We start from the raw sequence: 72,089 nt of genomic DNA, 5'->3' as shown, positions 1-72,089 counted from the left end.
GACGTCCAACCCTTCAGGAGGTAAACATTTCACGCAGGGAAGCCACAGAACGCTTGACTTCTGATCTTTCTAAAATTTCTGATTGGAGCAGAGCAAACTCGGTATTGTTCAATGCCTCAAAAACTCAATTCTTCCATCTATCAACTCGACACAACCTTCCAGACAACTATCCCCTCTTCTTCATTGACACTCAACTTTCCCCCTCTTCTACACTGAACATCCTCGGTCTGTCCTTTACTTACAATCTGAACTGGAAACTTCACATCTCATCTCTAGCTAAAACAGCTAAAATATACTTCAATGTATGGAGTATGCTTCACATGTCTGAGGGTTTCCACTCATACTGCTGTTCTAGACAGGGTGGAATCAAAAGTTTTTTCGTCTCATCATCTGCTCTCCTCTAACTGACTGTCTTCAGCATCTCTCTCACCGCCTCAATGTTGCATCTCTAGCTGTCTTCTATCGCTATTTTCATGCTAACTGCTCTTCTGATCTTGCTAACTGCATGCCTCCCCTTCTCCCGCGGCCTTGCTGCACATGACATTCTTCTTTCTCTCACCCCTATTCTGTCCACCTCTCTAACGCAAGAGTTAACCGGTATTCTCAATCATTCATCCATTTCTTTGGTAAACTCTGGAACTCCCTGCCTGCTTCTGTATTTCTACCTTACTATGACTTGAATTCCTTCAAGAGGAAGGCTTCAAGACACTTATCCATCAATTTTTGACCACTGCTTTGACCCTTATATGGGACTGTTATTTCAGTGGTTATTTTTTTTTTTTGGATTTTTGTTGCCCTTGGCCAGTGTCGCTCCTACATAAATATATATATATATATATATATATATATATATATATATATATATATATATATATATATATATATATATATATATATATATATATATATATATATATATATATATATATATATATATATATATATATAAGAGGGCCACTGGCCAAAAGTGAAAAAAAGAGCAAAAAAAGCCTTACTTATTGCCAATTCCCATAAGATGTCAGAGAGAATCGCCAAAAAAACAGGATAATTGTCTTGAAAGACTCCAAGCTATAGGAAGAAGAAAATAGAGAATCAGGCTGGGAGTTCCAGAGTTTACCAGAGAAAGGCATGAATGATTGAGAATACTGTTTAACTCCTGCATTAGAGAGGTGGAGAGAGGAGGAGGAGGTACCTGCCGAAACGATAATTACTCCCAGTAAGGTCTAAAGCACTGGATCAGGAGGTGCTGTGAACTTATCATTAAACTCAGCTGTGACCTCACTGTTGCGCGTATGTGTACAACGACTTAACCTGCTCTCGTGCCCACGCTCTTGAATCTTACGAGTTTTCCACCATCTGACTACGACTACAGAGTCACTCTCAAACTAAATTTATCTGTGCTGCATATCTCTCACTAACTCCTCTGACTATAACACATTTTTTGACTACTTAACTTCCACAGTAGAGCACATTCTGACTCTCTTGCCTTTTGCAGAGATCCCCATTCTTGGAGACTTCATTGATCACCTCCAACTTTGGCTTTCCTCTCCCTTCACTGATCATCCTGGTGAACTAGCTTTCAACTTTGCTATCCTCCACGATCTAGAGCAATTGGTACAACACCCTACTCGTATTCCTGACCGTCGTGGAGATATGCCCAATATTCGTGACCATTTCATGACCTCTAATCCTTCTCCTTATGCTGTCACCCTCTCTTCTCCGCTGGGCTTCTCCGATCACTATCTCATATCTGTATCTTGTCCTATCGCTCTAATTCCTCCTCAGGATTCCCCTAAGCGAAGGTGCCTCTGGCGTTTTGCCTCTGCTAGTTGGGGGGACCTGAGGAGGTATTTTGCTGATTTTCCATGGAATGATTACTGCTTCCGTGTCAGAGACCTGTCTTTGTGTACCGAGCGCATAACAGAGGTGATAGTGTCTGGCATGGAGGCGTACATTCCTCACTCTTTTTCTCGACCTAAACCTTCCAAACCTTGATTTAATACAGCTTGTTCTCGTGTTGTACACTATAGGTACTTAAGCCTTCTATCAGAATCTCTTGCACTTTATATTTCTGCCCGGAACCATACCAAGTCTGTTCTCCAACTAGCCAAAAACTCCTTCATTAACAGAAAGTGTCAAAATCTTTCAAAATCTAACTCCCCTCGTGACTTCTGGCATCTAGCCAAAAATATCTCCAATAACTTTGCTTCTTCTTTTTTCCATCCTTTATTTCAACCAAATGGCACCACTGCTATCACATCTGTCTCTAAAGCTGAACTCTTCGCTCAAACCTTTGCTAAAAACTCTACCTTGGACGATTCAAGGCACGTTCCTCCCTCTCCTTTACCCTCTGACTACTTCATATTACCTATTAAAATTCTTCGTAATGTTGTTTTCCATGCCCTTGCTGGCCTAAACGCTCAGAAGGATTATGGACCTGATGGGGTCCAACCTATTGTTCTCCGAAACTGTGCCTCCATTCTTGAACCTTGCCTAGTCAAAGGTAGATGTCTGTCAACATCTACCTTTCCTTCCTGGTGGAAGTTTGCCTACATTCAGCCTGTTCCTAAAAAGGGTGACCGTTCTAATCCTTCAAACTACTGTCCTATTGCTCTAATTTCCTGCCTATCTAAAGTTTTTGAATCTATCCTCAACAGAAAGATTTTTAAACATCTATCACTTCACAACCGTCAAGGCTGCTCTACTAGTGATCTTCTGGCTTTCCTTACTGAGTCTTGGTCATCCTCTTTTAAGGATTTTGGAGAAAATTTTATTGTTACATTGGATATATCAAAAGCTTCTGATAGAGTCTGGCACAAAGCTTTGATTTCTAAACTACCCTCCTACGGCTTCTATCCTTCTCTCTGTAACTTCATCTCAAGTTTCTTTTCTGACCATTCTATTGCTGCTGTGGCAGAAGGTCACTATTCTTCTCCTAAATCTGTTAACAGTGGTGTTCTTCAGAGTTCTTTCTTCAGTGTTCTTATAATTCACCAATGACCTTCTAAACCAAACTGTACTTTTCCACATCTTTTCATAGACGTCCATCTCTTCATGAAGTAAACATTTCACGATAGGAAACCACAGAATGCCAGACTTTTGATCTTTCTAGAATTTTTGATTGGGAAAGCAAACTTGGTATTGTTCAATGCCTCAGAAACTCAATTCCTCCATCTATCAACTCAACACAACCTTCAAGACAACTATCCCCTCTTTTTCAGTGACACTCAACTGTCCCCCTCTTCTACACTGAGCATCCTCGATCTGTCATTTACTTATAACCTGAACTGGAAACTTCACATCTCATCTCTATCTAAAACAGCTTCTATGAAGTTAGGTGTTCTGAGACGTCTCCGCCAGTTTTCTCACCCCTCCAGCTGTTAACTCTGCACCGTCTGTACTCTGTATTCGTCCATATATGGAGTATGCTTCACATATCTGGGAGGTTCCACTCATGCCACTCTTTTAGACAGGATGGAATCAAAAGCTTTTCGTATCATCAACTCCTCTCTTTTAAATGACTGTCATATGACTGGCATATTTTCTCTTAATCTAAAATGTTTTGTGACTGATTTTTCATGTGACTGGCCCAACAGAACCAGGAATATAGTTATTTTTCAGTTGCCTTGTAAACCAAGATTTTACTCCGCGCCATCTCCAAATATCAACAACTAATTTGACAATTTGTAGCTTACAATTTCATTTAACTTTCATGTTCTAAAGTTTGACTGATTCTAAAAGTATCTGCAAAATTTTGTTCACATAACCAAGAAGAAAGTAAATTTTTATATTCATGACCGTTCCTTTTGGCTATGAAAATTATTTCATTAGATTATTATAATACCAAATTATTTCCTCCCTGTAAGAATTTAAGAACTTTGCTTCTTTTTTTTCCCAGGAGTTCCTGGACCTTTGCTGAACCACAGCCATCCACCAGAGGTGGTGATGGAGTCATCAGATCCTCACCTGCTGGTGTTGCTGGGTCTGCAGGGATTTGATTTAAGGTAGTGTGAAATGAGCAGGCTTGAAAGAAAGTTTAAATCAAGCATATATATATATATATATATATATATATATATATATATATATATATATATATATATATATATATATATATATATATATATATATATATATATATATGATGTAGTGTTTCCGAATAAGTAGTCACTTTGGAAGAAGTTAAGGAGCACACTCTTGGTATAGAAAAGTGTCCTGACACTGTGGAAAAGTGACGATCCTTCGCACATTTCACAGAGACAGACAGACAGGAAAGAAATAATGTTGTCCCATGAAGCTCTTATGAAAGTAAGGTGTTGGAGCTAAATGGGAATAAGGGCACAAACTCCTCGAAGCGACCTTATGTATCAGTGATAGCTTGCACACGTCGGTTTCCGTTAATGGTATACAGACAAAAAGTGAAGCTGGACAAAGGTAAAGGCTTACTTGTTCTGTTTTGCAATCAAAAAGATCGTGAGGATCCACGACAGAGTATTGGAGACCGTCAGCGTCTTCAAGAATGAGTGAACGTGGTAGATTTAAAGTTAGGATGGTGGTATTTATCTTAAAAAGGAACGGTTCAATGTGATAGGTCCTATAGGATCGAAAAAGCCAATTCATTGAAGGCCCTGTGTGATCAAAAAGGAACATGGACCACAATTGCATCTGAAACAAGCATGAAACTAAGGAGTGGGTAGTAATGAAGGACATTTGCTCCAGTAAATATAGAAGGGAGGGTAGAAGGGAGAAATTACCCTGTGCCAAAGTTAGGACATGCAATAAACCCTTAACAGGCAAAAGACAAGAAGTGACTCTACCACGGGAAGCATCCATCATATTCCTGAGAATGAATTCATTAGTATGCATAATAGAGGTAACAGAGGTTTACAAAGCAGAAAATAATAAGGAAACTGTGTAAAGCATACTGTTCGTGTAACCTACCAAAAATGTCACTAATGGAAGTCCGAAGTAGGTTAGTGTAATTAAGCAAGGTATATACGTTATGATTCAAGCGTTCAATATTTTTGAAATTCAAATGAACCTTCTTATTTCTTAACATAGCTACTGCAACCAACTCGGTATAACGATATAAGTGAAGGTACAAAGATATAAGTGAAGCAAAGAAAAGGAGATATAGAGCTCCCATTCCCTGCCTATGTAACACCTTTGCCGACAGTCTACAGCGTGCTCCCCTTGTGTGAGGCTACGGCGTTAGATGCCTGTAGCTGCCATGACGTGACTGCGCCTCAGGGCGTGGTGTGAGGTTTGTGTGCCCAGGCAGACTAAGATTGTGAGTACTTGACACTGAGGTGTGTATGTGTTACACCTGCGTGGTCTGTTACGGCGTGGGCCACCGCAAGAGACAGCTGTACGAGCTGTGACTCTGTAATGTGCTGTGCAGTGCCGCTGTTCAGTTAGGTGGGACGCTCTACCCAGTGACATAGACGCTTTGGCGAGTGAGGCTGGTGGTGCGATCCTTACTTGTACTGTAGCGTGGCAGTGTGCCTCATGTCCTGTGGTACTGCTCTGTGTGGGCAATAAAGACAGGAGTGCCAATGAGACTGTGTTTTGTTGCCCTTCCCTTCTTTTAGTACTCTATTGAGTCCTGACAGGTGCCGTGTGTGCGTGCCTCTCCCCCACAAGCCAAACGAACCCAACCACAACAGTGGTTGATTCCTTTTCTGTGTGATGACCACCTTGGGCTGCTGCAGTGGTATATGTGTACCTGAAAGTGCCTGAAGGCAGAAAGGGGCGTGCGCAACAATTTGATGTCAGGAGATTGGGATCTGTAAACTGTGCAGCTCATATTTTGGCTGATGAGGTGCCGAGCACGCGAACTGCCGTGGGGGTGAAGGAGGATAGTGACCAGCAGTGGCGAGAGGAACTGAAAAACATGTTTGCTGTGATAGCTCGGAGTGTTAATCCACAGGAGCGGAAACTAGATACGGTGCAGGAAGGACTGCAAGATGTGATGCAGCAGGCGAGGCGGTTCACGACGGAACAATGTGAACGGCTCCGAGGTGACCTGGCGCAGGAACTGGCAGCAGTGAAGGTTGAGAGTGAGGAGCGTGCAGAAGCCGGTGAGGCGAGGTTGGAGGAGCTGAGGGAGGAAGTAACAGGACTGCAGAGCTCTCTTGAGAAGCAGTCGGGCCCCCAGCCGGTACCAGCGCAGTTTCCCGACATGTGGGGGCGGCCTGAGTGTCCTGGGTACGCAGTACAGGGCCACTACTATGCCTGGTCGACGCCTAGAGACACAGGACTGTGTGCAGATGACAGGGGACAGCCTGGTGAGCGGGTGTGGCCGTCGCCACCCGCTAAGGACCACGCATGCTAAGGACCCGTCACTGTTACCCAACCATGCTCCCCGCCTCCACTTCCCTTGGTCGCGGCTTCTCCTCGGGCTGCTGGTGGAGCTTCTGGCCGGCGCAAACCAGCAGAGTTTTACGGCCAAGTGGCTTGGGAAGCGTACCAGGCCCAGTTTGAGCTGCTCTCCCGAGGACAGGGCTGGATCGCTGAGGACAAAGCGTTGCAGTTGGCGGCCAATTTCCTTGGACAAGCGCAGGAGATCCTGACAAACCTGAAGGCGGAGCAGTAGTCATCCTACAGGAGGGTGGCGGAGGCGATAAGAGGCGCTTTGGCAATGTCTTCCAGTCAGAGATGTACCGGGAACGACTGAAGGGACGAGCGCGTCGGGGAGTCACTCCCGCAGCTGGCTTAGGCTGTGGAGTCGCCGTTGTAGCGAGCATACCCAACTGCCCCGGAGGACATAGTGGCGGTGTTGGCCCACGACTTCTTCATAGATGCCCTGGAAAACCAGCAGGTGCAGATCTATGTGAAACAGGTGCACCCAGGAGATGTGCAGGAGGCGTTGGCGAAAGCCATGGAGTTTGAGGCCTTCTTATACGCCACGAGGAGAGCGGCCGAGTCTAGCCCTGCCCTGGCCACACCCCGCCGCCACTGCCGTGCCCGACGCACGCAAGTGCAGCCACCGACGCCACGAAAGAAGAGGGTCGCCAGCCCTGGTGAGTTTAGTGTGTCTCAGTCAAGGAGCCCAGGTCTATAGCATTGCCCCTGACGACGCCAGCACCTACGCCATCCATAATGGCAGGACTCAAGTCAATGGCCTCACAAAACAGTGACCCACTATTAGCCTCAGGAATGTGCGAGCCAAAAGGACATAAAATAAAAAAATATATATATTGCTCGTGTGTAAGGGTGATTAACTACAGATTCCCACCGAGACATGTTTCTTACGAACTTATGTATTATTAAGTGAAGTATAAGCATCCTGGTGATCGTGCATATTGAAGGAAGAGATGAAGGAAGAGATGAGTGTACTAACTAGATAGATTTTAAACCTTAAAGGATAACTCCTTATGTAGCAGTAGGTAGCAATGTAAGTAGGTCGATGTTGTCATCAAACTGAATATAAGGCAAAGCAGCGAACGACTCTCACAGACCTTACCTAGACTCCTAGAGTGAAATGTTACAAGTTTTTGGAAGGTGCTCACATTCTGCAGCACCATGAAGATCCCAGTCGTTCTCTGTCTCGCTTTGGTCGTAAATAATACTTAGAGGATTTTTCCTAAGTGCCCTGTGTGTCTCGATTTAGTATGTTGTTTTCAGTATTCTGTCGTCTCCATATATTATATGTTATTTTCATGTGTAGATATAGTATTGAATCTTAATGAGTGGTTTAGTACCTTTTAAGGCACTTCGCATGTAGTGCTAATATTTTAATGTTGCATTTGATTATTCTTTTATGTGATTATATTGTTTACATGTTTGTGTTATGTGTTACTGAATGATCTGAGTTGGCTGATAAAGCCTTCTTAAAGTAAATTAAATAGTAACGTCAAGATTTATTGAAAAGTTACTCGAAGTTCAAAATGTAGTGGAGTTATTGTCTTTTGTTGCCTGCGTGTATTGTTAGAATGTTTATTTACTGGTTGATAAATAATGTTAGTTTTTCTGAACTGCGTTTGTGGCTTACCCCACTGTGAGAACCCCAGCCTTAGCTTCCGGTAACCTGGACTTAAACTTTGAAGTATTTGGTGTATAAATAATCGGTGCAGTTCCTGCGTAGACTTTATCTTACCTTAAAGGTAAGTTGGAGGATTACGATAAGTGGCGTCTGCTAGAAATGTGGTCAGCGCGGCCACCGGAGGATTGAGTGCCGGAGTGGACGGAAGACAAGCTCACTGGATGACTTGCGCACTCGCTTCCCTCCCAGGACCTGCTGTTGGAACTGCGGACAGCCGGACCACGATTCCTGCCAGCACCAGAAGGACGCTGTGTTGGTGGGGGGGGGAAACGCGGCCGGGCTGGGGACGGAGGCCGCTTCCCAGCCGAGTCTCCCCAGGCCTACCCTCTGTGTAAAGTGCCGCTGCGTCGTTGCACCGCAGGTCTGAGTGGTTGGTGCGGTGGATGGCCGTCCGTGTGGTCTCGTAGTTTGCACAAGCGCTAAGGGGACGTTCGCCAGGGAGGAGGAGGTTGTGGCGGCTCAAGACCTTCCTGTGTCGGGTCGGCAGTTGTGTGGTGTCACTGACCACTGTGTGACTCTCCGCTGGCGAGTGATATCCAAGATTGCGGTGGGTCGCGTCGAAGAGGAGCTGCCAGTCTACGTTGCTGACATAGAGAAACCCTGCTTGCTTGGGCTGGATTTCCTGGTTCAGAGTGCAGGCTGTATCGACTTCGGGAGGATAACGATGAAGGTACGTAGTGAAGAGGTGCCTTTTCTGGGGTTGGTGAACAGGTGGAAACCTTCTTCAGGGTGGTCCTTCTTCAGTTGTCGTCGCTGAAGAAGGACTGGGGCTGCGATGCCGAGCCCCGAATGAAGGAGGGAACGGAAACGTCACCACATCAGCCCGAGCACACGAGAAAGCGGTGAACAGCGGCTCGAATGGAGCGGGTAGTGGGGCAGATAAGGTGGAGTGCGCACTGCCCACGTACCTGGTTGATTTAGCGGTAAGAAGTCCCGCCAAGCTGACTCCTGGCCAGATGAGGAAGATGTTGTTGGTGGAGCGTGCAGTCGAGGTGACCATGACCTTGGTCTTACATCGCTGGCCCAGCACTCCGACATCCTGCCAATCAATCAGCCTCTCCGACGTGTTTTGCTGGCCAAGAGGGAAGAGATGCAACGCAGGGTGGACGAAATGGCAGCGGAGGGAGTAGTCTAGTAGTCGAACAGTCACTGGTCGTCGCCAGTGGTTCTGATGAGTAAGAAGGACGGCACCAGGCGCTTCTGCGTGGATTACAGGACTCTGAATGGCTCTGAATCGGCTTACCAGAAAGAACGCCCGCTTCGTCTGGGATGAAGCGTGTCAGAGCGCCTTTGATGGCGTGAAGGCGGCACTGACGAGTATTCCGATGCTGATGTTCCTTGACGTTACTCTCCCGTTCCTGCTAGTGCTAAGGGCATCGAGACGGTGCTGTCACAGGTGAAGGAAAGGAAGTAGTACATCCTGGCTCTCTACAGTGCCAAGTTCAGCAAGCCAGAATGAAACTGCTGGCTACTGCGTAACCAGGCAGGAGTTACTGGCAGTAATATGGCCCACTTCCACTCCTAACTCTATGAGGTTGAGTTTGTCATAACGCTGTTCTCCGGTGGCTGAAAACACCGAAGGACTCGGAAAGAGAACTATCGACATGGCAAGGCTACTTGGAACAGTACAACTACTGTGTGATGCATCGGCCGGGGCAGATTCACAGCAACGCGGAGAGCCTGAGCCGCCGACTTTGCGAGCCGGGGTGCTTGCACTGCTCCAGAAGTGAAGAAACTGTTACCTGCCACCGCCTGCAAGTGGGAGGTGGATCCAGCGAGACCAGCCAACGGTGGAGGGGCGCGCAGCAAGCAGACCCTGACCTTGCCCCAGTGATGAGGTTGCTGGAGGAGGGCGAGCTGCCGGGTAAGGAAGAATTGTTGCCACGAAGGCTCTGGTAGAGCAGTGGGTGACGCTGAGGCTGCAGGATGGCGTGCTGCAGCGATGCTGGGAGGATGCGGCCACGGAGGACAGGTATCATTAAGTTATGATTTAACAGATCCTTCAGTCGACTCAAACTTAACCACACACACACACCTTCTTCTTACAGACTGCAACTTCGTTCACATTCCAAGGTTTAATCATCCACTTTCAACATCATGTATATATGTGTATAATTATCTTTACTTATAGGTGTTGTACGTATATTATATTATCTTATTTTGTCTGTATGTTATTATTAAGGTTCTCGTTCTGTACTTGATCTCTCTCTAATGTCATGTATTATCTTTTAATTGCTCCCATCTTACTGCTTTCTTTATTGTTATATCTAAATGCGAGAGCGCATTCTTCGTGGAGGAAGGCTTCTGTACTAGTCTTAACAAATATATATATATATATATATATATATATATATATATATATATATATATATATATATATATATATATATATATATATATATATATATATATATATATATATATATATATATATATATATATATATATATATATATATATATATATATATATATATATATATATTCACCATTTTATATATCCATCCCCCATGCGTGTGTTCATATATTCATCCAACATGTGCTCATGTCCAGCCATCCTGTTCTATTTTAATTCTTCTCCTTCTCTACCTCTCAAGGGAATTTCACACACACTTCCAGTCCTTAGGGAAAACACCTGTGTTCGTTCTCAGTCCTTCTCGCTGGTCATTGGCTAAAATAACGATATCTCCTATTGGTCCTTTCACTTCGTTTCATGGCAACTTATTGGTTATTCCTTCTCCCACAAAAACAAAACGTGATCCACTTAGCTCGGATAAATACAACTCGCATGGTAGCGAGCTCTCAGTCCAAGTCAGTCACCCAGGCAAGAGCAGTCAGTATTGGTCTCTCACTCAGTTACGCTCAGTCACAGTCAGTCTTGAGAGACACTGCCCAGTTATCATTTCATATCACTTCAGAGAGAGAGAGAACAATCAATCGTCATGTTACAATCTCCTCTCGTATCAAGTGTGTACATTATTAATCATCAAATCAAGAAGAACTCTCACCATACGTGTCTTTTACTGGCATACACCAACTTTATCAACTTATACCAACGGCCTCTAAGCTATCAGAAATACCAAGCTCACTACCGGTTATCCACACTACCAACACACCAAGCTCCTTATCTGATCCAGCAGTGGCAATCATCATCAGATGGGCAAGTACTTCATCTGAACTCAAAACAGTAAAGAAGAGGAGAGGTAAAACATAATTTAGAACAAGTGGTGAAGTCATTGGATCTTAAAACAGTGATCCCACCGCTGCCACCACTATGACTGTTCTAAGATTTGATGACTCCACTACTTCTAGTATATATAGTATAGTATACTTGTTCTAGTATATATATATATATATATATATATATATATATATATATATATATATATATATATATATATATATATATATATATATATATATATATATATATATATGGTGAAGTCATCAAATCTTAGAAGTCACTATGGTGGCAGCGGTGGGATCACTGTTCTAAGATCTGATGACTTCACCACTTGTTCTAAATTATGTTTTACCTCTTCTCTACTGTTATGAGTTTAGATGAAGTACTTGCCCATTTGATGATGATTGCCATATATATATATATATATATATATATATATATATATATATATATATATATATATATATATATATATATATATATATATATATCGGTATGGTACAAAATTAGGATACGGTATTTTTGTCAGGTATGGAGTATGGTTAAAAATTCCATACCGTACCATACTGCCAGCCTTGTCCACCCAGTCACTCACTGGGATCTAGAGGCGGGAAGGCATCCAAACTCTGCAGGCGTAGTTCACAATCCTCACTCCCTAGTCTTCAGTTGCGGGCGGTATCTCTACTGTCAGGATATACATCTCTCTCTCCTCAGTTAAGGGACAGGCATCCTTGCTGACATTGTGACATTATGTAATATACTTCCTGTGAAAAGAATAGTGCTTATTTTTGCCTTTCACAATGACTGCTACGTATGGGTTATCTAGTTTGTCAAATCCCGTAGCTTATAAGTTAATCTTCAAAATCTTCATTTACAAAGAATATTAACGCTCTTTCTTACAGTTACTTACTACAGACAATTTGCCAGTCTTACATTGTTCCATTGATGCACTGTTTTACAAATTTCCGTCTCAAGTTCGTCCCTATTAAACTATCTCTCACCATATGTACTTTTCATGTTTTAGGATCATGTTGCAATATCTTGGTTTCTTCGCTTTTCGTAACCTTACTTTTTGTTGTTAGAAAGCGAGAACATCATCGTAAGTAGAGAGGAAATCAAAATTTATGTTTTAGAGAGAAATTCTTATTTAAAAGCATTTTTCCAGATACTACAATGATTTAAATACTATGATTATTATATATATCAATACATCAAGAATCTTGACCTGTATAATGAACATGCATAAAGAAAACTCTTATTGTCACTGGACACTTTCAGATGGAATATTTGAAGTCCGCACTAATATTCTTCATGTTTTTCTCAACCCATGCATCCACTTTAGCTGCGAGCTCTGGAGAGAGTTTGTTCCTCCAGTCTCCAGTTTCACCTGCGAGAAAGAAGAGTTTTAGGCTAATCTGTGTGACTGTCTGCATCTCTCTCTCTCTCTCTCTCTCTCTCTCTCTCTCTCTCTCTCTCTCTCTCTCTCTCTCTCTCTCTCTCTCTCTCTCTCTCTCTCTCTTTCTCTCACCTTTCCTGAAGAATCCACCATCTTTCTTTGTAACCTCTTGATTGAATATTTTGTCTCCAGTTCCCATTCCCAAAGTTATCTCTTCTCTCTTTTTCATCTCTTTGAAGCTCGTGTGTCGAGCCACATTGTCCAGTTGCTGCAGTGTCAATTTAGTTCCCAGAAAGGCGTCTAACCTTTTGAGTTCTCCAATTATGTCTGCCTTCATGTCCTCATAGAACATAATGTGGAAGTTGGGATGGTTACGCCTCTCCCATGCTTCCTTTAAGTGTTCAGCGTATGTTCCGTATAGCACTGTGAAAGGTTAATGCATAAGTTAGGAAATGAAACAACGGAATAATTAAGGGAGAAAGATAATTATAAAAAATATAGTAATACGTAATGATGGGTGGAATACAGAAAAGAAGGATGAGGAATTTGTGTAATCAAGGGTTTCACGAAATAAATAATAATATTTTCGATAGTATTTCTTGTAAGTCGTAAAATTTAGGTTAATATTGGTCTGCATAGCTTACTGTAGATTAATTTCATCCAGTCAATCATGTATTGTTCAATATAGATAATATATGAATATAAAAATGAACTTTAAACTTTTAATTTTAGTAGGCCTGCAAGTTTTATATTGCAAAAACTGACTAGAAAGTTATTCACTAAAAAATATGGCTGATTGATCTGAAATAATCTGCTATAACCTAACCAAACCAAATTTAAGTTAACCTTTTTTAGTAAATGAAATTTTATCTGAAATATAAATATTGAAACATTTTTGCAAGAAATCACTCACACACACACACACACACACACACACACACACACACACACACACAGTGTCCAATGGTAATAAAAAAAAAAAACGAAAAAAAAGGTCCACTGAGCACCAGTTACGAAAAAGAGTCAAAAGGATAATCCAAAATTTCAGGGTGTCTTGAAACCTTCCTTTTGAAAGAGTCCGAGTCATAGGAAGAAGAAAATACGGAAGCAGGTAGGGATTTTCAAAGTTTACTAGAAAAAGGGATGAATGATTCAGAATACTCTTGCATTAGATAGCTGGACGGAATAAGGGTGAGAGGAAATAGTTTTGTGCAGCACGACTGTGGGAGGAGGGGAGGAATGCACTTAGTGAGATGACAAGGTCAGTTATTGTGAAAATACCAAGAGATGCAACATTGCGGCGATGAAAGAGGCTGAACACAATCAGTTAAGGGAGAGGAGTTTGAAAAGAAGAATTGTTTTTTGGTTCTACCCTATAGAAGAGCAGTGTAAGTGGAACAGCCAGTACATGTGAAGCGTAATCCATGCATTTTCAATCTGTAGAATACCACCTCTCCTCTACTAAACCTCACCTTTTCCTCACTGAAACACAGCTGTCTGAGGCAACTGACAGTAGCCCCTTTTCTGTTCCCTCCTATTTTCTATCTTCATTTTCAATTCAAAGCTGGATGTTGCGTTTATTTTCGCAGCGACTAAAATTGTTCTCCTGCCCACGCTCTTCAATCTTCCAAGTTTTCCATCATCTAGGTACGACTACAGAGTCATTCTCAAACTAAATTTACGTCTTGTATACCTCTCACCTAACTCTTCTGACTATAAGAAATTCTTTGATTACTTAACTTGCAAAGTGGAGCACATTCTGGCTCTCTTCCCTTTTGCGGAGATCTCCATTCTTGGAGACTTCAATGTTCACCATCAGCTTTGGCTTTCCTCTCCCTTCACTGACCATCCTGGTGAACTAGCCTTTAACTTTTCTTCCCTCCACGACCTAGACGAACTAGTGCAACACCTAGCTCGTATTCCTGACCGTCTTCGAGATACGCCCAACATTCTTGACTTTTTCCTAACTTCTAAATCTCCTGCTTTTGCTGTTACCCTCTCTTTTCTGTTGGATTCCTCCGATCACAATCTTATATCCATATATTGTCCTATTGCTGCAATCCTTGCTCAGAATCCCCAAAGCGGACGTGCCTCTAGAGTTTTGCCTCTGCTCTGCGAAATACCTGAGGAGGTATTTCGCTGATTTTCCTTGGAATGAATACTGCTTCTGTGGCCGAGACCTGTCTCTGTGTGCTGAGTGCATAACAGAGGTGATCTGGCATGGAGGCGTAAATGCCTCACTCATATTTTCGATCTAAACCTTCCAAACCTTGATTTAACACAGGCTGTTCTCCTGCCATACATAACAGAGAGGTGGATCACAAAAGGTAGTTGAGCTTTCCATCATCAGAGTCTCATGCGCTTAATATTTCTGCCTGGAACCATGCCAAGTCTGTTCTGCAACTAGCCAAAAATTACTTCATCAATAGAAAGTGTCAAAATCTTTCAAGATCTAATTCCCCTCATAACTTCTGGCACCTGGCAAAAAAATTTCCAAAAACTTTGCTTCTTCTTCTTTCCCTCCTGTATTTCAACTAGATGGCACCAATGCTATCACATCAATCTCTAAACCTGAACTCTTTGCTCAGACCTTTGCTAAAAAGTCTACCTTAGACGATTCAGGGCTTGCTCCTCCCTCTCTTCCATTCTCTGACTACTTCATGCTACTTATTAAAATTCTTCACAACGATGTTTTTCATGCCCTCGCTGGCCTAAACCCTGGGAAGGCTTATAGACCTGATGAGGTCCCTCCTATTGTTCTTCGAAACTGCTCCTCCGTGTTTGCACCTTGCCTAGTCAAACTATTTTAGCTATGTCTGTCAACAAATACCTCTCCTTCTTGCTGAAAGTTTGCCTACATTCAACCTGTTCCTAAAAATGGTGACCGTTCTAATCCCTCAAACTATAGTCCTATTGCTTTAATTTCCTATCTAAAGATTTTTTTTTTTTCTATCCACAACAGGAACATTATTAAACATCTGTCACTTCACTAACTTCTATAAGATCGGCAGTAAGCGTTCTGTCAAGGCCGCTCTACTGGTGATCTGGTTTTCCTTACTGAGTCATCCTCTTTTTAAAGATTTTGGTGAGACTTTTGCTGTTGTCTTATACATACCAAAAGCTTTTGATAGAGTCTGACACGAAGCTTTGATTTTCCAAACTACGGCTTCTATCTTTCTCTCTGTAACTTTATCTTGTTTCTTTTCAGACCGTTCTATTGCTGCTGTGGTAGACGGTCATTGGTGTTCTTCAGGGTTCTGTCCTGTCACCCACTCTATTCCTATTATATCATCAATGATCTTCAGAACCAAACTTCTTGTCCTATCCACGCCTACGCTGATGATATCACCCTGCACTTTTCCACGTCTTTTCGTAGACGTCCAGCCCTTCAGGAAGTAAACAGTTCACGCAGGGAAGCTACAAAACGCTTGACTTCTGATTTCTCTAAAATTTCTGATTGGAGCAGACAACTATGCCCTCTTCTTCAATGACACTCAACTGTCCCGCTTTTCTACACTGAATATGTTCGGTTTGTCTTTTCTTATAATCTAAACTGGAAACTTCACATCTCATCTCTAACTAAAACAGCTTCTATGAAGTTAAGTGTTCTGAGACGTGTCTGCCAGTTTCTCTTTCCCCCCTCCCAGCTGTTAACTCTGTACCTTATCCGTCCATGTATGGAGTATGTTTCACATGACTAGGGGGATTCCACTCAAACCTCTCTTCTAGACAGGATGGAATCAAAAGCTTTTCGTCTGATCACTGACTGTCTTCAGCCTCTTTCTCATCGCCACAGTGTTGCATCTCTTCCTATCTACTACCGCTATTTTCATGCTGACTGGTCTTTTGATCTTGCTAACTTTATGCCTCCCCTCCTCCCGCGGCCTCGCTACACAAGACTTTCTTCTTTCTCTCATTCATATTTTGTCCATCTCTCTAATGCAAGAGTTGACCAGTATTCTGAATCATTCATCCCTTTCTCTGGGAAAATCTGGAACTCCCTGCCTGCTTCTGTATTTCCATATTCCTATGACTTGAACACCTTCAACAGGGAGGTTTCAATACACTTATCCTTCAATTTTTTATTACAGTTCCGGACCCTATTCGGGGACCGGCATCTCAATGTTTTTTTTTTTTTTTTTTTTTTATTGGATTTTTGTTGCCCTTTACCGGTTTCACTCCTGCATAAGAAAAAAAACATGGATGGATAAGGGCCCTGTACAGAGTTATCTGAAGGGAAGCAGAGAAAACTAGCGGAGACGACTCAGAACAAAATAATTTCGTAGAAGTTGTTTTAGTTATTGATGAGATGTGACGTTTCTAGTTTAGATTAAAGGTCAGACTGAGGATATTCAACGTAGAAAAGGTGAACAGTTGAGTGTCAGTGAAAAAGAGGGGGGTATTTATCTGGAAAGTTGTGTCAAGTTGATAAATGGTGGAACTGAGATTTCCAGGAATTGAACAATACTGAATTTGGTATACACCACTCAGAAATTTTAGATAAATCAGAAGTCAAGTGGTCTGTAACTTCCCTGTGTGAGTTTCTTATTCCTGAAGTTTGGACGTCTTTGAACAGACGAGGAAAAATAAATGCAGAGTGGTATCACCAGCATAGGAGTGGATAGGACAAGAAGTTTGGCTGAGATCATTGATGAATAATAGGAATAAAGTAGTTGACAGGACAGAACCCTGAGGTTCTACCACAGCAGCAATAGACCGGTCAGAAAAGAAAACTGAGGTGAAGTTACAGAGAGAAGGACAGAAGCCATAAGAAGTTAGTTTGGAAATTAAAGTTTTGTGTTAGGCTCTATGAAATACTTTTGATATTTGAACAGGAAAATTTCACCAAAATCCCTAAACGAGGATGACCTATACTCAAAAAAATAAAGCCAGATCACCAGTAGAGCGGCCTCGACGGAACCCATACTACGATCAGATAGAAGGTTGTGAAGTGACAGATGTTTAAGAATCTTCCTGTTGAGGATGGATTCAAACATTTTAGAGAGGAAGGAAAGAAAAAACAATAGGATGGCGATCACTCTTTTTAGGAACAGGCTGCATGCAGGGAAACTTCTAGCAAGAAGGAAAGGTAGATGTTGATAAACAGAGCTGGAAGAGTTGAACTAGGCAAGGTGCAAACCCTGAGGCACAGTTTCGTAAAAACAGTGAGAGGGATCACATCAGGTCCATATGCCTTCCGAGGGATGGCAAGAAAAACATCGTTGTGAAGGATCTTAACTGGAGGCAGGGAGGGTGGAGGAGATAGAAGAACACGCCCTGAATCATCCAAGTTAGTGTTTTTTTAGCAGAGGTGTGAGGGAAGAGTTCAGCTTTAGAAATAAATGAGACGCCAGTGGCGGCGTAGGAATGAAATAGGGGAGGGAAAGAGAGAAGAAAAGTTGTAGGAAATATTTTTCGCCAGGTGCCAAAAATCATGAGGGGAATTAGATCCAGAAAGGTATTAATATTCTCTATTGTTAACGACATTTTTGCTTAGATGGAAAACCGGTTCGACATAATTTCAGGCGGAAATACAAATCGCACGAGATACAGGTGATGGAAGGGTTAAGTATTGTTTGTGGGCCGCCTCTTTATGTTGTATAGCAAGAGAACAGGCTGAGTTGAAACAAGGTTTGGAAGGTTTAGGGAGATAGAAAGACTGAGGAATACGAGTATACGCCTCTATTAAAGACACTATCACCTCTGCTATACGCTCAGCCCAGAGACGAGTCTCTGACTCGGAAGCAGTAGTCACTCTATGGAGAATCATAATAATACCTCCTCTGTTACCCCAAATTGGCAAAGGAAAAACGATAGAGACACATGCGCTTTTGATGAACCTGAGGAAGTGTTGGAGTAGCATGAAAAAAAATACACATTTGAGGTTGTTATCGAAAGAACCCAACGGAAAAGACAGAGGGACAGCATAAGCGGAAGGATTAGAGCTTAGGGAAAGGTCAAGAGTGTTGGGTGTATCTCCGAGACGGTCATGAATATGAATAGGGTGTTGCATTAACTTCTCTAGGTCATCCAGGATAGGAAAGTTAAAATGTATTTCATCAGGTTCGTTAGTGAAGACAGAGGAAAGCCAAAGCTGGTGGTGAAGATTGAATTGCTCAAAGTGCAGATCTAGGCGACAGTGAAGAGTGCCAGGAGAAAGTAAGAGGGAACAGAGAAGAGGTTCCTGTCAGTTCCCTCAGACACCTGCGTTTCAGTAGGAAAAAGATGAGGCTTAATTTATAGAGATGGTGTTCCACAAATTAATTAGATCTGTTACTGAACAGAAGTTGAAGAAGGGCGGTGGTGTCAAGATACTTAGGGTTGATACCAAAACATCAGTTCGACCTTGTTGCATTTGTGGTCCCTTCCCCAGACGGGGTCACCGAGTCTGGTCTAAGTGTCACCATATTAAATTTTGAATTTGGGTGGAGGGTGCGCGTAATAGGTTGGCGTAGTGATGTGTCAACGAAAGGAGTTGTCTTTAGAGGACAGGCTGTGAATGCCTCTTTATTTTGTGAATTCCCAGAACATTTTGTTCTGAGTGGTCAGCATCCCTTGATCTAGTTTTCAAACCAGTGCAGTGCTTGAGACCTCACTGGAAGTAATAATCGTTTTGACAGGTGCCTACTGCCTCTTCTTGTGAATGTACATGAGATACTAGTTTGAGGTAAGTATAAACGAAGGAATGTGATACGTATTCAATGGAATATAAGGATAATTGAAGGGGAGATGAATGCGTTGGAAGTGGCTTACAATCATCGTCCACGAAGTACTGAATGAAATCCTCCAGACTTCCAACATAACCATGCATCTTGATAAGCCGGCAGTGGTGATGGTAGGATACCAACATGTCCTTGGGATTCCTGGCCACATACACTACCTGGTAATGGATGAACAGAGTAAAATAACTTCCGTATTGAGTCAAGTGGTAGGTTCAAAATTATGAGTGGATAAATCAAAATCATTGTAGCCTTGTTATATGTAATGAAAATATCTACTTAAAAGAAAAAATATTATATATATATATATATATATATATATATATATATATATATATATATATATATATATATATATATATATATATATATATATATATATATATATTCAGTAAGAGATCCACTCACATTACAGGGATTAAAAACAGATAAATAAAGGATCAAAATAATCTCGATATAACTCAAAATTATACAATTCGGAATATATTTTAGCAATTCCTCGCGTAAGGCAAGAATTTCAATAGTTTTCTTAGTGATCAATATTTTAAGAAACTTTCCTAACGTTTATAATGTTAAAGAAAATTTTTCTTTCACATGATGTAAAAGGAATTCTGGAGAAGGCCTACAAAAAAAACAGCAAAAAAAAAAAAGCCTACTGGAATGTCATTCGCGAAAGAGAATTTTGAAAAAAAATAAATAAATAAAATTCAAAATTGCGAAAAAAAAAGTTTTGAAACTTCCCTCATGAGAGAGTTTAAGTCGTTGTCAGTAGGAAATACGGAGCCTGGGAGAGATTTTCAGAGCATAACAGGAAAAAATATGATATAATATATATATATATATATATATATATATATATATATATATATATATATATATATATATATATATATATATATATATATATATATATATATATATATATATATATAAGAGGGACACTGGCCAAGGGCAACAAAATCCATAAAAAAAAATAAAAAAAAGCCCACTGAGATGCCAGTCCCATAAAAGGGTCCAAATCATTAGTAAAAAATGGAGGATAAATGTCTTGAAACCTCCCTCTTGAAGGAATTCAAGTCATAGGAAGGTGGAAATGTACGCAAAGTTCCAGCAGGAATGAAGGGCAGATGTTGATAGATAGAGTTGTAAGAATTTGGCCACCCAAGGTTCGAACAGGGATCCACTGTTATGAGGAACAGCAACAGGAACCCTATTAGGTCTATAAGCCAGTACGAGTGAAAAACGTCCCTAGAATGAATCTTGATAATAGGCGTGAAACAGAGTGGAAGAGAGAGAGGAAAAACCCTGAATCATTCAAGGTAGAGTTTTTAGCAACAGTCTGATCAAAGGATTAAGCTTTAGAGATAGGGGAGGTGGCAATGGTGCCATCAGGTTGGAACAGACGAAGAGGTGCCCGTGAGGTCTTGTCTCTGCTAATCGGGGAAGAATACACTGTTAAAAATATAGGGTGAGAAATGGGTAAATTTAACTACCTATGGGTAAATTTTAAAAAAATTATTATTACGAAAATTTTTACTTTGGGAAAGGATTAAAATATCATAATTATTATAATATTAGTTAATATACGGCATGATTTTGATAAAGAATTATGAAATTGCAAAAAAAAAAAAAAATGAGTATTAGCAGGAAAATCTGGCGCTTTTCTTGGGGTAAGTTGCCAGATTTCTTATGTTATTAAATATAACCATATCTAGTAATCTCATGGTACCATTCAAATTAAATTACCGGAATGGTGCCGAAAGATTTTCACGAAACATTTTAAGGAAATACATGAGGCAAAGCTGCCAGCATAAGAAAAGACATTTGGCTACTCTGAAATCAACAACACGGCCATACCGCCGCCGCCGTTATAGTGTCCCGCGACTCTTCGTCTCTTCGTCAACAGACACTATTTTCAAAGTAAGCCCGATATATTTTCATGCAGTTTTCAGTATTATAGTATTAAGAGTGGTGGTAGCTTACAAAAATCCTTAAATATGTGCATTGCACCTGTTATCTTTGGTTATATACCAGACGATTATCTTCACGTGGCACGATCGTGCACGTGGTTCACAAAATTAAGAATAGGGCCGTTTAGCTATATTATATGGTATGTTTGCCTTACAACCAGTTGTTTTCATGTGTTGGGATATAATTTCCTCCACGTGGCACGATCATACACGTGGTTTACAAAATCATGAGTAGCAAGGCCGTTCAGCATCACTTTGCTTTAGGGCTCGTAATTTCACCCTACAACCAGTTATATTCATGAATGCACATATTTTTTTTAAAGTTTTCAAGTGATGATTTTTACTCTGACGATATGTAACCGTTTACTCGTATATAGGTGTTTACCACGAATAGCCTATAACTATGTCTTAAGGGGAGTGGACGCCTGTTACTCTTAGAGGCGACATTCATATTTGTCTCCTCATGATTTTTGGTGTGTATGTACCCCAATTTTCGCTGAAATTCGCCGATTAGTTTTGGAGATTTTTTTTTTTAAGCAAAAAAGTAATATCGATAAAATGTGTTCCCCCAACTTGTTTTTCAACCAATTGCTATAAAATTTAGTGTCGATAATATACATACACGTGTCTTCACTTCCCCAAAGATAATTTTTTTACTACACATTTCATTTTGAAATGAAAACTAAGATTTTTTTCTTCTTCAAACTTTTATTTATTTTTTTTACATTGTTTTTTTTTTTTTTTTAAGCAAAACTAACATCGATCAAATTTCTTCTCCTTACTTGTTTTCAACCAATTGCTATAAAATCTAGTGTCGATAATATACATACATGTATCTTCACTTCCCGAAAGATGTTTTTTTTTTTATTAGACGTTTCATTTTTAAATAAAAACTAAGAATTTTTTTCTTCGAGCTTTTTTCATTTAAAAAAAAAAAAATCTAGCACAGTATGAGGAGCATTCTTTGAAAATCTATCTTTGGGGAAAAAATAGTCCGTTCTTTCCTCTTTCCAGCAGTAACTTTACATCTCCATTATCTTGTAGGACAACGAAGGAGAAACGCTTGATGTAGGAAAAACTTAAGTTTTGAGATACGAGCCGTTTTCTTCTGAGAAGTGTGTGTAATTCCATGTTTTTTTTTTTCTGGTAAAATTTTACATGCATTAGGGTAAAAATTATATAACCAAAAGGAAATCATCGCTTATGATCATGTACAGGGCTAATTGGCACCTGGTCCCTTCCTGTATGATATGATATTACTCACTCGCAGGTGAGTTTATCAGAGGGCGCCACCCTCCTCTTTATCGCCAGTATCATTAGCAGCTGCCTGGTTGGCAGGCTTCACTTCCTTCTCTTGAATGGGGCTTCTTTTCTGTACTCTTCTGTACAGGAGTACCCAAGATGAGTTAGTAAACTTGGATTCAAGTACCCGAAGTTGTGATCTAATACGGTCACAGTGACAACAGATTTCACTCTTTTGGTCCCAGTATATTTAGTTTTGCTGCAATTACCCCATAGATTAGAATGCTATGGTGGTGGTGGTGGTGAAACAAAGGCAGCGTGTGGTGGCGACTTGTTGTCACAAAGCAACTCCTCTTGATTATTTTTCTTTTCCCTCATCTTCTTTGCCGCATTTATCCGTGCACGCTTTGCTTTATTATAACGAGGCATACTTCCAAATACAAAAGAAAATGAAGTAGCCTTGGATAGCGGAGCACGAACACTCTCTGACGTCTAGCAGGACTGATCGCAGTGGCCAACCTCCCTCCGAGTCCCTCGTGGCTTATCAGTGATGTTGCTAACTGAAGCTCCACATATATTAAAAAGAAAAAAAAAAAAAGAAGAAAACACTAAAAGGAAGTAAAAAAAAAAAAAAAAGCTTCAAAAGTATGAGTTTCTAAGCCAGGTGACCAAGCATGTGGCAAGTACGTGGCGCGCGGGGCATTTAAAGCCCTTTAATAATGGTAAACAAAGGCCATTTATATAAGGAACAATGGTATCAACTTGGGGTTTTCACAGAAAATGCCAATGTTAAAGGTGACTATGATGTTAATAACTCAATTTTGACCTCTGGGTTGAAAAATGTAATTTTTTAAGGCGTCCACTCACTCCCCTTAATATATTTCGCAGGAATGTAGCTTCACACATGTGAAATTTTTTTTTATATCTGCTCTGACTTCTGTTAGGGAAGTGTATTTCGCAGGCAGGTGTAATGTGTACATATTGAACATAGCTGAGCTATCAGTTAGCCCGTTGAGATGCCAATCGGCTGTTATGGCCAGTGACTTCTATTGATAATTTGCGTCCTTTTTCTTTTTTTCTCCACTGTCACAACATCTCGGTAACCCCTTAAGTATTTCAACTAGAATAATTACATGGCGGGTCTGATTGTGAAAGAGGCCTCTAAGTAAGAATAAATTCTACATCCCTAGGAAATTGTGTATTCTTGTTAGTATTCAAAGTAAGAGATTGTTATATTCTTTGTTATTTGTTGAGCAATGAACAATAGATGCGCTGAAGTTATATCTTGGTCACGTTTGGCTCAAACCAAGTCACTTTCTGATTAAGCTATACTGTGTAGGTCTACAGATTTGTAGATAGATATGTTGAATAAGATGTAGATAGGGTGGTAAATTTTTACATTGTTCTCCGTCTCACAATTCAATTTTTTTTTCTGGTAGATTTAGATGTGTTTTGAACGAATTTGATAACCGTTTTCGTCGCAAATCAGTAGTTTTCCGTCCTCCATCACCCCAACCAAAAAATAAAGATTTGCAACAAAATCAGTTAGCTGATTCGCTCAGAACACACTGAAATCTACCAGAAAAAAAAATAATAAAAAAATAAATAAATAATATATATATATATATATATATATATATATATATATATATATATATATATATATATATATATATATATATATATATATATATATATATATATATATATATATATATATATATATATATATATATATTATGAGGTGACATAACCTAACTTAAGAAACGTGCACGTATAACGTTCTCTTTCCCAGACTCCCCATGGTGCCTGCAAGAAACCCACTGACTTTAAAAAATCGCTAGCGGCGTTTCTAGCAGTTTGCGACACATATATATGGGGTTCAAAATCCATAGAATAATGATATCTAACCAATGAGAAATTTGAGAAGTACCGCTGTGAGACGGGGAACAATGTAAAATAATACCAAGAATGTTGGATTTAAGTTATTCAAGGCCTGAAAAGATTTAATGTACGCGAATAGGCTACAGCATCATAATTTGCTCTCCTCATGTAATGACCAAAGTCAACCAGATTTCATTTGGTCCATGGCGATCTTTACCTATGGTCTGATTTATAAGTTGTGTTCCTTGAGTATCCTGTCGCGTTTCCGATCCCTGGCCACTCATCCTGTAGTACCCATAATTAAAGACATGTAATGTGAATCTTTCTAATTCAATGCGAGTTGAATGTGGTGTTATCAGTGTTTCTACAACACCTGTTATCACAGGCTCACAACCACACTGCATTGCAAAGGTCCTCACTTGGTCAACTTGACAACACTGCACTGCAATTACCATGAGACTGCGTGGACCGTGCACATAATTTTCTTGAGCAGAATTCTAGCGCTGTACGCTGGATATCTTTTCACTGCGGTGCCTGTGTCAGCATATCAGAGTCTCCAAGATAAAAGCACACAAAGAAGCTACTATCTATTTTAGATACTAGCCTAAACTAACAAAAATGTTGAGGATAGGTTAGAAGTTGGTGTAGTGGGATGTGGGAGGGCAAGCAAGACAAATCCCAAGAGGTTGGAAATAAATGGACCTTTTCACATTACAGAGATTTAGCTGTGTTGTTTGTAAGTGTTAGTTTTGTAATGGTGATGAAGGATATGAAGTTTTGTTTGTTCTCAGGAATGGGCTACGTAAGCCAGCAATGACAAGAATGTGGCCTGAAGCGCCTCAGGCCACACTAGTGTCTTGCTGCCTACCCGCCTGGCACATTCGTGAAATAGACAAAACATTTTGTTTCGTATCGCTGCGTTATAACAAGCACTCACAAAGTGTCACAGCTACGTGATGTGAAATTCTGGGAATGGGTTGAGTGTGCAGACAGCGGGGTTCTTTGAGCTACACTGGCCTCTCATTGCCCACTTGTCCGGTCCATTTTCAGAATGAACTAAACGTGGTTTGTTTTATCATAATGCTACAGAGTACCAAGTTTGTCATGTGAAGTAGCCCATTTAATTTCGGTCTGCTGATGTGCTCGGGCCACATTGGCGTTATTGCGCACACTCGCGTCAACTTGCCTCCTGCCTGTCCCAAGCTCATTGCTATACTCTGGCTTTCATCTTATCTTTTATTTAATTCAATGATTTTACTAGTTTGCACAGTAGAAAAATAGCGGATTGCGTTGTCTTTTCTTCTCATGCTTTGTCATGCATACCATGCGATGATGACACAGACCAGTACTGCAGTGCAAGTGTCTAGTATACTGAGAGGTGAAGCTATTTTATATCCTGTAGACTTACTGTTTTTTTGTGAGTATTTGAAATTAATGCTACATAACAAAGTGCTGTTGTTTATTCTGTGAATGGGCTGGGTTGACATGTATTTGGGACAGAAGACTGTATTAATGTATTACGTGTTCTCAAGCACCATTCCATTGAAATGGCATTTTACTGGAGTGCAAAATAACTTGAAAGTGATTTTTCGGAACAAGTCTTGCATTTAATTGACTTTCTACTGTCTTTAATGTTATTAAGCTATCACGTATAAAGAAAAAAAAAAAGTGTCAGTTGAAATTTTTTGGATCATTTTGTGTAGCTAAATGCTGCTTTATACTTAGTTTACATTTACATTTACATTTACAATTACATCATGAATTCAGCGACAATTTTTTTTTATCTTTTTTTTTATTTTGCCATGTTCTTGAATGTAAAATGAGATTTAAAACTTTTGCAAGTTACAAAAAGCATAATGCAAGGAATCATGTTATAATTACATATATATATATATATATATATATATATATATATATATATATATATATATATATATATATATATATATATATATATATATATATATATATATATATATATATATATATATATTTTTTTTTTTTTTTTTTTTTTTTTTTTTTTTTTTTTTTTTTGCACAGAACACCTCAAAGCTCTGCTTCTGTTTTCAATTCACAACTCAAACATACTGAAAAAGAAATAAAATAAAATGTTGAATATGCAGAGGAAGAAGCAGAAGAGAACTGCGATTCATATGAAATTAATATAAGCAAGCAATATGAACCAACAGATCAAACTTATTACACAAACAATTTAAAGAAACATTATGCATCCTTTATACTGAATATAAAGGAATAACATATCCTGCCGGATATTGTACTAAAAACATTAATCTCTGAGCTAATTCACCTTGTTATATACACTGAGGAGTTCTATAAATGCTCAATCATAAAAGGACTTGTAGAACTTGGTGCCTCTCCAACAGATTCTGAAACTTTTTTGACTTGGTTAGTGAGGGAACAACATTTCACCAACAGAAGATTCAGAAAGATACAAAATATAAATTAAAGAAATATGTAGAGAAATATATATATATATATATATATATATATATATATATATATATATATATATATATATATATATATATATATATATATATATATATATATATATATATATATATATATATATATATATTTATTTATTTTTTATTTTTATTTATTTTTTATTTATTTATTTTTTTATTTTTTATTTGTGGGTGCAAGATAATATATGTTGTCATGTCATGATGAGCACTCTAAGTACCATTATGTATCAGTCACTGAAGTACTGAAAACAGTAATGTCAAGGCCAGATATCTATGAACTATGTAAAAAACAGACAAAGTATGCATCAGCATGATGGGCTGTATGATACCTGTGATTGTAAACTGCCAACTCCTGAAGATGATAATTCATCATTAACCCTTAAACGTCATTTGTACATTATGAATTTGTGCAACCCCACTGGAGCCAAACAAGGGAAATACAAATTAGCATCTGTGTACTACACAATAGGGAATTTGCCAGTCAGATATAAAATCAGAAGTAACTTAATTTTTCTTTGCAAGTTAGTGAGGCATAAATTTGTGAAGTCCCATGATCCAGCTTATTCTAGACCGTATGAACCCTTAATGATTGATTTCCTGACTCTTCAAAATGGAATTAATATTAGCATTGGTGGAAAAGAACTACAGCTTAAAGCAGTCCCTGACAATTTATATGCTCATGCCATTGAAGGATTTCACACTAACTTCAATGCTAATTCCATCTGTCGCTATTATACAGTAAATTACAGAAACTTCAGGGAGAAAATATTTATTTCTGAACTGATGGAAAGAACTGACGAAAGATATTTAAATCAGATCAAATATGTTGATGATGATCCCAGAGATGCTGCTGTTTATGGCATAAAATACAGATGTGTGTTTTCTAAACTTGATTACTTCTCTGTTCCTAGTGCTTTCCCTCCAGATTTAAAGCATGACTGCCTTGAAGGAGTCATTCCTGTCACACTGTATGAAGTACTTAAATCTCTTCATTCACCGAAGTTAATATCAGTTGCTGACTTAAATACAACACTCAGTCAAGTCAGAATATCTACTAATAACGAGTCAAACCTTTTCTCAGAAAATCTATTCACTGCATTTAATATTGCACACTTTAAGACCAGTATTTTCTATATACCAGATGGTCAAGTTCGCAGCTCCAGTCCTCGTCTGTGCTGAAGATGGACTTCAAGTTTACATCAATGGGGAGCCACAGTTTCACACAAAGGTGGCCAAATTCACCATTGCTTTGGAAGCGCCCTTTCACTTTCTGGGAGTAAATTTGTGTAGTGTGTGTGTTTGTATTGGTGTGAGAGAGTAAATCCATGTAAAGTGTCCGTTTATGTATTCCTGTGAACGAGTAAATTTATGTACAGTGTGTGTATGTGTGTGTGTGTGTGTGTGTGTGTGTGTGTGTGTGTGTGTGTGTGTGTGTGTGTGTGTGAAAAGAGTATGTGCATTGGCGTAGAATAGCATGTATACAAAATATTTTGTGTTCAATAAAAATAAGTAATTCATTTCGTGTTTGAAATTCTCAATAAATATAATAGTCTTAAGAATTTCTGAATGCAAAGGTATATATTCAGGTGTGTGGAGCAAAGAATTAGGTTTATGAATTGGTGAAGGGAATAAGAATGAATTATCCAATTCTACCTTCTTGATGGGTAAAACAAAATGGGTTGACGAATATTTCAATGTACCTTTTATAAGCGTGGATCAGCTTCCTAGTTTACCCTTAAGTAGGGGTAAGCAAAAAGGGTAAATTAGCATTTTATTTTACCTTCAAGAAAGGTGCATCAAGGTGGGTAAATATGATATCTAATTTACCCCTTTAAAGAGAGGGTAAACCTAGATATAAGCTACCTTTTTTTAAAAAAAAAGGATAAATTTAGATTTAATTTACCTTTTTCAGAAAGGGGTAAACTTCATTATTATTTACCCTCAAAAGAATAACCTATTCGGACACTAAGTTTACCCTTTTCTTATCCTTATCTTACTTTTTTTTTTAAGTAACTCTCTCTCTCTCTCTCTCTCTCTCTCTCTCTCTCTCTCTCTCTCTCTCTCTCTCTCTCTCTCTCTCTCTCTCTCTCTCTCTCTCTCTCTCTCTATATATATATATATATATATATATATATATATATATATATATATATATATAGTAGGAGGAGGCAGTAGACATATGCCGAAACGATAATTACTCCTAGTGAGGTCTAAGGCACTGTTCAGGGGGTGCTGTGAACTTTTCATTAAACCCAGCTGTGACCTCACTGAACGTTTCCCTTTGTGTCTCACAATACAAGGGGGCAGTCACAGCCTGCCCTCTAAAGACAACTCTCTTCCTCCATACAGAACTACAAGCACCTGATAACACACACCCTTCCCTCAAAAATTTCAAAATCATCATGGCGACTCCTACACCAGCCTCGGAGTCCCCATCTGGGGAGGGGGACCATAAATGTCACCGCGGTCGGACTGCCTTTCTGTCGACAACCCTAAGTGTCTTGACACCCACCTCAACTTTTTTCTTCATTAACTTCTGCAACATTTGCTGTCTAAGATCTAATTTTCAACCTGTAGAACACCACTTCTCCTCTTCTAAACCTCATCTTCTTTTCCTCCCTGAAGCTCAGGTGTCTGAGGCAACTGACAGTAGCCCCTTTTCTGTTCCCTCCTACTTTCTCTATTCTCCTTTTCAATCCAAAGCTGGATGCTGCGTTTATGTGCGCAGTGACTTAACCTGCTCTCGTGCCCACGCTCTTGAATCTTCCGAGTTTTCTACCATCTGGCTACGACTACAGAGTTACTCTCAAACTTAATTTATCTGTGCTGTATACCTCTCACCTAACTCCTCTGACTATAAGAAATTTTTTGACTATTTAACTTCCAAAGTGGAGCATATTCTGATCCTCTTCCCTTTTGCAGAGATCTCCATTCTTGGAGACTTCAATGTTCACCACCAGCTTTGGCTTTCCTCTCCCTTCACTGACAATCCTCGTGAACTAGCCTTCAACTTTGCTATCCTCCATGACCTAGAGCAATTGGTGCAATACCCTACTCGTATTCCTGACCGTCTTGGAGATACGCCCAACATTCCCGACCTTTTCCTGACCTCTAATCCTTCTGCTTATGCTGTCACCCTTTCTTCTCCGTTGGGCTCCTCCGATCACAATCTCATATCTGTATCTTGTCCTATCGCTTCAATCCCTCCTCAGGATTCCCCTAAGCTAAGGTCCGCCTCAGGGCGGACCCTGAGGAGGTATTTTACTGATTTTCCTTGAAATGACTACTGCTTCCGTGTCAAACACCCGTCTTTGTGTGCTGAGCGCATAACAGAAGTGATAGTGTCTGGCATGGAGGCGTACATTCCTCACTCTTTTTCTCGTTCTAAACCTTCTAAATCTTGGTTTAACACAGCTTGTTATCGTGCTATACATGATAGAGAGGTGGCCCACAAAAGGTACTTAAGCCTTCCATCACCAGAATCTCATGCACTTTATATTTCTGCCCGGAACCATGCCAAGTCTATTCTCCAACTAGCCAAAAACTCCTTCATTAACAAAAGTGTCCAAACCTTTCAAGATCTAACTCCCCTCGTGACTTCTGGCATCTAGCCAAAAATATCTCCAATAACTTTGCTTCTTCTTCTTTCCCTCCTTTATTTCAACTAGATGGCACCATTGCTATCACATCTATTTCTTAAACTGAACTCCTCGCTCAAACCTTTGCTAGAAACGCTACCTTGGACGATTCTTGGCTTGTTCCTCCCTCTCCTCCACCCTCTGACTACTTCATGCCACGTATTAAAATTCTTCGCAATGATGTTCTCCATGCCCCTCGCTGGTCTAAACCCTCGGAAGGCTTATGGACCTGATGGGGTTCCTCCTATTGTTCTATTGTTGTCTAGTCAAACTCTTTCAGCTCTGTCTGTCAACATCTACCTTTCCTTCTTGCTGGAAATTTGCCTACATTCAACCTGTACCTAAAAAGGGTGACTGTTCTTATCCCTCAAACTACCGTCCTATTGCTTTAATTTCCTGCCTATCTAAAGTTTTTTAATCTATCCTCAACAGGAAGATTCTTAAACATCTATCACTTCACAACCTTCCATTTGATCGCCAGTATGGGTTCCGTCAAGGCCGCTCTACTGGTGATCTTCTGGCTTTCCTTACTGAGTCTTAGTCATCCTCTCTTAGATATTTTGGTGAAACTTTTGCTGTTGCCTTGGACATATCAAAAGCTTTTGATAGAGTCTGGCACAAAGCTTTGATTTCCAAACTACCCTCCTACAGCTTCTATCCTTCTCTCTATAACTTCATCTCAAGTTTCCTTTCTGACCGTTCTATTGCTGCTGTGGTAGACGGTCACTGTTCTAAATCTATCAACAGTGGTGTTCCTCAGGGTTCTTCTACACGAAACTTCAGGTGATCTTCTAAACTAGACTTCTTGTCCTATCCACTCCTATGATGATGATATCACCCTGCACTTTTCCACGTCTTTTCATAGACCTCCAACCCTTCAGGAGGTAAACATTTCACGTAGGGAAGCCACAGAACGCTTGACTTCTGATCTTACTAAAATTTCTGATTGGGACAGAGCAAAGCTTTTTGTCTCATCAACTCCTCCCCTCTAACTGACTGTCTTCAGCCTCTCTCTCACCGCCGCCATGTTGCATCTCTAGCTGTCTTCTACCGCTATTTTCATGCTAACTGCTTTTCTGATCCTGCTAACTACATGCCTCCCCTCCTCCCGCGGCCTCGCTGCACAAGACTTTCTTCTTTCACCCTTATTCTGTGCACCTCTCTAATGCATGAGTTAACCAGTATTCTCAATCATTCATCCCTTTCCTTGGTAAACTCTGGAACTCCCTGCCTGCTTCTGTATTTCCACCTTCCTATGACTTGAATTCCTTCAAGAGGGAGGTTTCAAGACACTTATTTATCAATTTTTGACTACTGCTTTGACCCTTTTATGGGACTGGCATTTCAGTGGGCTTTTTTTTTCTATTGGATTTTTGTTGCCCTTGGCCAGTGTCCTTCCTACATAAAAAATCTCTCTCTCTCTCTCTCTCTCTCTCTCTCTCTCTCTCTCTCTCTCTCTCTCTCTCTCTCTCTCTCTCTCTATATATATATATATATATATATATATATATATATATATATATATATATATATATATATATATATATATATATATATATATATATATATATATATATATATATATTCTCTCTCTCTCTCTCTCTCTCTCTCTCTCTCTCTCTCTCTCTCTCTCTCTCTCTCTCTCTATATATATATATATATATATATATATATATATATATATATATATATATATATATATATATATATATATATATATATATATATATATATAAGTAACATCTGTTAGGTACTGTTATGTTTTATTTGAACTACATATTATTGTGCTCGAAATCCAGTCCATGATTTATTTTACGAATCGTTGATCTCGGTCTTCCGTTAAAGCATCACAACATACTCCGAACGTTGTGTGTTCATGATACAATTGCACTTCACCCATAAATTTTTTTTGTGTGTATATAGATATACTACATACCTTGGATGTGTCGAGCATTAAGGAAGGGAGGAGAGAGAAGGGAAGGTGAGTCTTGATGGTGCGTGGGTCAGGCGTGCATTCCGCCATCTGCACACATATGCCGTCTTTTGGGTTCCTCCCTGAACATAGTATTTTGAACGGTTCTAGAAATGGGTTTGCATCATCTGAAGAAGGTGAAGCATCAGGGAAAGGGTCCGAGTTCAACGAGTCCATCCTAGGTAAAAAGTATCGTTAGTAAACTTGTAGCATGCACATACAATACATACACATACACAGGCCTGCACGCATAAATACACGTTTTCTCTCATCCATTTTCTCTCACACAACAAATCTATTTCCTGCTTCTTCTAAACACACACTTTTATATATTTTCTTTATTTATCCTTACATTCTTCACAACACACATACATAATATGAAATTTATATTTTCATTACAATTATATGTGTGTTGTTTGCCTCAGTCCTTGTTCCTAATTTCATTCCTGTGTATAAGTTTGTATAATGTTATTTTTCAAATGTTTTCCTTTATATATATATATATATATATATATATATATATATATATATATATATATATATATATATATATATATATATAATGACGATTCCTCAAATACTTACTCTAGGAAAGGTGATTTAACGAGAACAGGAAGTGAAGCTTTGGGGATTATTGAGGTCAGGATTGTTTCTCATGGTCCAAACTATTTCTTGGGTCCAAGTGGGTACCACACTTCGGATTAGGTTGCGATCACCACGTCGCTGGGGCGGAACTGGAGAAGAGACCTAGAAATTAATGAAGTTTGGAGGATGACAATAAGTAACAAATAATTGAAGCAGAGAGGTAAAGTGCTTTCCTAAAAAAAGGGAAAGATTATGCTTAACACAAAATGGGAGAATGATGCAATTGAAAATTAGGGAGATGTGATATCCCATAAGAGAAGAAGAAACCGATTAGCTTTACGATGATTAGCTGCATCCAGCGAAAAAGAAGATGTAGCACAGTAAAGGAAAAGGCTCCTTCCTATTCATGCTCAAGGGTAAACTACATGGAAATCTTTACAGGAAAGGGATGAGAATTTTAACATAAGAATTACCGAGGAAAAAAGAAAATACCAGGCGATCAACGACAATTTAGAAAAGCGACATTTCAAAGTTCAAGTAATATTCGAAAGAGTTTTAAATTTGCCACGAACTTAAGCTACAGATTGAAGAATTTAGATGACTGCATTCGTAGTGGAATGGTAGCGCATTCGCAACGCATTCGCAGCGCGTTCGCAGCACGGTCGCCAAGCATGAGAGTCAAACAGAATTTGCAGCACAGTCGCCGTTCAGGAAGTCACAGCAGAGTCGGCAGGGGAGTCGCCATCAAAATTCACCAATGTGTCAACGATGCTATACAATCCCCATATCCCTCTGACAGACACCTGACACTCCGCGCAAGTCGTGACACCTGCCCGTGTGTCTCGCCTTCAGCCGCATATTCTCGAAAAGTAATAGGGATTTTGCCCTACAGATGCTAGCTCCACTCCTTGCTGTGACGTCGCGTACGGCTAACTCCTGATTGGCTACTGCCTCCTTTGCCCCACATCTGGGCCCGTATTCATGAAGCAGTTCTAGAGTCTCAGCTATGAAACGTGTCATAGCAGAGCGAAATGGCTCATTCTTGTCATAAACTGCGCGCGTCATAAATCCACGCAGGATGCTAAGACTGGGCCCAACATGTCCTAGCAGTTATGACACTCCCCACAGCCAAGATGGCCGCCCCACAACGTCTCCAGCTTAGGAATTATTTACCCAGGTAGGACATATTAAATGAACTTACTGACGTGAAACTCATCAGAAGATATTGTTTAGACCGTGCAGGTATTCTCTTTGTCACCGATCTAGTAAGGGAAGCCTAGCAGAGTGACACAGAAAGGAAAAATCAACTTATCCCTGAAATTAAGGTGATCACTTGGATATCTTGCTACTGAGAAAAAACTACCGGGAAAATGCAGTTGTGCAGTTGTGATGGCCTTAGGGATCGTCGATAATAGCAATCCTTGCCACCAAACCATTTGAACATTGTATACAGTGGTGTTTCTATGGGATCACACTTACCATATTCCAAAGATTGAATTACTATCTTACACACTTTGTTTCTTCTTCCAATACATAAAAACTAAAGAAATATTTATAGAAGCTATAAACTGCAGCTTTTGATTCGTCTTTTAATATCTGAAAGCAAGTAGGAGCTACATATAGCACACGGTTATGATAGACGGTTTCGCTTAAGTCATAACTTACGAATTATGTTATGATACTCAACTGCCATAGCTATGACACATGTCAGAACTTTATGAAGAATACGGTCTCTGCCTCCTACTCTCTCTCTCTCTCTCTCTCTCTCTCTCTCTCTCTCTCTCTCTCTCTCTCTCTCTCTCTCTCTCTCTCTCTCTCTCTCTCTCTCAGAGAGAGACGGAGATCAAAATCAAAGATGCTAGTGAATGACAATGGTGGGATTATGATGTTTCACAGAGAGCGCATATTATCAGAGAGAGAGAGAGAGAGAGAGAGAGAGAAAGAGAGAGAGAGAGAGAGAGAGAGAGAGAGAGAGAGAGAGAGAGAGAGAGAGAGAGAGAGAGAGAGAGAGAGAGAGAGAGTGATGGGGTGGAGGTGGGGGACAAAGGGAGAACAAAAAGGGGATGATAGTGACAGGCAACAGTTTTTCTATATTATTATTTTTCATCTACTTTATCTTTGATTAATTTATTTTTCCCTGATTAGAAGCCTAATCCTGCATCTCGCATACTCACCTGTCCATGGCGTACCTACACCTGCTCTCTCTGAGTGTCAGCCTTTCATTTTCCTCTTGATTTATACTTGAGATAAGGAGCGTATTGTGAAAAATGAAGCCGTATAACAAAAACTGCATCATATTTAGTTATCATGTGTGTGTGTGTGTGTGTGTGTGTGTGTGTGTGTGTGTGTGTGTGTGTGTGTGTGTGTGTGTGTGTGTGTGTGTGTGTGTGTGTGTGTGTGTGTGTGTGCTCCATTCTCCGGGACCTGACGCCAACCTCGGCCAACCAGTACTAGAACTAGTACTAGAACTAGTACTAGAAGAAGAAACATTATATATATATCATCTAGTATAGTGTCCGTGTTCGTCTGTCTGTGTACCATATCATGAAACATTTATGGCCGAATCCCTATTAATTTTAAAAAGCTCTAGTAAGTCTAGTTGAAATGACACTTATTTTTAAGAGTGTTTTTGTGGTTCAAGTGACAGATTAACATGATTTTTACATAATTAACAGGAGAAACTCTTGAAAACTCTGCTAGTCATCTGTGTGGCCTTTGACAATAATCGTGGTGAGAGCAAAATGTTTCTGAACATGGGCCTGTGTAGAGAGGAGGGAATAACATTAGGAGAACTTCTCATTGTACTGCCTCTAGATAGTAGTGATTCGTAAGCTGTGCGCAGTGGCTGTCACTAAAGATACAGTGAGCCACAAAGCAACAAAGTTTGAGAATGACTTTATTTTAGCTTTCATTTATATCTAGAAAAATATACAACAGGCATTTTTATTACACCTGTGTGTACTATAATATTATATTGTTCATAGTCTCACAGGAAAGTCAGTAGTGATATTTGAAAAAATATAAATTTTAGAAAGCCAAATTCCCTATCAGCACTTTCCTTCTGGAGATGCTGCTTTAAACCTTGGAAGATTTAATTATATGTGAAACACCTACAGCATACACTGTCTATATTTGCTTGATCCTCGTCCCTGGTTGCCCACCATATGTGCGCAAACTCACTATCATAAAATCATTGTGTGCCTCCAAAGCCTAAACAAACCAAGACTGCTCGGAAGCTACGTTGCCAAATAAGGAGGTATGACTGAAATGGAGCCGTTAAAGCTTGGTTTATAGAACCAAGCTGACCGCTATAGATTGGTGGCTTAAGCGGTGGGATATTTCTGTGGCTAATTAGCACGTCTGCTGAGCCGGGTCAGATGGTGAAGTTTCATGTCGCATTCATGGGCCATAGCCAGATCCTACTCGAGTGGCCATGCTCAGGGACAGGAACGAGGAAATCGACTTGTGTTTACCGCAGCTGGCCGGAAATGTTTCGTAGGAGATTCGCTCAGGTGATAGCCACTGAACATGTCGCTTTCCTGATCAAAAAGGGTGTGCCCGGGCCCTTCAGGCCATAGAGTGGAGAGAAGTGCTGTTTGTGAGTCGCCACCTCCATTTTTTTTTTATTTATTTATTTATTTATTTATTTATTTATTCATTTTTTCGTTCCTTTTGGGAAGATGGCTAATTAGTAACCTTCCAAAGAGTTCGTCTTGAACCAGGAAGCCTCCAGACCTGAGGGGATTTAACTTCTCAGAGGCCAGATACCCCGAAGCCACTAAATTAACATCAATTTTTTTTTTTTTTTTTTGCTTTACCTTTCCCATCATATATAATCTTGTAAGCCAGTTAAGTTAAATTAGTCAAGATGGCATATAAGAACGAGGAAACACCGGCTTCTCTAATGGACCTGGATCTCAAAGACCTAGAAATTGACGCTTTGAAACAACAGATACGAGAACAACAGGTTGTCATGGATCCCTGTGTTAGAGTTAAAACATTTATATAGCTCAGAATCGGCGAATAGATGAAATTTGTTCTTGTTCTTTGAGCAAATTGAGTCATGTACCACTTTAAGTACAGAGCGACTCGAAGTGGCAAAATTGAGAATTATTGTCGAGTTGGTCATGAAGTTACAGATACTCATTATCAAGGAATCCATCCACACCTGGGATAAACTGAAAACGTTTTTAAGGAAACTGCTACTGAAGTTAGTCTTGATAGGGCTTGGCAACATATAATAACATGAAATATGACTGGTCAGACAGTCCACAGGCCTTGGTCAATTAATTTATTTGCCAATAGTCTAGACTAGAAAGCAAATTTAACAGTGAAGAGTCAGTTGTCAAATAGTGTAAACTACTTAAGAAAAAAACTAACGGGAATGCCATCAGAGACCCATGAAAAGTCAAGTAGCTTTCTAGAACATGCTATACCATTAAGGAATTTTATTGGCAGGATAGAGCGCGAACGATCGGTTGGGTTACACCTCCTGAAGACCTATGTTAACACCGTCAAAGAAACGCCAAATAATGAGGAGATAAATGACTTAAAGAAACAGGTAGAGGAATTAATAAGAAAGTTGCACCAGTAGTAGGAGGCAGTAGACACCTGCCGAAACGATCATTACTCCCAGTGAGGTCTAAAGCACTGTTTAGGGGGTGCTGTGAACTTATCATTAAACCCAGCTGTGACCTCACTGAACGTTTCCCTTTGTGTCTCACAACACAAGGGGGCGGTCACTGCCTGCCCTCAAAAGACAACTCTCTTCTTCCACACAAAACTACAAGCAATTAATAACACACACACCCTTCACTCAAAAATTTCAAAATTATCATGGCGACTCCTACACCAGCCTCGGAGTCCTCATATCGGGAGGGTACCATAAATGTTCTCAGGTCGGATTGCCTTTCTGTCGACGACCCTGAGTGTCTTGACACCCCTCTCAACTTTTTCTTCATTAACTTCTGCAACATTCGCGGTCTAAGATCTAATTTTCAATCTGTAGAACACCACCTCTCCTCTTCTAAACCTCATCTTCTTTTCCTCACTGAAACTCAGGTGTCTCAGGTAACTGACAGTAGCCCCTTTTCTGTTCCCCCCTACTTTCTCTATCCTCATTTTCGATCCAAAGCTGGATGTTGCGTTTGTGTGCGCAATTACTTAACCTACTCTCACGCCCACGCTCTTGAATCTTCCGAGTTTTCCACCATCTGGCTACGACTACAGAGACACTCTCAAACTAAATTTATCTGTGTTGTATACCTCTCACCTAACTCCTCTGACTATAAGAAATTCTTCGACTACTTAATTTCCAAAGTGGAGCACATTCTGATCCACTTCCCTTTTGCAGAGATCTCCATTTTTGGAGACTTCAATGTTCACCACCAGTTTTGGCTTTCCTCTCCCTTCACTGACCATCCTCGTGAACTAGCCTTCAACTTTGCTATCCTCCACGACGTAGAGCAATTGGTGCAACACCCTACTCATATTCCTGACCGTCTTGGAGATACGCCCAACATTCTTGACCTTTTCCTGACCTCTAATCCTGCTTATGCTGTTACCCTTTCTTCTCCGTTGGGCTCTTCCGATCACAATCTCATATCTGTATCTTGTCCTATCTCTCCAATCCCTCCTCAGGATCCCCTAAGCGACCTGAGGAGGTATTTTGTTGATTTTCCTTGGAATGACGACTGCTTCCGTGTCCGAGATCCGTCTTTGTGTGCTGAGCGCATAACAGAAGAGATAATGTCTGGCATGGAGGCGTACATTCCTCACTCTTTTTCTCGACCTAAACCTTCCAAACCTTGGTTTAGCACAGCTTGTTCTCGTGCTATACATGATAGAGAGGTGGCACACAAAAGGTACTTAAGCCTTCCATCACCAGAATCTCATGCACTTTATATTTCTGCCCGGAACCATGCCAAGTCTGTTCTGCAACTAGCCAAAAACTCCTTCATTAACAGAAAGTGACTAAATCCCCTCGTGACTTCTGGCATCTAGCCAAAAATATCTCCAATAACTTAGCTTCTTCTTTCCCTTCTTTATTCCAACCTGATGGCACCACTGCTATCATATATATTTCTAAAGCTGAACTCTTTGCTCAGACCTTTGCTAGAAACGCTACCTTGGACGATTCTGGGCTTGCTCCTCCCTCTCCTCCACCCTCTGACTACTTCATGCTTCCTATTAAAATTCTTCGCAATGATGTTTACCATGCCCTTGCTTATGGACCTGATGGGTCCCTCCTATTATTCTCCGAAACTGTGCCTCCGTGCTTGCACCTTGCCTATTCAAACTGTCTGTCAACATCTACCTTTCCTTCTTACTGAAAAGCCTGTTCCTAAAAACGGGTGACCGCTCTAATCCCTCAAACTACTGTCCTATTGCTTTAATTTCCTGCATATCTAAAGTTTTTGAATCTATCCTCAACAGGAAGATTCTTAAAACATCTATCACTTCACAACCTTCTATCTGATCGCCAGTATGGGTTCCGTCAAGGCCGCTCTACTGGTGATCTTCTGGCTTTCCTTACTGAGTCTTGGTCATCCTCTTTTAGAGATTTTGGTGAAACTTTTGCTGTTGCCTTGGACATATCAAAAGCTTTTGATAGAGTCTGGCACAAAGCTTTGATTTCCATACTATCTTCCTACGGCTTCTATCCTTCTCTCTGTAACTTCATCTCAAGTTTCCTTTCTGACCGTTCTATTGCTGCTGTGGTAGACGGTCACTGTTCTCCTAAATCTATTAACAGTGGTGTTCTTCAGGGTTCTGTCATGTGACCCACTCTCTTCTTATTATTCATTAAAGACAGTGTAACAATAAACACACACCGTCTGCCTTCACTTAACACCACCGCTCACTCACCGTCTTCATTTACTCAGCAATACCTCTCACACCGTCTGCCTTCACTCACCAGCACCTCTCGCCCACCGTCATACAGGACTCCCTCGGGGAGATGTGGCCTCGTGCAGGGGTTTCACGCACCCTACCTAACCATAACTAAATTCACTGACCATGACAAGGTACCCAGTACACAAAGTTGGGGGGAGGGTGAGTCTGCTCAACCCTGGTTCCCTCTGTAATCACAAGAACCTTATGTTACACAAATTACCTATTTTATTTAGTTTATATGCTTATACGGTAAGAATGGTGAATTTTGTTCCCCATAGAAAAAGAGAGAAATTATGGCATGAAAGAACTACACTCAACGCTTCTCTGTCTGTAACGGAATACAGTTTCTCTGCTGGCTTAAGTTTCTTAAAGAAATATCCTATGGCAACTTCCGTTCCATCTTCTCTAATCTGGCCTAACACGGCTACGACATGAGACTGGTTGGCATCGGTGGTCAATACGAAGGGCTCGCCTACTGTAGCTTTGGCCGGTATGGGTGCGTCGGCTAATTTATCTCTCAGATTTTGAAAAGCTGTTTAACACACTTCATCCCATACAAATTCTGTATTTTTCTTGGCCAAGTTCGTCAACGGCAGAGCTAATCGGGCATATGATGGGTATAATCCAGATAAGCCTAAATATCTTCGGACGTCTTTTAAGTTCTTTTAAGTTCTTGGGTCTTTTTAAGTTCTGGAGCGTATAAGATGACATCATCCAGCTAATTATGTACATAGCCTCTCTTCTTCAACAGGGCTAAGGCTCTGGTTAACTGATGCGATACCGAATGGGAGCCTGGTAAAACGGTGTAAGGCTACACCTTCACTGAATGTGGTCACATCTCTGCTGACTTCTGCTAATTCTGCTTGATAGTATGCATCTTTCGAATTAAGGATTATGTAGTATTTGTTTCCAGAAGCAGCATCTAATTCTCGTAGTCGAGGTAACAGATAGATGTCAGTTTCAAGATGTTCGTTTACTTTCTTTAGTCCAAGCACATGGGTTTTGATCCATCTGGTATATTTACTAAAACTTTACTAAAAACTAAAAAAAAAAATACAAAAATTGGACTTAGGTGGTGGTCAATGGCTTTGTTACTCCCTTTGCTAACATATCTTGAATTATATTTTCTATTAGTTCCTTAGCTTTCTCTGAATATCCGTAGAGAGGACTTCTAACTGGATTTGGATCTTTAAGTACTAATTCTGCTGGTGATCCTTCAATCTGGAAGGTTGTGTCGAGTTGATAGATGGAGGAATTGAGCCTATGAGGCATTGAACAATTCCACGTTTGCTCTTCCCCAATCATAAATTTTAGAAAGATCAGAAGTTAAGCATTCTGTGGCTTCCCTGCGTGAAATGTTTACTTCCTGAAGGGTTGGACGTCAATGAAAAGACGTGAAAAAGTGCAGGTTGGTATCATCAGCGTAGGAGTGGATAGGACAAGAAGTTTGGTTCAGAAGATCATTAAACCTGAGAAAACTTAATTATGTGTGAAACACCTACAGAAAACACTGTATTTCCCTCACCATCAAATCATCATCGTGTGTCTCCAAAGCCTAAACAAACCAAGACCGCTCGGAAGCTACGTCACCAAATAAGGAGGTAGGAGTGAATTGGAGCCCTTAAAGAACCCAGTAGACAAGCTGACCGCTACATAAGGAGAAAGCATAGAGAAAGTAGTAGGCTGTGCAACAAAGAGAACAAGAAAGCTGAGAATCGGTGGAGTAGGAGAGCAAGTAGATGAAAGAGTAAGAGACAACGGAGAAAGAGAAAAGACAAGAGTTACAGGAGAAGCTGGAGCAACCGTATCTGCTGGAAAAGAGGGGATATAAATATAACTGACTCCCTGCAGAAGTAAACCCTGCAGAAGTAGACCGCAGGTCCTGGGTGAGAGCCCGAGACAGGTCTTGTGGGAGAAGTAGTAAGAGGAGAAAAAGAAAGCGTCCCAGTTTGTGTTCTGAAGAAGGGCCTAGCTGTAGGCCTGTTTGTTTTTATTGTTGTGATAGTGTCATAGTGTTATTTGTAATGTTGTAATTTGTGTACCCCTTAATTAATGTAACTTCCAAAATTTTTCATTAAAAGAGGGACGTGTTATGAGTGGCGCCGCAGAGAGAAGTTGTGAGACAGAAAGAGAAGGAAGGAAGCAGCGAAGGAAGGAAGCGAGAGAGACAGATGTCTGATGAGCGATAAATGCCTACCGGCACTCCCCAGTTTACTTTAAAAACCCGCGGTCACCCAGTAGTAGTAGTAATAGTTTATTGATAAAAATTACATAAATTTTTTTTTCTTACAAATCTTTATTTATTAAAACGAAATGTGAAATAGTATTTAAGAAAACCAGAATTAAAACATTTTGTCCAAAAAAGATTTCATAGCAATGGAAATATGGGCTCTTATCTTTTCCATTATCTAATTTGTGTGAGCAAATGTCAACACAATATAAAAAGCGAAACCAAAACTGCGCTACATATATGTTAAAAGCTATTCAAATACTTATTAAACACGAACTGAAATAAAACATACAATAAAAATCCTTAAAAACAAACTATATGAACACAAAAAGGCAATTCAGGGAAAAAAAATCTTCCCATTTTAATTTTGACTGTTTTCCTTTGTCCCCCAGACTTATGGTTGATATATAACATGGTAGAGGAGTTGCCCTCCCTGACGTACTAATAATTCTTCACCCAGCATCTTTGATACACCCATAATATTTTTTGCAAGATTCCAGACTCTTTAGAGTGAGCTTGTGTATTGGTGGAGGTGCAGTGCAGTCCATCTCCTCGCCTCCCATTCCACCTCCCCTCTTTGTCGACGCCGAGGAACGCGCAGGTGAGGCCCGCGTCTCCCTGTGTCCCAGAGAACCCAGACGTTAGTTGGGCGTTGTATTTAGTAGGGAGAGGAAGCACGCTTAGAGGGAGCGATGGAAAGCTAGCAAACAGGGTTTTGGGATATATTTTAGAAGGCTACTATTATTATCTATCGCCGGAGAGTTACTGGCAGTAGCCCCTACTGTACTAGGCAGGATCATCTCTCTTTGAGTGACTGGGTGTTGTGCTAGATAATTGTAGTGGACTATGTAGTGTTACCACCTCCTCACAGCGTCCTGATTGTTTCGTGTTTTATTGGCTGTCTCGACAAGTTTTTTTTACCATCTTGAGGACTGTTGGCTGTTGTATACTTGTTTTTTTGCTGTTAAATGCAACTGGTATTCAGAACTCATGGCTAAGAGCCCTGAATCCACAAGAATTCATAGCTCTGCCCGTGTGTAGTTGTCTATAGTCCTCCACGTGACTGCATATTGACTGTGCACGGGTGGGAGAAGATAATTTTTCGTGGGCTTGGGTGGCTTGTCTCTGGTGGTAGGTAGCTCACTGAATATTGTAAGCCTCATCCCTTTATGTTCTTTGTCCTAACTGTTCCCCCACCCGCCCTCAACACGTGGTTTGTGATTCTTTCAAAGCAAGTAGGGATTTGTTTGGTGTTTATTATATTTCGTTCTCGATCGGAGGTTTCATCTGAGTAGCGACATTTCAGAGGTTTGATAACTGTGGACGACTAGTGTCTGGAGCTCTCGTGTTTATGTCCGCACTAAGCTCGTAGGAGACTCGAGTGTAGTGGCAGCAGTGAAGGGGGCTGAATCCTGGGTCTAAACAATATATATATATATATATATATATATATATATATATATATATATATATATATATATATATATATATATATATATATATATATATATATATATATATATATATATAGGAAAAAAATTCTTTTTTCAGACATATTTGGTTGGGAGTGATGGTAAGTTCAGCATTTTGTATTTTCTTAAGGACTTTATTCTTAAAATTGCCTTTCGTGTGTTCTATGATGAAAACTTTATTATGTGTCATCTCTGTCCTATCACGATTTTGTGTCCGTAACAATTCTTCAATGGCTGCGGTGGGATGCTTCACTCTCGGTGTTTGGGGAGAGAATGAATAACTTTTTTCTTTTTTTTTTATATAGGAGGGACACCGGCCAAGGGCTGTGACCTCGCTGAATGTTTCCCTTTGTGTCTTACAACACAATGGGGCAGTCACAGCCTGCCCTCTAAAGTCTCTCCTCTACTAAACCTCATCTTCTTTTCCTCACTGAAATGCAGGTGTCTGAGGCAACTGACAGTAGCTCTTTTTCTTTTCCCTCCTACTTTATCCTCATTTTCATTCCTAAGCTGGATGTTGCGTTTATGTGCGCAATGACTTAATCTGCTCTCGTGCCTACGCTCTTGAATCTTCCAAGTTTTCCACCATCTAACTACGACTACAGAGTCACTCTTAAACTAAATTTATCTGTGCTGTATAACTCTCAGCTAACTCCTCTGACTTAAGAAATTCTTTGACTATTTAACTTGCAAAGTGGAGCACATTCTGACTCTCTTCCCTTTACTGGAGATCTCCATTCTTTGAGACTTCAGTGTTCACCACCAGCTTTGGCTTTCCTCTTCTTTCACTGACCATCTTCGTGAACTAGCTTTCAAATTTGCTATCCTCCACGACCTAGAGCAATTGGTGCAACACCCTCCTCGTATTCCTGACTGTCTTGGAAATACACCCAACATTCTTGACCTTTTCCCAATCTCTATTCCTTATGTTGTTACCCTCCCTTCTCCGTTGGGCTCCCCTGATTACAATCTCATATCTGTATCTTGACCTATTGCTCTAATCCCTCCTCAGGATTAACCTAAGCGGAGTTGCCTCTGGCGTTTTGCCTCTGCTAGTTAGAGGAATCTGAGGGAGGTATTTTGCTGATTTTCGTTGGAATGACAATTGCTTCCGTGACAGAGACCTGTCTCTGTGCCGAGTGCATAACAGAGGTGATAGTGTCTGTCATGGAGGAGTATATTCCTCATTCTTTTCCCCGACCTAAATATTTCAAACCTCTTCTCGTGCTATACATGATAGAGAGGTGGCCCACAAAAGGTACTTGAGCCTTCCATCACCAGAATCTCATGCACTTTATATTGCTGCCCGGAACCACGCCAACTTTTCTCGAAGAGCAAAAAACTCCTTCATGAATAGAAAGTGTCAAAATCTCACAAGATCTAATTAACTTCGTGACTTATGGCATCTAGCCAAAAATATCTCCAATAACTTTGCTTCTTGTTTTTCTCCTTTATTTCAATCAGAAGGCATTATTATCACATATATCTCTAAACCTGACTCCTAGCTCAAACTTTTGCAAAAAATTATCTTTTGTATGATTCAAGGCTTGTTCCTCCATCTCCTCCACCCTCTGATTACTTCATGCTATTAAAATTCTTCGCAGTGATGTTTCCATGCTCTTGTTGGCCTAAACCTTCGGAAGCTGTAGTCAATTTTTGACTACTGCTTCCGTCTCAGAACACCTAACTTAATAGAAGCTGTTTTAGCTAGAGATGAGAAGTGAAGTTTCCAGTTTAAATTACAAGAAAAGGACAGACCGAGAACGTTCAGTGTAGAAGAAAGGGACAGTTGAGTGTTATTGAAGAAGAGGGGGATAGTTGTCTGGAAGGTTGTGTCGTGTTGATAGGTGGAGGAATTGAGTTTTTGAGGCATTGAACAATACTAAGTTTGCTCTGCCCGAATTAGAAATTTTAGAGAGATCAGAAGTCAGGCGTTCTGTGGCTTCCCTGCGTGAACTGTTTGCTTCCTGAAGGGTTCGACGTCTGTGAAAAGACGTAGAAAAGTGCAGGGTGGTAACATCAGCGTAGGAGTGGATAGTACAAGAAGTTTGGGTTAGAAGATCATTGATGAGTAATAGAAAGAGAGTGGGACACAGGACAGAAACCTGAAGAATACTACTGTTAATAGATTTAGGAGAACAGTGACCGTTTAGTTTACCACATCATCAAAAGAACGGTCAGAAAGGAAACTTGAGATGAAGTTACAGAGAGAAGGATATAAACTATAAGAGAGTAGTATGGAAATCGAAGCTTTGTGCCAGACTCTATCAAAAGCTCTTGATATGTCTGAAGACAACAGCAAGAGTTTCACCAAAATCTCTAAAAGGGGATGACCAAAACTCAGTAAGAAAAGCCAGATCACCAATAGAGCAGCCTTGACGGAACACATACTGGCGATCAGATAGAAGGTTGTGAAATGATAGATGTTTAAGAAACTTGCTGTTGAGGATAGATTTAAAAACATCAGATAGGCACGAAATTAAAGCAAAAGGACGGTAGTTTGTGGGATTAGAACGATCACCCTTTTTTAGGAACAGGCTGAATGTAGGCAAACTTCCAGCAAGAAGGAAAGGTAGATGTTGACAGACAGAGTTGAAAGAATTTGACTAGGCAAGGTGTAAGCACGGAGGCGCAGTTTTGGAGAACAATAGGAGGGACCCCATCAGGTCCATAAGTCTACCGAGGGTTTAGGACATCCAGACTTTACTGATAATCTGGCAGCACGGCAGTGCCAGCCATCACCGTCAGGTGTACCAAACAGACATAAGAGTTATCAATTCTCATATTAAATGCACAAAATTAGTTCCACAACGACAGTTCCCTAGTACAAACAACAGCATTAATTATATACAGAAGTAATCGCAACATTTCTCTAAGGCAGCTACCTGGTACATCCACAATCATAATTATACTCACAGTACACAATAAACAACAAAGCTCTGGTAGGTTCAGGGTAAGAAAAGGATCTACGAGTCATAGCTCTGATCTCCTAAGAAAACAATGCATAGAAGCCAGAAATAGAGGAAATAGTGTATTAGGATTAAATTTTAGGAGTGTTAAAAGTAGAAGTCCTGAAGTAATATTGAAGTTATATTTGGCGCTGGTCAGACCTCATCTAGACAATGCTGTGCAGTTCTGATCCTTATATTACAGGAAAGATATAAGCCTATTAGAATCAGTACAAAGGAGAATGACTAAAAGGATATAGGGGATGAGGGATATTCCTTAGGAAACGAGATTGAAGCTGTTAAATTTACATTCCTTAGAAAGGCGTAGTTTAAGAAGGGGCCTGATAGAAGTCTTTTAAGTGGTGTAGGGGTTATAACAAGTGGGATGCAAGCAATTTTTATTTATTTATTTATTTTTTTTTTTTAGATAAGATAAGATAAGATAATTTATTCGTCAAGTTGTAATACAAAATGTAATACAAATGAAATTCATTTTGGCTTAAGAGCTCCCTAGTAGTTGCTTATACATAACATTAAAAAGTAAATAAAATCAGTAAAATAATAAAACAATAAAACATTAAGAAAAGAGTCATTACATGGGCTATCGTATACATGCAATATCGGGCTATTTCTGCCCTCATCATGAACCATCACATACAGTAACCATGAATACTTAAATCTAAAAATTATAGTGATGATAGATGATTGAAAAGGAGAATGCTTTTAGGTACAAATGACTTCCTATATCTGTCAGTACGCTGCATGGGCAGAGCCAACCTTCTACCAGATTTTAGATATGTGTAACAGTTATGTAGCGGATGAGTGATATCTTTCATTATCCTGTCCACTTGTTTCATTGTACCTGTCTGATAGAGCTTTTAGGATCAGTAACCAGGATAGAACAAGAAATAATAGTTAAAACTTGAAAAAATTAGGTTTAAAAAAGAAATATAAAGGAACTGGTACTGGCAGATGAATGGAACAAGCTTGGTAATCAGGTTGTTAGTGCTGAGTCATTAGGGAGCTTTAAGAGAAGATTAAACATTTATGGATTGTGATGATAGGTGGAAATAGATATATATAGAAACCACCAGGCCATGTGTAGGCCTGGTGGTTTCTTACAGCTTCTGTTATGTTCTTATGTTCTTCACCTCTACAAGGTTAAGCATCTGACAAGTCGTCTCGCCAGATGGTTTCTCATAATTGACGAATTTAACCCCACGATCAAGTATTTGTCCGGTAAAAGCGAACGTGGCCGCAGACGCTCTTTCACGAAATGTTGATGTTGCTACTGTTTCTGAGATTGCTAATTTCTCACTCAAAGAACTTTTTTGATGTGCAGCATCAAGACATCTTATGATGAGCTTTAATATATGCTTTTGAGTTGGGAAATTATTATGTCTTACATAAATTGCCTATTCCTTTGTTTCAGTTTTCCTTTGCTGATGGTATTTCATACCGTACCGTGTCAGTTTATGAGCAAACAGTGACGCAATTTGTTATCCTTACTATGATGGTTCCTCCATTGCTTCAGCTCATTCATGACGTTCCCTAGTCCGGTCATACAGGACGTAACACATTTCTAACTATGGCTTGTAAGCTTTATTACTGGACTATGATGGGCGCTGACATCATGAACCATATAGCGCAGTGTCTTTCTTGTGCTCAAACTAGAGGCAACACTAACACAGCTCGTATGATGGAATATCTTACACACAGCTTGCCAGACAAAACTATTGAACTAACTTGTGCGTTGTTTCTTGTAAGAGAAGGAAAGCTAACTGAAAATATGTCATGCTAGGCGGTGAACATGGAATAGCCTTTAATATGTAAAATAATATATATATATATATATATATATATATATATATATATATATATATATATATATATATATATATATATATATATATATATATATATATATATATATAATAGTAAATAAATATTTTTTAAAGATGAGTGCGTTTCAGACAAGATCTAGAAAGCTCTAATGGGAATTATCTAATATTTTGAGGATCTTTATAAATTCTGGTGAAAAATAAACAATCGGTATCTTGGACAAAGTCCCTGGCAATGGTACATTTGATCTTGAATGGTTCTACGACCGCGCGGTGGCTGGCAGATCAAACTCTGTTGCCAAGTTTGTGGGTTTGATATTTTAACCATCAAGAGGGGGGAGGGCCCATAAATTTCTATGCAGAAACTGTAATGGTGATTTGTGTGTGTATGTGTGTGTGTGTGTGCGTGTGTGTGTGTGTGTGTGTGTGTGTGTGTGTGTGTGTGTGTGTGTGTGTGTGTGTGTGTGTGTGTGCGTGTGTTTATTTATTTACTTAGTTGTATTTATCTAGTTCTCATATACAGGAAAAGAGCTATACTAGGCTCGTCCTCTCCTGCCCGCATTTGCTAGCATATGAGTGTGTGTGTGTGTGTGTGTGTGTGTGTGTGTGTGTGTGTGTGTGTGTGTGTGTGTGTGTGTGTGTGTGAGTTAGGAAGTGAACTGTAACATCGTAACATCGTACGGAATACGTGCGATAATTTTCTGTGTTTTTAAAAGTCTAAGGGAATAAACTCCGATTAAAGGTCTACCCTAGCTGCTGTGACGTCACGAATCACGCGGCCGTGTCTCTAGCCAAGTCATAGTACTCGATGTTTCAGTCAACAAGTTTGAATCGTTGGTGTTTTGTTACACTCTAAAGTACAAAGTATGAAATACCAGAGGAAAGGTTCATAGCCATGCCAAAAGACATAAACATCAGGGAAGCTGTGATGCAGGACAACAAATCGTGAATTACTCCACAGATCTCCCTTATGCGTTCTGCCTCTCCTACTCCTCCTACTCCCCCCCTCTCCTCTCTCTCTCTCTCTCTCTCTCTCTCTCTCTCTCTCTCTCTCTCTCTCTCTCTCTCTCTCTCTCTCTCTCTCTCTCTCTCTCTCTCTTTTGCAGATTGTTATTATGCAGTAGTTTGAATTTTAGCAAACGTAATCGTTGGTTATGTTCGATTTGTTATCTGGCAAAATTTGATACGATTTAGAGATTTTTTTTTCTAACTTTAAAATAAAATTCCGTGAGCAAAAAATGAGACCTCTGCCCATCACTCACTTATTGTGTGTGAATGTGGGAATTTAATAGATACGAACAATGGAAAAAATCAACCCAGAAGAAAAGGAAAGCTGGTGCAGAGAAAGAACTAGAGTGAAAGAAAATGAGGCTTGCAATCAGTACTTTGAATCTAAAAAAAATAAATAAATAAATAGATAAATAAATAAATAAATAAAAATTCAAGACTGAACATAAACTACATTTACAGCTAAAAAAAACTGGAAAGTTAGACTGTCATCATCTCTCAGTACATCGCTAAGCAGCTTACCGTAAACATGTCTGCTACACACAAAACTTCCAGCTTTTGAGTTGCTATAGAAAGGAATGAATATGTATGCATCTGAAATATATAAATATTTTGCTTTCCATTTTGAATAATATATATATATATATATATATATATATATATATATATATATATATATATATATATATATATATATATATATATATATATATATATATATATATATATATATATATATATATATATATATATATATATATATACACACACAGCAAATGCTGTGTGTGACTGAGCATTTATATTATAGCACATAAGCTCATTTCCTTTTAATTATAATTATGATTATCATTATTGCAATTATTACTAATATTTTTATTTATTTATTTAATTATTTATTCATTCATTTATTCATTCATTCATTCATTATAACGCATCTTGTCCGTATCTTGCGCGGATTTGTCTGTTGTCCCCCACTCTATAGTGAGAATCTAGAGAGAATCAGCTTGCGTTTTGTGCTTCTTTTTTTTTTTTTCGTGCCTGCTTCCTGCGTCCTTTGTACTGGAGATTCAGTGTGACTGACTTAAGTGATGTGTTTACCGCTCCCTACCATATCGGTGCCACTAGTACAATGTGATAAATATTCCTGAGCATTTCTTTTCTTCTTGGGTCTGTTGTACTGATAAATATTATAATATCTTTAATAATGTGGATGAGACAACAGAGAAATTGGCGGTATTATCAGCAATCAAACGCAAAGGACATGATCGTCTAGCCACAAATCAAAAGAACGCTTCCATAATAGTTTCAGGACGCAAGACTTCCACGACTTTTAAATGCATTGTTCTCGTTGAGACACAAGAAAACAGATTATAATTTACTATATTTTGCTTACCAGGCAAAATTTAAGGTAATTCTCTACAATTTGCTTCCCGTGACGTACAAAGAAGATTGAGACTGAGTTCGATTTATAACCTGGAATGGACTTTCAAAGGAGTTTCTGAATTTTGAAGGTCTCGTATTTTAGCTCGGTAATGATATACCTGCCCTTTCATAATCTTTGTTAGCTAAATCATATACTTCTACTGTCCCTTTCGGAGAATTTGTGATCTCGTAAATTGTCTATGCAGAAATCCTGACAAAGCGCCAAACATTAAATTATCACGAAATTATTTTAAGTTTCAATTGGAAGAGTCTGAATAAAACAATACTCGTATGTATTCGTCTTAAATGTAGTCAACACGCCTTACATTCCTTCATCTTTATTGTTTCTGCAATGCCTTACATTCATGTTGCAATAAGAGCTTTATCATACGAGTATCACATCATTCAAACTTATCATAAGAAACCAATAGAGAAAATATCTCAATTAATGTATCACTGATGATGCCGTCAATTTGTGAGTTAGGCAGCACTGCTATCATACAGTATTGTTTATTTACTTTCCTCATGAACTAAACTGGCTTATATATATATATATATATATATATATATATATATATATATATATATATATATATATATATATATATATATATATATATATATATATATACCCTGCCCATTAAGTCATATTTTTTGAGTGGTGATTGGATAGGATATTATTATTATTTTCTTTTTTGCCGCTCTTCCTTTCATACAAACACACACACACACACACACACACACCAGTACCTTAAACTTGAAGTACTTGTCAGCAAAATCGAGGAAAGTCTTCGGGAATATCCAGGGTCCAGGAGTAAGACGAACCAGACCATTTTTATAGCCTTTCCAGTCCTTCATTTGCCGTGCCAACTCCTCGCCTTCGAGGACCTCCACCTTGTGCCCAGTAGATAGAGCCATTTTTGTCGCGATTCTGCAGTGGAGTATGTTGGATATTGTAGATTAACACACACACACACATACACACACACACACACACTACATCCTCATACCTGAGGAGGGAGCTACATATGTCCCATTGAAAAGTTGTCCTCAAGGCTACGATATTTTATTAATCTTTGCCTTTATTCCCTTTATTCCTTTATTCAAGTTTATTGCCTCTGCACTATTTCTACTATGCGAAACATCTAACCTGTAAACCTAACTTTATTTTCTCACTGAAACTCAGGCATTCGATGTTACTAACAGTAATTTCTTTCCTGTTCCTTCTTATTTTCTTTATTTTCATTTTCAAGCTTAGCAAGAGATGCAACAATGTGGTGAAGTGGGTGAGATTGAAAATAAATAAAGGGGAATTGATGAAGCTAAATGATATCTATCTACCTTAGTAAGGCTATGAGTGGAACCTTCCATACATACAGACGTCTTTAGTATATGAGGAGGGATGATGCATCCTGTAAAGAATTATCATATCTGTAGAGAAAACTAGTGGAGGTGACACAGAACACCTGACTTTATGGGAAATGTTTTAGTCTGAACTGTAATCTGTTAAATTTACATTCTTTAGAGAGACGTAGGTTAAGAGGGGACCTGATAGAAGTCTTTAAATGGTATAAGGGTTATAACAAGGGAGATGTAAGCAAAATTCTTAGGATCAGCAACCAGGGTAGAACAAGAAATAACGGGTTCAAGCTTGAAAAATTTAGGTTTAGGAAGGAGATAGGAAAAAATTGGTTCTCAAATAGAGTGGTAGATGAGTGGAACGGACTCAGTAATCATGTAGTTAGTGCTAGGACACTAGAGAGCTTTAAGAGAAGATTAGACAAGTTTATGGATGGGGATAGCAGATGGAAATAGGTAGGTGTATTTCATACAGGGACTGCCACGTGTAAGCCTGGTCGCTTCTTGCAGCTTCCCTGATTTCTTATGTTCTTATGTTCTTATGTAATCGGAAAATCCCAGCTGAAACGTGGTAAAAATGGGTCTAGATATGTTAACTTTAAGGAAAAGGAAATGGAGTGTCAGTGAAGAAGAGGGGAAAGTTGCTTTATATATATATATATATATATATATATATATATATATATATATATATATATATATATATATATATATATATATATATATATATATATATATATATATATATATATATATATATATATAAATGATGTTCCGTTTGTGAGGCGCTGAAAATCACAAGAACGTTAACAAGTAAACTAAGTAATGAGAATTGGTCACCAAACAGTGAACTATGCAAAGTGATAAAGTGCTAAACAACAATAATAGACCTCACTAGCCTACGCAGGAGGTAGATTAGGGAGGCTGACCTAAAGTAGTGGTGGTTGAACCTGGTGTTGTGACAATATATTTCAATCATAACAGGAGACCAGAAGGACCCTTTAAAGGTGATTTTGAGGCCCACAGTAAACTATGTAGTGATAATCTAAGGAAGCTGGACAAGTTAAAGGCAGCTGTGAGAAGGGTGGAATTTGGGTCATAACTATATATATATATATATATATATATATATATATATATATATATATATATATATATATATATATATATATATATATATATATATATATATATATATATATATATATATATATATATATATATATATATATATATATATATATATATATATATATATACTGTCACAACACCAGGTTCAGCCACCACTACCTTGGGTCAGCCTCCCTAATCTATCTCCTGCGTAGGCTAGTGTGAGGTTTACATATACGTTTACAAGGTCCTACTGGTCTCCTGTAACGATTAACAGATATGATATCGTCATCCTGTTTCACCCACTAATAGGGAATGAAGTAATGTAAATGACAAACAACTCCAACTTGCTAGGGAAGAACTACAAGGGACAACGGCTATGAGGATTGCAATATTCTATGAGATACCACCCTCTCAAAAGAACAAAACCACCCAAAGAATATTACCTCTTCCCACTAAGCAGCACCATATACAGACTACCGGAAGACAGGTCACTACCACACAGGAACAGCAAGGCCCAATGAAGGAGATGACGCCAATGCAGCAGAAAAATTTTAATCCTCTGTGTCGTACTGGTATCCCAAACTCAGTCAAGCCGTTATGACTGGTATGTTACCTACTTAAACCGACAGGAGCGGTTCTGCCGCAATTTCATATACAATATTGACTAACAAGTGTCCTTTAAAACAGGTAAATATCATCCTATTCCGTGCCAGTGCTCCCTCTACATTCACTGCATCCTCTCCGTCTATATTTCACACACCGACTGGCGTGGGAACAGGAGCGCGCAGGCTGTTCCACCTTGCTGCAAGACTGAGGCATACAAGGAAGGGACGGGGAGATGACGCACCGCGCCACGCCTCGCTCCACTCACCACAAGACAATGATAATAATACCAGTAAAACGCCTCGTAAGGCGATTCACGACCAAAGTTGTCAGTAATGCATCAGTGGCTAGTTAAAAGTAAGCTGAGAAAGAGGATGCAACAAAGAAGTTTGGAGAACACTCTTTATATCCGTCTCTCTCTCTCTCTCTCTCTCTCTCTCTCTCTCTCTCTCTCTCTCTCTCTCTCTCTCTCTCTCTCTCTCTCTCTCTCTCTCTATTTTAATCCAAATAGAATAGACAAAAAAATGTAATGTGTACCTGCAAACTATAAAAAATAAATAAATAAATAAATAAATAGAGAAAAAATAAACCATACACAAGCAGATACACGTGTGTGTGTATATATATATATATATATATATATATATATATATATATATATATATATATATATATATATATATATATATATATATATATATATATATACAGCAGATAAGATTCGGGGTGCCCCACTATAGTTAGTGAAAATTTTTAGAAAACTGATGGTCGGTTTATGAAAAGCTTTATTATGTACTTTGCGAATGCGCAACACTATTGCAAATTTGACATGCGTTTTTGTTATAACTAGTATTAATTTTATTACCTACAAACTTTGAGCTTTATCCGTTCATTAGTTAAAAAAATTGATGACAATTTCAGGCACCTCACATATCGTGCACTTACCTAATATTCAAATCACTGTAGCTCAAAACATTGTGCTATAATGTGTTGGATAGAAAATTTTATTCTACATTCATTGCTATGTATCTGCTATCATCGAGACAAAAGATAATGAAAACTGCAGAAAACGGACGGTCACTTTACAAAAAGTTTTGTACTGTATTTTGTGCATGCACAGTACTGTTACAAATTTGACATGCTTTTTTTTATAACTTGTATTACTCTTATGAACAAAATTTTATTTTGATAATAGATTTAGTTAAAAATATGGAATGTGCATGCGCCGCGCTAAGCCAAAGTTTACATAAGTAATTTTATTAAAATTATAATAACGCGACACTTCTTAAATTTCGTTAAAATTGGTTGAATAGTTTTTGAAAAATTCCAATTTCGATATCCTACTTTTTGCAGTGTTACCGTTCACTTCTCCCAGTACAAGAGATGAAAGCTATGTCATATAAAATTGATAGAGTTATACTTAATTTCGTTACGATCGGCCGCGTAGTTCCAGAGAAATTATCGTTTGTATAGCGTTACGGTTGGGTCGGGCCGGCCCGTTCAAAATGAAACAACCTCCATAGTTGTCTAGAAGGTTGTGTTGAGATGATAGATGGAAAAATTGAGTCTTTCAGGTATTGAACAATACCAATTTTGCTCTGCCCCAATCAGAAATTACAGAGAGATCAGAAGTCAGGTGTTCTGTGGCTTCCCTGCATGAACTGTTTACTTCCTGAAGGGTTGGACGTCTACGAAAAGATGTGGAAAAGCGTATGGTGGTATTATCAGTACAGCAGTGAATAGAACAAGAAGTTTGGTTTGGAAGATCACTAATGAATAATATGAAGAGAGTGGATGACAGGACAGTACACTGAGAAACACCACTGTTAATAAATTTAGAAGAACAATGACGGTCTACCACAGTAGCAATAGAATGATCAGAAAGAAAACTTTAAATGAAGTCACAGAGAAGTAAAGAAGCTGTAGGAGAGTAGTTTGGAAATTAAAGGTTTGTGACAGACTCTAACAAAAGCTTTTGATATATTCATGGCAACAGCAAAAGTTTCACCAAAATCTCTAAAAGAGGATCAAGAATCAGTAAGGAAAGCCAGAAGTTCACCAGTAGAGCGGCCTTGAAGGAACCCATACTGGCGATCAGGTAGAAGGTTGTGAAGTGATAGATGTTTAAGAACCATCCTGCTGAAGATACATTAAAAAACATTAGATAGGCAGGAAATCAAAGCAATAGGACGGTAGTTTGAGGGATTAGTACGGTCACCCTTTTTAGGAACATGTTGAATGTAGGCAAACTTCCAGCAAGAAGGAAAGGTAGATGTTGACAGACAGAGCTGAAAGAGTTTGACTCAGCAAGGTGCAAGCACGGAGGCACAGTTTCGGAAAACAATAAGAGGGATCCCATCAGGTCCATAAGCCTTCCGATGGCTTAGGCCAGCGAGGTCATGAAAAACATCATTCTGAAGAATTTTAATTGATAGCATGAAGTAGTCAGAAGGTGGAGGAGAGGGAGGAACTAGCCCTGAATCGTCTAAGGTAGAGTTTTTAGCAAAGGTTTGAGCGAAGAGTTCAGCTTTAGAGATAGATGGCAGTGGTGCCATCTGTTTGAAATAAAGCAAGAAAAAAAAGAAGCAAAGTTATTGCAGATAGGTCCCAGAGGCCACCAAGGGAGTTAGATCTTGAAAGATTTTGACACTTTCTATTAATGAAGGAGTATTTGGCTAGTTAGAGAACGGATTTGGCATAGTTTCTGGCAGAAATATGAAGTTCAAGAGATTCTGGTGATGGAAAGCTCAAGTACCTTTTGTGGGCTACCTCTTTATCATGTATAGTACGACAACAGGCTGTGTTAAACTATGGTTTGGAATGTTTAGGTCGAGAAAAAGAATGAGTAATGTACCCCTCTAGAGGAGGAGGCAGTAGACACAGGTGTCAAAAACGATAATTACTCCCAGTGAGGTCTAAAGCACTGTTCAGGGTGTGCTGTAAACTTATCATTAAACCCAGCTGTGACCTCACTGAACGTTTCCCTTTGTGTCTCACAACACAAGCGGGCAGTCACAGCCTGCCCTCTAAAGACAACTCTCTTCCTCCACACAAAACTACAAGCACCTAATAACACACACACCCTTCACTCAAAAATTTTAAAATCATCATGGCGACTCCTACACCAGCCTCGGAGTCCCCATCTGGGGAGGGGACCATAAATGTCCCCAGGTCGGACCGTCTTTCTGTCGACGACCCTAAGTGTCTTGACACCCCCCTCAACTTTTTCTTCATTAACTTCTGCAACATTCGCGGTCTAAAATCTAATATTCAATCTGTAGAACACCACCTCTTCTCTTCTAAACCTTACCTTCTTTTCCTCACTGAAACTCAGGTTTCTGGGGCAACTGACAGTAGCTCCTTTTCTTTTCCCTCCTACTTTCTCTATCCCCACTTTCGATCCAAAGCTGGATGCTGCGTTTATGTGCGCAATAATTTAACCTGCTCTCGTGCCCACGCTCTTGAATCTTCCGAGTTTCCCACCATCTGGCTACGACTACAGAGTCACTCTCAAACTAAATTTATCTGTGTTGTATACCTTTCACCTAACTCCTCTGACTATAAGAAATTCTTTGACTACTTAACTTCCAAAGTGGAGCACATTCTGACCCTCTTCCCTTTTGCAGAGATCTCCATTCTTGGAGACTTCAATGTTCACCACCAGTTATGGCTTTCCTCTCCCTTCACTGACCATCCTGGTGAACTAGCCTTCAACTTTGCTATCCTTCACGACCTAGAGCAATTGGTGCAACACCCTACTCGCATTCCTGACCGTCTTGGAGATACGCCCAACATTCTTGACCTTTTCCTGACCTCTAATCTTTCTGCTTATGCTGTCATCCTTTCTTCTACGTTGGGCTCCTCCGATCACAATCTCATATCTGTATCTTGTCCTATCGCTCCAATCCCTCCTCAGGATCCCCCTAAGCGAAGGTGCCTCTGGCGTTTTGCCTCTGCTAGTTGGGGGACCTGAGGAGGTATTTTGCTGATTTTCCTTGGAATGATTACTGGTTCCGAGTCAGAGCCCCGTCTTTGTGTGCTGAGCACATAACAGAGGTAATAGTGTCTGGCATGGAGGCGTACATTCCTCACTCTTTTTCTCGTCATAAACCTTCTAAACCTTGGTTTAACACAGCTTGTTCTCGTACTTAAGCCTTCCATCACCAGAATCTCATGCACTTTATATTTCTGTCCGGAACCATGCCAAGTCTGTTCTCTAACTAGCCAAAAACTCCTTCATTAACAGAAAGTGTCAAAACCTTTCAAGATCTAACTCCCCTCGTGACTTCTGGCATTAGCCAAAAATATCTCCAATAACTTTGCTTCTTCTTCTTTCCCTCCTCTGTTTCAGCCAGATGGAACCACTGCTACCACATCTATTTCTAAAGATGAACTCTTCGCTCAAACCTTTGCTAAAAACTCTACCTAGGACGATTCTGGGATTGTTCCTCCCTCTCCTCCACCCTCTGACTACTTCATGCCACCTACTAAAATTCTTCGCAGTGATGTTTTCCATGCCTAAACCCTCAGAAGGCCTATGGACCTGATGGGGTCCCTCCTATTGTTCTCAGAAACTGTGCCTCCGTGCTTCCACCTTGCCTAGTCAAACTCTTTCAGCTCTGTCTGTCAACCTTTCCTTTTTTGCTGGAAGTTTCCCTACATTCAATCTGTTCCTAAAAAGGGTGACCATTCTAATCCCTCAAACTACCGTCCTATTGCTTTTGCTGTTGCCTTGGACATATCAAAAGCATTTGATAGAGTCTGGCACAAAGCTTTGATTTCCAAACTACCCTCCTATGGCTTCTATCCTCCTCTCTGTAACTTCATCTCAAGTTTCCTTTCTGACCATTCTATTGCTGCTGTGGTAGATGGTCACTGTTCTTCTCCTAAATCTATTAACAGTGGTGTTCCTCAGGATTTTGTCCTGTCACCCACTCTCTTCCTATTATTCATTAATGATCTTCTAAACCAAACTTCTTGTCCTATCCACTCCTACGCTGATGATACCACCCTGCACTTTTCCACGTCTTTTCATAGACGTCCAACCCTTCAGGAGGTTAACATTTCACGCAGGGAAGCCACAGAACGCTTGATTTCTGATCTTTCTAAAATTTCTGATTGGGGCAGAGCAAACTTGGTATTCTTCAATACCTCAAAAACTCAATTCCTCCATCTGTCAACTTGACACAACCTTCCAGACAACTATCCCCTCTTCTTCAGTGACACTCAACTGTCCCCCTCTTCTACACTGAACATCCTCAGTCTGTCCTTTACTTATAATCTGAACTGGAAACTTCACATCTCATCTCTAGCTAAAACAGCATCTATGAAGTTAGTCGTTCTGAGACGTGTCCGCCAGTTTTCTCACCCCCTCAGCTGCTAACTCTGTACAAGGGCCTTATCCGTCCATGTATGGAGTATGCTTCACATGTCTGGGGGGGTTCCACTCATACTGCTCTTCTAGACAGGGTGGAATCAAAAGTTTTTCGTCTCATCAACTCCTCTCCTCTAACCGACTGTCTTCAGCCTCTCTCTCACCGCCGCAATGTTGCATCTCTAGCTGTCTTCTACCGCTATTTTCATGCTAACTGCTCTTCTGATCTTGCTAACTGCATGCCTTCCCTCTTCCCGCGGCCTCGCTGCACAAGACTTTCTTCTTTCTCTGTCCACCTCTCTTACGCAAGAGTTAACCAATATTTTCAATCATTCATCCCTTTCCCTGGCAAATTCTGTAACTCTCTGGCTGCTTCTGTATTTCCGCCTTCCTATGAGTTGAATTCCTTCAAGAGGGAGGTTTCAAGACACTTATTCATCAATTTTTGACTACTGCTTTGACCCTTTTTTGGGACTGACATTTCAGTGGGCATCTTTTTTATTGGATTTTTTGTTGCCCTTGGCCAGTGTCCTTCCTACATTGAAAAAAAAAAAACTATCATCTCTGTTATGCATTCGGCACACAGAGACGGGTCTCTGACATGGAAGCAGTAGTCATTTCAAGGAAAATCAGCAAAATACCTCCTCAGGTCCCATCAACTAGAAGAGGCAAAATCCCAGATGCACCTCTGCTTATGGGAATCCTGATGAGGGACTGGAGCGATGAAGAGAGGGTAACAGCATAAGCAGAAGGATTAGAGGTTAGGAAAAAGTCAAGAATGTTGGGTGTATCTCCAAGACGGCCAGGAATAAGAGTAGGGTGTTGCACCAATTGCTCTACGTCATGGAGGATAACAAAGTTAAAGGCTAGTTCACCGGGATGGTCAGTGAAGGAAGAGGAAAGCCAAAGCTGATGGTGAACATTGAAGTCTCCAAGACTGGAGATCCCTCACAAAAGGGAAGAGTCAGAATATGATCCACTCTGGAAGTTAAATATTCAAAGAATTTCTCATAGTCAGAGGAGTTAGGTGACAGGTATCGGAACATTCAAGAGTATGGGCACGAAAGCAGGTTAAGTCGTTGCGCACATAAACGCAGCTTCCAGCTTTGGGTTGAAAATGAGGATAGAGCAAGTAGGAGGGAACAGCAAAGGAACTACAAAGGTCAGTTGCCTCAGACACTTGTGCTTCAGTGAGGAAGAGAACATGAGGTTTAGTTGAAGAGAGGTGGTGTTCTACAGATTGAAAATTAGAACTAAGGCGGCGAATGTTGCAGAAGTTAATGAAGAAATGTTGAGGGGGGTGTCAAGACACTTAGGGTCGATACTAGAAGAGCAGATCCGACACACCACGTTGGGGCCCGGACTGAATACTGGCACCTACTGAATACTGGTCCCGGTCAGGTGCCACCTCCTGGTTATTGTTCAGAGTGAGGTAGACCAACAAATATACCGTCTAGATCCAACTCTCCAACCTCAGCCTCAGTAACATCCACACCCAAGTTATGTGCTTCCAGAAGTTATGTTCTTCCAGTGGTGGGTCTGCCTTTGCGCAGTCAGTTCTAGTACCATGACTCAAGGACGTGCCTGACTCTGGCTTGCCCAAACCCTCGCCAGCAGCACGACAGGCCTCGGCACTCTGTCTTACTGCGGCATGTATTATTTCATCCACTCTGCACTACTCTCGGTAACCCTGCCTTATTGCAATCGATCCCAGGAGCTACAGAGGACTCCCATCAGCCTCCACATCTGGGACGGGGTCAGCGGAGGGGGACTGTACCCAAACTCTCCCACCTACCTAAAAGGAAATGAGCACTAGACACTGGCAGGTCCACTACAGACACTTGCGTCCCTGTGGTTACTAGCGGACAAGTTAGCCTCACCCTAGTAGTGGCAAATTTCTCAGCAATATATATATATATATATATATATATATATATATATATATATATATATATATATATATATATATATATATATATATATATATATATATATATATATATATATATATATATATATATATATATATATATACGAGTATATATATATATATATATAATACTGTTTTCCCTGAGGTTACCTTCCTCCCTGTAATATTCCAACAGAGATTGTTGGGCTGCCGAATCAACCAGCACGGTGACAGGGTTCTCTTCCCCAGTAATGTCCACAGTGCTCTTGCACAAAAAAAGGGCGACACTAATCCAAACAAGGCCTCATATACTCAAATGAAGTTCTGACAGTTGACTCGGAAGCAGCCTCCTCTGTCTTCTTTCCGGCCAGTCTCCACTTAGATCCAAAAGATTCTTTCTCATTATTCTGGTCAGGCCAGGCCAGCAAAGCCACTGGTTTGTAGGAAGGCTTAGGGGTTGAAGCCTCAACCAACATTAGGCAATGAAATCGGAAGTGCCCTGTAGCTCTGTTGTAATAACAGGTGGACTGGTTATTGAATTTAGGGCTACTATGCACCATTTTCCCTATTGTCCTCCTTTTCGGATCAAAAGGAGGCCTGCTGCTATATGAATTCCCTAGCAGAGACTTGTTCCCAAACCCAACACTGTGACAGGGATTTCCTGTGGGGCCAACACTCACTGTCTCCCGACCATTTCTCTCCAGCCCCCTTAACTCCTGCACCCCCCCCTGGTGAGATACATGGCGATGGGCCAATATATTGTCATCACCCCACATAGCTGCCTTCTTTAGGCTTTTAAATCTTTTGTTTCGGAGCAGCGGTACAAGCTCCTTCTCGGCCACATTAACAATCCTGCATTACGATGAGTTCCTTTAACTCATGATAGTAGGTGGCTTGCTCGCTAGTAATCAATTTCTCAAAAATTTCCTCGAAATAGCGAGCACACTCAAGGTAAGAATCACCAAGCATTTTCTTCTTTCCACGAAACTGTAGCCTATAAGCCTCGGACCATAGTTCGTAGGCTCTCAGGATGTCAGCCTTAAGTTCCTCATAATCCCCCAGATCTTCCACTGACATTCTATCACAACCCTCAAGAGCCTTGCCTTTCAACACATTAGCAACAAGGCCAAACCATCTCCCCTGCGGCCAATCAAACTCTGAAGCTTTCTTCTCGAATCTCCGAAACCATTCCGTTATTTTCTTTTCATGAAACTCAGGAATCAACTTCAAAATCTGCACCATCTCTTTTTCTACTGTATCCTCCTTCACTCTTTCTCCTCTCCTCAAGTCATGCGGTGAATTAGCTTCTATTTGAGTCTTCTCCAACTCAAATATTTTGTTTTTTTTCAGCCTTTTCCCTCGCATACATCTTTGTCTCTTTCTCCGGTTCAAGTAACCTCAGATCTTTTTCTAGCTCAAGTAATCTCGCCTTCTCCTTTTCCTCAAGTAACCTCATTTTCTTTTCCCTCTCAGCCTCAAGTCTCTTAGCTTCTCTAATGTCCTCAGCCTTTAGACTCCTTGGTTCGGCTTCAGCTTCCAACTCAAGCCTTCTCATTTCACTAACCTCTTCCATCTCCATTCTTGTCATCTCCAACTTAAATCTCATCTACTCAGACATGCCTTTTCTCTGGGAAAATCCACCGACATTGTGGCCAGGACTAATATGGCAATGGACACTAATTGTGAGACTATGTCCTGATGCCAAACTATGTCAGATCTATACTGCCAATCCCAGCAGAGGCAGGGGACCCGGGCTGCCGAAACGATAATTACTCCCAGTGAGGTCTAAAGCACTGTTCAGGGGGTGCTGTGAACTTATCATTAAACCCAGCTGTGACCTCACTGAACGTTTCCCTTTGTGTCTCACAACACAAGGGGGTAGTCACAGCCTGCCCTCTAAAGACAACTCTCTTCCTCCACACAAAACTACAAGCACCTAATAACACACACACCCTTCACTCCAAAAATTTTAAAATCATGGCGACTCCTACACCAGCCTCGGAGTCCCCATCTGGGGAGGGGACCATAAATGTCCCCAGGTCGGACTGCCTTTCCGTCGACGACCCTAAGTGTCTTGACACCCCCCTCAACTTTTTCTTCATTAACTTCTGCAACATTCGCGGTCTAAAATCTAATTTTCAATCTGTAGAACACCACCTCTCCTCTTCTAAACCTCATCTTCTTTTCCTCACTGAAACTCAGGTGTCTGAGGCAACTGACAGTAGCCCCTTTTCTGTTCCCTCCTACTTTCTCTATCCTCATTTTCGATCCAAAGCTGGATGCTGCGTTTATGTGCGCAATGACTTAACCTGCTCTCGTGCCCACGCTCTTGAATCTTCCGAGTTTTCCACCATCTGGCTACGACTACAGAGTCATTCTCATACTAAATTTATCTGTGCTGTATACCTCTCTCCTAACTCCTCTGACTATAAGAAATTCTTTGACTACTTAACTTCCAAAGTGGAGCACATTCTGACCCTCTTCCCTTTTGCAGAGATCTCCATTCTTGGAGACTTCAATGTTCACCACCAGCTTTGGCTTTCCTCTCCCTTCACTGACCATCCTGGTGAACTAGCCTACAACTTTGCTATCCTCCATGACCTAGAGCAATTGGTGCAACACCCTACTCGTATTCCTGACCGTCTTGGAGATACGCCCAACATTCTTGACCTTTTCCTGACCTCTAATCCTTCTGCTTATGCTGTCACCCTTTCTTCTCCGTTGGGCTCCTCCGATCACAATCTCATATCTTTATCTTGTCCTATCACTCCAATCCCTCCTCAGGATCCCCCTAAGCGAAGGTGCCTCTGGCGTTTTGCCTCTGCTAGTTGGGGGGACCTGAGGCGGTATTTTGCTGATTTTCCTTGGAATGACTACTGCTTCCGTGTCAGAGACCCGTCTTTGTGTGCTGAGCGCATAACAGAGGTGATAGTGTCTGGCATGGAGGCGTACATTCCTCACTCTTTTTCTCGTCCTAAACCTTCTAAACCTTGGTTTAACACAGCTTGTTCTCGTGCTATACATGATAGAGAGGTGGCCCACAAAAGGTACTTAAGCCTTCCTTCACCAGAATCTCATGCACTTTATATTTCTGCCCGGAACCATGCCAAGTCTGTTCTCCAACTAGCCAAAAACTCCTTCATTAACAGAAAATGTCAAAACCTTTCAAGATCTAACTCCCCTCGTGATTTCTGGCATCTAGCCAAAAATATCTCCAATAACTTTGCTTCTTCTTCTTTCCCTCCTCTACTTCAACCAGATGGCACCACTGCTATCACATCTATTTCTAAAGCTGAACTCTTTGCTCAAACCTTTGCTAAAAACTCTACCTTGGACGATTCTGGGCTTGTTCCTCCCTCTCCTCCACCCTCTGACTACTTCATGCCTCGTATTAAAATTCTTCGTAATGATGTTTTCCATGCCCTCGCTGGCCTAAACCCTCAGAAGGCTTATGGACCTGATGGGGTCCCTCCTATTGTTCTCCGAAACTGTGCCTCCGTGCTTGCACCTTGCCTAGTCAAACTCTTTCAGCTCTGTCTGTCAACATCTACCTTTCCTTCTTGCTGGAAGTTTGCCTACATTCAACCTGTTCCTAAAAAGGGTGACCGCTCTAATCCCTCAAACTACCGTCCTATTGCTTTAATTTCCTGCTTATCTAAAGTTTTTGAATCTATCCTCAACAGGAAGATTCTTAAACATCTATCACTTCACAACCTTCTATCTGATCGCCAGTATGGGTTCCGTCAAGGCCGCTCGACTGGTGATCTTCTGGCTTTCCTTACTGAGTCTTGGTCATCCTCTTTTAGAGACTTTGGTGAAACTTTTGCTGTTGCCTTGGACATATCAAAAGCCTTTGATAGAGTCTGGCACAAAGCTTTGATTTCCAAACTACCCTCCTACGGTTTCTATCCTTCTCTCTGTAACTTCATCTCAAGTTTCCTTTCTGACCGTTCTATTGCTGCTGTGGTAGACGGTCACTGTTCTTCTCCTAAATCTATTAACAGTGGTGTTCCTCAGGGTTCTGTCCTGTCACCCACTCTCTTCTTATTATTCATTAATGATCTTCTAAAACAAACTTCTTGTCCTATCCACTCCTATGCTGATGATACCACCCTGCACTTTTCCACGTCTTTTCATAGACGTCCAACCCTTCAGGAGGTAAACATATCACGCAGGGAAGCCACAGAACGCCTGACTTCTGATCTTTCTAAAATTTCTGATTGGGGCAGAGCAAACTTGGTATTGTTCAATGCCTCAAAAACTCAATTCCTCCATCTATCAACTCGACACAATCTTCCAGACAACTATCCCCTCTTCTTCAATGACACTCAACTATCCCCCTCTTCTACACTGAACATCCTCGGTCTGTCCTTTACTTATAATCTGAACTGGAAACTTCACATCTCATCTCTAGCTAAAACAGCTTCCATGAAGTTAGGTGTTCTGAGACGTCTCCGCCAGTTTTTCTCACCCCCGCAGCTGCTAACTCTGTACAAGGGCCTTATCCGTCCATGTATGGAGTATGCTTCACATGTCTGGGGGGGTTCCACTCATACTGCTGTTCTAGACAGGGTGGAATCAAAAGCTTTTCGTCTCATCAACTCCTCTCCTCTAACTGACTGTCTTCAGCCTCTCTCTCACCGCCGCAATGTTGCATCTCTAGCTGTCTTCTACCGCTATTTTCATGCTAACTGCTCTTCTGATCTTGCTAACTGCATGCCTCCCCTCCTTCCGCGGCCTCGCTGCACAAGACTTTCTTCTTTCTCTCACTCCTATTCTGTCCACCTCTCTAACGCAAGAGTTAACCAGTATTCTCAATCATTCATCCCTTTCTCTGGTAAACTCTGGAACTCCTTGCCTGCTTCTGTATTTCCACCTTCCTATGACTTGAATTCCTTCAAGAGGGAGGTTTCAAGACACTTATCCACCAATTTTTGACCACTGCTTTGACCCTTTTAGGGACTGGCATTTCAGTGGGCATTTTTTTTATTAGATTTTTGTTGCCCTTGGCCAGTATCCTTCCTACATAAAAAAAAAAAAAAAAAGCCTTCCCTTCCAGGGCGTAAGCTGAGTACAGGCACACAAAGAACAACGAAACAAACAACAAGCAACTGTCTCCCTCATTTGACTACGAAACTTCCAGCAATCCTGGCCAATTTCTGTTACGACCCAGATTCCGCCCCTCTTACTGCTGCCTTTAACTTGGCCACCTTCCCCAGACTACCACCTAAGTAGTCTAGTGCAGGGCTCATAGTCATCTTAACAGCATCCTTCTGGTCTCCTGTCGTGATTGAAATATAATGTTTGCACTACCAGGTTCAGACCCTCTCACAGCTGCCACTACATCGGGTCAGCCTCCCTAACTTACCTCCAGCGTAAGCTAGTGCGAGATCCACATATACGTTTAAAGGGTTCCCTTGTCTTCTGTAACGAATAACAAATATGAGATCGCCACCCTATTTCACCCACAAAAAGGGAAGGGAGTATTGTAGCTACCAAACAACTCAAATTTCCTAGGAATGAATTACAAACCACGTTCTTGGAGGAACAGCTACGACAAGGGACAATGGCTATGAGGATTGTAATATTCCATGAGCAACCACCCTCTGTAAAACAACAAAACTTTCCATGCTCACAGAAAAATTACCTCCTCCCGCTGAGCAGCACCATAGACAGTTTCTCAGAAGATAGGCCACTCCCACATAGGAACAGAAAGGCCCGACAAAGGAGTAGACGCCACTGCATGATAGAGAAATTATAATCACCTGGGTTCAAAATTCCCAAAAAAATTATGAAGCCCAGTAACATTTAACAGCACAACAAGACAACAAACCAAACACAGGACAACAGACAGTGACAGACAAGGGTGACTATTTGTCACCATGAGTCGTACTGACACCCCACACTCAGTCAAGCCGTTATATCACCTACTTAAATTGACAGGGACGGTACTACCGCTAAATCTTATACAGTATTAACTAACAAGTGGTAAAACAAGTAAATATCGCCCTATTCCATGCCAGTGCTCCCTCTTCACTCACTGCGTCTTCTCCATCCATATCTCAGACACCGATTCGCGTTGGAACCGGAGAGCAGGATGCCCTACCATTCTGCGAGACAGTGGGGTACAAAGAAGGGATGGGGATATATATATATATATATATATATATATATATATATATATATATATATATATATATATATATATATATATATATATATATATATATATATATATATATATATATATATATATATGCCGTGGTACAGTGGTACCGCGCGCGCTTTGGGGGCCAAAAGGTCATCAGGTGCACGGGTTCGAATCCTGGCTACGGTCCGCGGGGAAGGGCATCCAATCGGGGTAACGGTTCCCAAATGCCAAACCCAAAAGTCCTTTAACAGGAGGCAACATCTCAGCCCTAACTGACCAGGGAAAACTAGAAAATATATATAATATATATATATATATATATATATATATATATATATATATATATATATATATATATATATATATATATATCGTGCACAATAGGGATAATGGGCCCTTAACGTTAATGGTTTCCTCATTAACCTGATCATTAACCTTACTGTCTAATATATATATAATATATATGAAGTTAAGCGTTCTGAGACGTCTCCGTCGGCTTTTCTCGTACCGCTCTTTTACACAGGGTGGAATCTAAAGCTTTTCGTCTCATCGCCGCAATGTTGCATCTCTAGCTATCTTCTACCGCTATTTTCATAATATATATATATATATATATATATATATATATATATATATATATATATATATATATATATATATATATATATATATATATATATATATATATATATATATATATATATATATGGCTTCTCTGCTGTTTATTTCATGAAGGGTTGGACCTCTACGAAAAGATGTGGAAAAGTGCAGGGTGGTATCATCAGCATAGGAGTGGGAAGGACAAGAAATTTGTTTTGATGTTTCATCAATAATAGGAAGAGAGTGGGTGAGAGAACAGAACCCTGAGGAGCAACACTGTAAAGAGATTTAGAACAGTGATTCTCTCCCACAGCAGAAATAGAACGGTCAGAATGGAAACTTGAGATGAAGCCAAGGAGAGGACAGAAGCCGTAGGTCGGTAATTTGGAAAACAAAGTAAACCAGACTATCAATAGTTTTTAATATGTTTACGGCATCAACAAAAGTTTTACCAAAATCACTAAAAGATGTTAACCAAGAGTCAGTAAGGAAAGCCGGAAGATCAGAAGTAGAGCAGCCTTAACGGAACCCAAACTGGCCATCAGAAAGAAGAGTGTGAAGTGATAGATATTTAAGAATCTTCCTGTTGAGGATAGATTCAAAAACTTTATATAGGCAAGAAATTAAAGCAATAGGACGGTAGTTTAGTGCAAACACGGAGGCGCAGTTTCGGAGAACTATAGGAGGGACCCCATCAGGTCCATAAGCCTTCCGAGTGTTTAGGTTAGTGAGGGCATGGGAAACATAATTGCGAATAATACTAAGCAAAATCAGCAAGAGAGAGAGAGAGAGAGAGAGAGAGAGAGAGAGAGAGAGAGAGAGAGAGAGAGAGAGAGAGAGAGAGAGTTATGTATGAATAGAACACACATTCACATACACACACAGAGGAACTATCACGTGTAGGTCAGCGTTGTCTTGCTTTTTTTTATAAAGTACACACACACACACACACACACACACACACACACACACACACACACACACATACACACACACACATAGAATCCTTTCGCCTCTCTTAGTGAGATTTAAGTGTAAGTACTGTAGTAACTTCATGGCAGAAAAAAAAAAAAAAGGTATTCGCAAAGAACTTATTTTTTATACCTACTTCAAAATATTCAATGAAGGAAGAGCTGAAACAGAACCCTGCTTATTCGACGAAGTCACAGAGGCCACTGAGTAGAAATGGGAAATGGTGTTCAAGGTCTCCCACTCGACCCACGTATTCTACCCCATGGTGCATAATGGCATCTCTCTCTCTCTCTCTCTCTCTCTCTCTTTCTCTCTCTCTCATACTTACACGTATATTGTTCCCACCACTGTATTCAAAGTGGTGTTGCATAATGCCAGATCGTTATTTCTTACATTTGTCAAGTTATTGTTCTACTTAGTTTTTTTTTTTTTTTTTTACGTTCTCCTCCTCCTCTTGTCTCACTAAATATGTACAGTCATGGTGAGCAAGATGTAATACTTCATCGTGAGTTGGCGCTTCGTAATTTTTTTCCACACTCTCTCTCTCTCTCTCTCTCTCTCTCTCTCTCTCTCTCTCTCTCTCTCTCTCTCTCTCTCTCTCTCTCCTTGGTCTGCACCTAAGCATGAAACTGGCTGGTTTGGGAGTCTAGCGAAATCGAACTCACTGGTTCAAAAGTTCTCCAGTGTTTTGACGTTCATATAGTGTCGGTATCATGGGTTTACTGAGAAAACAATGAGTAAGGCTTTCGTTCAAAGGAGTTAGTTTTAGGGTTAAACTTCTGTTATCCCGTGCATCGTTAACGTCATACTTTTAAAACATTCGTGTTTTTCCATGTCAATCATTAACCTCCTAACTCGTTTATACTTATTGGACGTATTTTCTTCCTCCTTTAATGCTTATGGCGGAAAGTATAGATCATTATGATGTTGCCACATTTTTGCCTGTTTGGGTATATATATATATATATATATATACGAGTATATATATATATATATATATATATATATATATATATATATATATATATATATATATATATATATATACACACACACACAGAAGGACTATTACGTGTAGGTCAGCGTTGTCTTGCAGCTTTTTTTTTTTATAAACTAAATACACACACACACACACACACACACACACACACACACATTTATTTCGCCTACCTCAGTGAGATTTGAGTGTAAGTACTGTAGTAACTTCAAGGCAGAAAATCATAAAAAGTATTCGCAAAGAACTGGGTAGAGCCATCCAACCTGGATGGCAGGTCTTGTCAGGACCTGAAGAGGGAGTAAAGTTCTCTTCACAGCTAATTACTTAAGTCCTCTGTGGCTGAACAGCATCAGCCAACAGTAACATTTAACACAAAACAAGTTCACTAACAAGAGACACGGTAAACGACAAAAGACGAGTGCCCACAAAGACAAAGGAGGGTCATTCACCGCTCACTGTACACACACGCACCCGAGGAGTCACTTCCCTGGGTAAAGAATGTTATACAAAACTACCCTCTCTTGCAGGCTACTAAGGAGATTCCTATACTATGTAAGTAGACAGGGACGTACGGCCGGTAATGACTCACTTATACCCTTAACACAACCTCTTTTCCTGCTTCAGTCTCCTTTAGATATTAGCACCCATCTCAATACGTCTGCTCCGTCTAATTCTAAGCGCTAGGTAGTGACTAACAGTCGGAAAGTGCGCCAAACTCTCTATGCTGCGAGGAGGGAATACAAGGAAGGGTGAGGGTGTGGCGACACACTTCCATACGTACACCAGCCCAAGACTCTGCTCCCCGTACATCTATCTCTAAAGATGATCTCTTCGCTTAAAACTTTGCTAAAAACTACTTTGGATGACTCAGGTCTTGTTCCTTCCTCTCCTCCGCCCTCTGACAACTTTATGCTACTTACTAAAATTCTTCACGGAGATGTTTTCCATGCCCTAGCTGGCCTAACCCTCGGAAGACTTGTGGACCTGATGGGATCCCTCCTATTGTTCTCCGAAACTGCGCCTCCGTGCTTTCACCTTGCTTAGTCAAACTCTTTCAACTCTGTTAACATCTACCTTTCCTTCTTGCTTAAATTTTCTGCGCCTCCGTGCTTTCACCTTGCTTAGTCAAACTCTTTCAACTCTGTTAACATCTACCTTTCCTTCTTGCTTAAATTTTCTCTACGTTCAGCCTGTTCTTAAAGGGGAGGGGGGGTTGTAGAATCGCAAATCCCATGCTAAATTGCCTATGTCAACTCATATCTCCTCCCTTATATATTGACCAATTTCTTTCATTCAAAAAAGCATTTTAATCAGGAAGGATAAGAAGACAATTTCTGTCATAATTTTTTTCTTGTAGAATAATATATGTATTTTTTTTAGTTCGATGAATAAGTAAAAAAAAGGCTTGACTTTCAAATATTTGACAAAAATCAAAATCAACTCCAAACAAAAATTTTGGTAGCCAACTTTGTTCACCTCTTATAGTTTCATGAGCTGCAATAGCCAATATATGTATAACAGGAATAACTACGGATATCATTTTTATATGCCTAAATAAACTTTAAGGGTGACTATAATTTACCTATTGCAGCTAGGGACTTCAAATTCACATGATATATACATCAGAATATGTTGAAAAAACAGACATAGTTTTATTAACTTACTCCGATTGGCTTTGTACATAGGCCTAAAGCGATTCATGATTTCAAGCTTAATTACCGAGAGGGGAGGGAAGCGGTGGGAAAGAATTTTGTTATATTCCGCCATATTTCTAGGTAAAACCAGTGTTTCAAGTTTTTTAAATAAATAGAATATTAAAGGAAAAGATATTTGATGCAGATACATTGATTATTTGCTGAATTTAAGAAAAAAAAAATAGTTACATTTTTATTTTTCGTATATAAATCCAAGAAATTTAGTTACACATGAAAATTTCTTGTTCTCTAATGTTATACTCAGAAAGAGAACAGTAGATTTTCATAGGAAACTAAAGAAAACGGATATATCAGAAAAAAATATGGAAAAAAGAAAAAAAAGGCCCGTGAAACTGGAATTTCATGACGGAAGACCACAT

The 72,089-nt window shown here is 40.0% G+C and overlaps 1 protein-coding gene across 3 annotated transcripts; it reads right to left on the bottom strand.

The window, feature by feature from the left end:
• Positions 1-12,354: 12,354 nt before the first annotated feature.
• LOC135116438 (sulfotransferase 1A1-like) lies at positions 12,355-69,274 on the bottom strand. Of its 3 annotated transcripts, none has more exons than XM_064033899.1 (7): positions 69,155-69,274; positions 51,688-51,868; positions 33,123-33,284; positions 32,502-32,715; positions 19,377-19,503; positions 12,756-13,046; positions 12,355-12,614 (listed from the first exon to the last, which is right to left on the bottom strand). In XM_064033899.1, the coding sequence occupies exons 4-7, from the start codon at positions 32,712-32,714 to the stop codon at positions 12,502-12,504; spliced, it is 744 nt and encodes a 247-aa protein (XP_063889969.1). In that variant the 5' UTR covers position 32,715; positions 33,123-33,284; positions 51,688-51,868; positions 69,155-69,274; the 3' UTR covers positions 12,355-12,501. The 3 variants fall into 3 exon arrangements, with proteins under 3 accessions (XP_063889969.1, XP_063889967.1, XP_063889968.1); XM_064033897.1 differs by having other exon boundaries at positions 33,123-33,271; XM_064033898.1 differs by having other exon boundaries at positions 33,123-33,271; positions 69,151-69,255.
• Positions 69,275-72,089: the final 2,815 nt, after the last annotated feature.

Source organism: Scylla paramamosain, chromosome 31 (genome assembly GCF_035594125.1).
Source record: "Scylla paramamosain isolate STU-SP2022 chromosome 31, ASM3559412v1, whole genome shotgun sequence".
In the NCBI taxonomy this organism is placed as follows: domain Eukaryota; kingdom Metazoa; phylum Arthropoda; class Malacostraca; order Decapoda; family Portunidae; genus Scylla; species Scylla paramamosain.
This window is presented reverse-complemented; position numbering and strand designations above follow the sequence as displayed.

Coding starts and splice junctions, on each gene's coding strand:
- LOC135116438 (XM_064033899.1), bottom strand. CDS start 32,714: ATGGACTCGTTGAACTCGGACCCTTTCCCTGATGCTTCACCTTCTTCA. Junction 19,504..32,501: donor TAATGCTCGACACATCCAAG/GTATGTAGTATA, acceptor ATCCATTACCAG/GTAGTGTATGTGGCCAGGAA. Junction 13,047..19,376: donor GTACTTCGTGGACGATGATT/GTAAGCCACTTC, acceptor AACCTTTCACAG/TGCTATACGGAACATACGCT.